The following is a 72,089-nucleotide window of genomic DNA, read 5'->3' as shown; positions in this document are numbered from 1 at the left end:
TTTTTCTCCTGTGAAGAAACAGATAGATAATTTTTATAAAAATAGACAATCAATGTATATCAATATATATATATGTATAAATTTCCTATAAAATATATCAACCTTTTTGTATTAATGTGTATAGTGCAACCCTGTATGTAAAAATTTAACTTTAAATATGTCTTTAAAAAAAAAATTTTTTTTAATTGTTAATTAATTTTTTTTTACTTTTTCTATCTTCTCTTTGCTTTAAAGAATAAAGAGAAAGAATCCCACCGCTGCCACCAGTTTGTTAAAGTAGGATTTTAGAAATTTATTTAATTTGTAAATATTAATTTTTAAAAACTTCAACTAACGTGTCCTTCGGACAAAGAAATTGTAAAGGTAGTGGATTCCCCCTCTACTTAGTTATTCATTCAACTAAGAGGTTGAGAACCCTACTCCTTGAATTTAGAGAAGATAGGATAGTTTTAGGAATAATTAAATTATAAGCAAAAATAAGATTAAACAAATAAGATATATTTTACCCAAAGAAATCCCTAATACAAGTAACTCTAAATTGGTGTGAGTAAAGAGTAATTTTATACTTGTGTATGAAAGAATAGTATGTGTGTGTGTAGTGATGAGTAAGATTTCTATACTCACTGTCTGGTAATTCAATCCTTTGAAATGTTATTCCAATGACTTATTCTGTTCTTTTAGTATTACAGAATTTAGGTTGTTTATTTGAAAAAAACGAGGAAATACCTGATCTAGGTTCACTAGATTGATATTTCGTCTTCCAATTTAATATTCCTTGGCTCGCGCAAATTTGATGACCCAAACCCCGTAAATAAAGGCTGTCTTTAAAAGTATTTCAAAAATCAATATTCTTTTTAAGATATGCTTAGTTTATTTCTGCTGATGCTAGATTTTTAAATACACTCTTTTAATTCTTTACGTTTATGCTTTTTTTAAATTCACTTTATTTCATTAATACTATTTCAATTCTTTCTTTTAATCTTTAGCTCTTTTACAAATTCTTTATTTTATTTCTTTTTTATTTTATTTTTAATATCTTTTAATTCTTTACTTTTTTAATTATTTTTCACTTGTCAATTTATTGTATTCTTTATTTCGATATATTCTTTTAAAAATCAACCTTTATTTACTCTTTATTTATTTTCTTTTATTCTCAATTAAATTCACTTTCTTTAAACAAACTTTTTATTCAACCGTTAGACTTTCAATACGATTAACACGGCTAAATTGCCGGACTTAGAATTGCCAGGCCTAAACTGCCGGCTACAACTACAGGTAACTACGACCTGGACTAAACTGCCGGCCCAAACTGCCCGGGCTAACTGCCGGCTACAACGGCCTGGCTTAAACTGCCCAGATTTCCCAGTGTCAATCAATTTTATTGAAAGACGATTTAGTGGGGAAATTGTATGTTAAGTTTATTGCACTTGACTGTTGCCAAGCCAATTCTGCAAGCTTGCAGATTTAGGCAGTGGCGTGATCCGAGTTCAGTGACTTGGATGAACCACTCCTTATATTGAGCAATTTAACTTTGATATTTTCTAACTAATTTTCAAAAGGGTCAATAAACTGTTTTTCAAGAAAAAGGAATTCATTAAGAAACACTCTACTATATTATCAGGTTTTTCACCTCAAAATTGCGAAACCTAAAGGAATGTTAAATTCAATTAAATCTTATATTTATATAGAATTAGAATTTCTATGTCATTAAAAATGCCCTGGATTAAAATATTCAAAAGAGGGAATGTCCTTTTGTGAGATTACATAGGGTTATTTTGTGTAAGCGTTTTATGACGTGTTAACAAAATATTGTGTTGTGTGTAATTTGGTTTTTAATGTATTATAAATAATCATTTATAATATAAAAGTTACGGAGTTCGGCCGTAACACAATTGCATCGTTACTTGAAATGAAATCATTTTCATTTATTCCAATTGCATCGTTAAGTGAAATATAATCATTTTTATTTATTTTAATTGCATCGCTACTTGAAATTCCGATAAAAATTGGTTTATGGTCGGAATAAATGCTCTCATATACACCTGCATTAAAATTGATCACATTACTAGATATAAAAATAACGTCAATTTGTGTATTAAAATATGTTATTGAAACATGTTCAGAAATTCCTTTTTTAAAGCCAATACCATTTAAGAATTGTTCTAAATATTGGTTTTTATTAAAACAATCGAAATTAAAGTCTCCAATAAAATTTTTTTTATAATTTTGCTTCATTTTATTTAAAGCATTATTTAAAATACTTTTGAACATTAAGTTTGAAGTACTTGGCGATTTATAACCGCTAATAATATAAAATTCATCAACTTTTAAACAAAATATATCAACGTGTTCTTGATGTCCAGAATTTGATATTTTATTTTTTTTAAAACTATTTATAATTTCGAATTTTAGGTTTTGTTTAACAAAACATAATAAACCTCTTGGTAAATTACTGCTTTCATGATCAGATCTAAAAGCTACTACAAATCCTGGAATACTGATACAATCATTTTTATTTAACCTTGTTTCCGAAAAAATTAAAACATCAGCCTGGATAAACCATTTATCACATAAAATGTATTTTAAATTTTTCTTTAGTGATAGAACATTATTATAAATAATTTTTATTTTTCCTCCAAGAATTTTATCAAAAAATGACAGTTCTAATTTTTTGTCTTTTTTCAATCTTTCCAATTCATTCTTTAAAGATTCGTTTATTTTGAATCTGTCTATACAATTTAAATCGCCAAGAATGTACAGACCTGATAAGGATCGAACTCTACTAAAAGCTACATAAAGCAATTGTCTTGACAATTTGTAACTTTTTCTAAAGTCTACATAAACCTTATCATATGTCTGACCCTGACTTTTATGAATGGTGATTGCTTCTGAAGGCACAATAGGAAACTGTTCACGAAGAATTTAATACCCCTCAGTAAATTTTATAACAGTTTTGTTTTTTATAAGAGGTACCCAATTCATATTAAGATTATATTTGTTGCTGTAATTTTTAAAAGAACAGCGAATTTTTTTACCAACTCTATCATCATTAAAATTCAACCAAACAATTCTCGAATTTTTTGCATCTAAATATTCAGTAACAGACATTAAGATTCCACAAGCACCGTTTACTAATCCATCTTCAACGTCTATATTAGAAGTGATCATATACTTTATACCAATTTTAAGTAATAAAGAATATTGTAATCCGCCACACTCAGATTTACTCTTATTTTTTAATGAATTAAAAAATTTTTTTTATCAAAATTTACTTTACCGATAATATAATCATTAGCTTTGGACGTGAAAGATGTACCATTTGATTCCTTAATTTTTTTTGTATTGTATAAATCTACTAATTTATTTTCGAAATACAATCTTATTACGTCATTAGGTACCTCATTTTCTTTATTTACAACTCTTGATAGAAAGAGTTGTTTGTCTTTTTGAGTTAATTTTCCAGTTGCTAAATTATTTAATGCTTGAGTAAATAATTTATCATCTTTTTGTCTCATTATTTCCGTCAATTCAAAAAAATTAAATTCATCCTACAAAATATTATTCGAAAATATACTCAGTATTGAACTGTTTGGTGTCATATAAATTGGTTTATCCAGAACTGGAGGTAATTGATGCAAGTCTCCAACTACAAGGACTGACATACCCCCAAAATTTTGATCAACAAGAAGAGTACTTCCAACCATTGAAATTTCATCAATTATCAATAGTTTTACGTCAATCATTTTTTCGCGTATACTATTTGCTATACCAGAAGATAAATTAGTTATATTTTGTTTGTTACCCTTAGAAATGGGTAAAGCAAATGCAGTATGTAATGTTATTCCATTAATAAGAAAAGGAGCTTTTCCTGATAATGCACATAACATTACTTTTGCAGTTTCTTTATTCATTCCTGGCATTTGATTTAAATAATTTGTTACCATTTGATAAATACAATTTATAACTTTACTTTTTCCAACTCCAGCAGACCCACTCAAGAAGATTTTAAATGGAGCTTTGTTTGTTTTTATGCAATTTATAACGTGCATTGTTATTAAACGTTGTTTATCATTTAATTCATAAAATAAATCTAATAATTTCTCCTTATCTACTAGAGCTGGACAAGTAATTCTAATTTTATTTATTTTTGAATAATCACTTTCTTTAGTTTGACCCAAAATATCCACATTATTATTCATTTCATTTCCCCCATTAATATTTTTAAATTCATTTTCATCATCATCATCGTTATCAATTTCAACCTGTTGAATTGCTTTTTCGATAACTTCATCTTTTAAGACATTAAATTTTAATTTGTTTTTTTCAATTGTAGAAAAATTATCATTAAATTTTTCTTCAACATTAATATTTTCAACCTCATCATGTTCATTTCTCCAAGGTAAAAATAATAATATTTGTTCACGATAATGATTATAATTATCTTGAATTAATTTGTAGTTACGGTACCTGATTAATTTTAATTTATTTCTTTGTTTGATAGTAAACTTATTTCCTTTTTTGTCACCATTATCATCATAATCATTATCAATATTAATAACATTATCACCATTATCACTGACATTAGATTCATAATTTTTTTTCTGACCATCACCATTCATTTTTTTTTATTTGTTTTTGCAATATTTTTTTGTTTAACACTATAATTCGATTCTTCACCACCAACATCATCATGAACATCATCACTAACACCAACATCAACATAATCATGATTCTCACTTGCATTACAATCATAACTTTTTACGTTATTATTCTTACCATTTTTTTCACTTTTTTTTATATCACCACAATTTATTTTTTTATCGTCACTACCATCATTATTGAACTCATAGCCATTATCACAATCAATAACAACATCATTATCATTACTAACATAATTTTCACCACCAAATTTATCATCACCATCATTATCACTGTCATTAAAATCACAATTTTTTTTCTCTTTATCATAATTTGGACAATGTTTTGTATTTATCGAATAATTTTTTTGTTTAACACTACAATTCGATACTTCACCACCAACATCATCATGAACATCATCACTAACACCGACATCAACATAATCATGATTCTCACTTGCATTACAATCATAATTTTTTACATTATTATTGTTATTATTCTTTTCACTTTTTTGTTTATCACCACAATTTCTTTTTTATCTTCACTAGTATCATTATCATACTCATAGCCATTATCACAATCAATAACAACATAATTATCATTAATAACGTCATTTTCACCAACAAATTTCTCATCATCATTATCACTGTCATTAAAATCACAATATTGTTTTTCTTCATCATTATGATAATGTTTTGTATCTGTCGAATAACCAGCAGCAAATTCAGCTAAACAAATTGATTGTAAATTTACAGGTCTTTTCGAGTATTTGTCAAATATATTTGAGTAAAACACATTAGTAGAATTTTCATTTAATTTTTTCAAATCAGATTTTGATTTTAACATTCGAACTCGTTGATCTGAAGGTACAGTATTAATATATATTTCCGCTGTATTGCATCTGGTTAATGACATTGATAAGCAATGATACACTGCTTCTTGAGATGACAAAACATTACCATTTATGAATGTATTTGCAATTTTTCTGAACTTATCTCTTAAGGGGATGTCAAAGTCGATTGGATTTTTGCATTGAGCTTCAATGGGAAAATCGCATCGACTTTGACATCATTTTCAATATCGTTTGCAGCTTCTCTTAATAGTTTACTGAGACCTGCATCAATTTTAGTTACATAATTCGTCATGTAGGAAGCACAGCTATATGGATCCAATACAAATTGAATATCCATATTGGATTCAATTAAATTTAATAAAGTTATATTATAAGCATTGATGGCAACATCCTGGCTTCTCCTTTTCAAAAAAATTTTAGAAGTTTTTAAAGAGAGTCTAATCGCCAAAAAATAATCTTCTTCACTAATATTTAAAAGCTGTAAAATATCATTAAATGATTGGTAATGCACATCATCGAAATAATTTTTCATCAAATCTTTAATTTTTTTCAAATTATCTGAAATTTTTTTGATATTTACTTTTTCATCATCTGATAAAGGATCCAGAATCATAGTATTTTTCATTACAAACATTGGGAAATGAAACCTACATATTTTTTTATTTTTTCTACCTTTATAACAAGTTGGTTTATGATTATGTCTTTGAAAGGTCATTAAAGGGTTTTTTGGATCATATTTACACGTTATAAATTCATTAATAAATTTTACACAAGATGTTCTAGATTCGTCATTATTTATATCAAAAGTTGGTGCATTGTTACATAAGTAGAGATCATGTGTATGAACTGACCCACGAGCTTGAAATTCTCTACGTTCAAAATAGTCAGTAACATAAAATTCCCCAAAAATACCATTTTTATTTTGCATTAGTTTATTAATTTCTAAAAATCGATTTTCTATATATCTAACACAAGTTACTGGATCTTCGCGAATTAATTTTGTTTTAGTTTGCATGTCTAAATTAAGAGCATCATCATTACTTAACATTTTACCGTGTTTGATTTTGAAAAGTATTTTTAACAATTCTGGCCATTTTATTTCACTTGCTGATAGAGTTATAAAAAACGTAGGAACCCCTTTTTGACGAATCAAAGATTTTAAATGCTTTTGCTTCATTTCCCAAAATGCCGGTGATGATCTTACTAATTTCAAGAATCTGAATCCTTCATCAGGTTTGATTAAATTATCAATTATTACAGGATTTGCAGCTTTATTTGCATTAAAATTAGAATCTTTTATTTTTCTTAAACACACATATAAATTAGAAAAAACAGATTTTTCTAACTTTTTTTTAGCCATAAAAAGAATTCTTGTTGGTATACATGATCTTCGATCACTACGCCGACATTCTGATTTTACACGTTCAGTATAATTTAATTTGTTTTCACTATTAACAGGATAACCGCTAAAAATAGTAGGAAAAGAAAGTTCATCAAAATTTTCAATTAAATGCCATGGTTCAGGATGTTTTCCTTGACCAGGAGCAATAATTGACATTTCATTACAAACTTCATTATTTCTATTGATTATTAAAATTTCATCATTCATTTCAAATTTATCAATATTTTGATCATTTTCATCTGATAAAGGAAAAGAAATAGAGGGATCATTTGAACATACTTCCATTTCATTAGAAACTGATTGACAATCATCTTGAATATTATCTCTTGGACTGACAATAAAATCGACTTTTGTTTTATCAATTATATTTTTGTCATATCTTTTGAAAAATTCTGCATTAATAGAAACATTATTTTCCATATATAATGGAGTGTCTATTAAATAAGTAATACATTCAAAAATGATATGAGGTCGAACAGTTTCATACATATAATGTGAAGAATGTTCCATATGTCTCTTTAATTTTATTTGAATCGTGGACATTGAATCAAAATTACGAGGAAGCACATTTATCATTTCATTTATGTCAACCGAAATGTTAACAACACTTCCTTTCAATGATAATTGAGGATTGATTGCATACGGCTGAAGAGCTAATATTTGCATGAATGGAATATAAGGTGACACCATTCTCTCTTCAAGAGCACTCAAATTTTTTACGAAGTCAGGAACATGAGGAAATTTTAAGCTTTTATTTGCAGCCATTTTTGGTATTTTTCCTTTTTTAATATACCCAAGACAAGTTTTACAAATAAATTTTGAAGAAGCATTAACAATTTCATTAATAAATATATCTTTTTTAATATCACAAAATGAATCAAGTTGTAATTCAATTTTTTTCAAATTAAACTTTTCAACAGATTTCAAAAAAAATAAATTATCACAACATATACAAATAAAATCTGGCCCATTACTTCTATTTTTTATAAAATTTAATAATAATTGTGCTTTCATTGAATCACTTTTAACTTGCGAATTTAATTCAGTTGCATAATTTTCTCTATAATAAAGAAGTTCATTTAATCTTGTCTTTTGTTTCTTCAACTTATCCTGACAACGAATTTTTTCAACATTTTGAGTTTTATACAATTTTTGTCTCAATTGATTTTCATGTTTCTCTTTAAGACAATAGTTTTCTGACATACGCAAAATTTTATTTCTTTTAATATTTTGTTTATTTTCTCTCAACAAATAATTTTCATTTAGCCTTAACCGTTTATTTCGTTCAACATTTTTGATATTTTCAGATTGTTTAAAATTTACATTTTCCCTTAAACTTGAATTTCGTGAAATGTTCTTTTGCGATTCATTCAATTTATAAATTTCGTTTTTCCGTTTCAAAGAAATTCTAGAAATTTTCTTTAAATTTTCATTCCCTTTAAATACTATATTTTTTAATAATATTTTATTTCGAGAAATATTCTTTAGATTTTCAGTTAAAGAATATGTTCCCTTTCTTTTGATTCTCATTTGGTTACGATTAATAATATTATGTTTTAACTTGAAGGCTTCATTTTCTCTTTTATCCCGGAAGAAATTTTTGAAATATGATTTTCTACTTTTAATTTTTTTTTCTTACTATTTTGATTTTGCAAATTAACACGGTTAATTTTCATTTCAAAAAAATAAAAAAACAATTAAATAAGAATTACCGTCAACTGGGGCTATTTTGTGCATCCGGGGGCTATTTTGTGCACGCGAGTTTTTTGATGAAAAAAATTATTAAAATGAATTATTTTAATCTGCTATTTTATAAAATGAAAGTTTGATTACATGACAATAGAGAGCACTAAATGTTATTATTTAATTCTTTGTCAATTAAGAGAAAAAAATTCCTAAAAACGGAAAATTTGTTTAAAAAATTTTGAAAGTTCGGAAAAATTATACCAGATCTTCTAGAGTTTTAATGTGTTTCATAAACTGAGTTAGATATTTGTTGTCAATTGTGTTGTGATGATACATACGTAATGCGCTAATTTTTTATTCATTATTTTAAGAGAAAAGTGGAAAAAACTGAAAAACCAGGATTCCATGGGGCTATTTTGTGCACTTAAAAAAATCAAATATTTTTCATAAATGTTTTATTTAGTAAGTAAAGAAGATTGTGTTTATCATTTTAATACATTTTTGTCTTACTTTTCTGTCAAAAAACTGTAAATACGTTAATTAAAATCATTAAAACGATTAAAAGCTCAACCGGTGCACAACATAACCTCAAAAAATGAACATTAATTAATATTTATAAGTTTTTCAAATTAGTTTTAAAACTATTTTCTCGTTTCTCTTAAAATAACTTGAAAAGCATATTAGATATTAAATTGTTATCTATTTAACCTTAAAAATATTTATTTTAAGTTTTTTAAAAATATCATTCAAAACTATATTAAAAAAGCTCCTATTGAAATGATGTTTTAAAGTTATTTATAAGTGTTTAAACGATCATTTTATAATTATATTAGTATATTATTATAAAATATATATTAAAAAAGAAAAAAATGTTATTTACTATCTGCGTAATATACAATTTAAAGAAAGATTGTTAATTTTTAGTAAATTCAGATTTTAGCAAAATTTTAGTGCTTTATTTTACATTTTTTGTATAATATATCTACAAAAAAATTTTACTAGGTCATTCTTTTTTTAACTTACTCTCAAATATATACACAAAAGATTTCATAAATCAGAAGGATGTCCACAACATATATCAAAAGTTGATTTTCTTTATTCTCTTAATTCTGAATTTAAATAAATCTTTGAATAAAAAAAAAGCTATTTGGTGCACAAAATAGCCCCGGTTGACGGTACTTATCTTCAAAGCACAAAGCACGTAATGGAGAAATATTTTTTGCACCTACAATATGATTATTTAATCAAGATTTGAAATCTGTAATTTATAAATTATATTTGAATAAAATTTAAATAAATTTAAATACACATAAATAAAGAGACAAAATTTTGATAGGAAATATATTTAAATTATTTTTTAAAATTTGAAAAAATATACAAAATTGGCAATATTTTATTTCATCAAAAATAGTTTTGAAAAAATCTGATATGATTAATTTATTTAAACATAAAATTTATATATAGTTATAAGTATTAAAAGAAGATTAAAAAAATTGTAAATTTTAGTTTTCTAAATTCAAAAAATTTTTTAAATATAAGAAAAAAAAATGTTGGTATGGTCAGTTGAGGTAAATAGAAACAGTAGAATAAAAGATAATAAAAGAAAACGAGAGAAAATACAAGAGAATGAGAGAGAATAAGAGTAAACGGGAGATAATAATAGAGAATGAGAGATAATAATAATAATAAAAAGATTGTTCAAATTTAATGAAAACAAAAATTCTGATTTATAAATATTTATAAAATTATTGAAAAAAAAATTTAAAGTAATTGAGGCCTTGGATCCAATAACTCGCCCGACGCTCGAAGGCACGCGCTAATACCAGTCGGGTAGCAGTGAGTGGCCCAGAGGCGCTCACTGCCAACTGACTGGCAGTTGCGCGTTCCTCCGAGCGTCGGGCGAGTTATTGGATCCAAGGCCTCAATTGTGTATTTTACTATTTTAAATTATAAAATTTACTACAATTTAAAAAAAAATTTTTTAGTATAATAAAATTTTAATTTTTTATGTTTACAATAAAAATAATAATTAAGACAAATATTTACAATTTGAAAGAAAATATAAAAATTAATTCATAACTTTTTGCATAAAAAAATAATGTTTTTATATTTAAAAAAAATATATTCAAGTGGGAAAAAGAAAAACTATTTTTATTTTAAATAAGAATAATTCTTAAATATAAACAAATTTACCTTGATTTAGAATGAAGTTCAGTAATTATTTTTAGTTCGCGTAGAATATTGTTGTTTCTTTTGAAAATGGTTGATTCTTCAGTAAATAATAGTAATAAATTTCAATAATTATTTTTAGTTCTCGTAGAATATTGTTGTTTCTTTTGAAAATGATTGATTCTTCAGTAAATAATAATAATAATAATAAAATTCCTCTATGAGAAAGCAATATTTGTCAAAACATATGTCAATACAAAACCTGACATTCATGTAAATGTTTTTGTTTGTTACTTAGTTACAAGTGACAAATATAAAGCTAAATTCACATTCTTCTTTTTGAATTTTTTTCAAAAAATACAAAGATGAAATAATATATAACAACTTTTTATGAAATTGGTTGAACATAAATTAATAACATTTCCATTATAAGAAAGTAATATAATTTTATTTTATTATTATTATTAAATTTTGATATTAATTACACTCATTTTTTTAAAGAAGGAAACCTTCTATTAATGTAATAAAACATAATTAAATCTTGTTTCAATCAATGTATTTTTAATTAATTTATAAGATGGTTATAATATTTTAATAGTTAAAGAAAAACTCTTAAATAAAAAATTCAGAAAATAATATTTTCGACCATTTTTTGATATTTAAAATACCAATAATATCATAATTTCTTACCAAATCAGGTTCAAAAATATATCAATCGAAGCGTTTTTTAATGCTCTTTAAGTTGCTAATAATATTTTTAAAGTTACTTCTACATTTTTCAACATAATTTTCAAAAAAGTTTTATTTTCCAAAATTTTTGATTTTTAAAAGTTTAATATCTCCGGTTAATATAGACGAAAAATGTTCAATTAGGGCTCAAAAGATGCGTCTGAAAAAACTCTACAAAACTAAATACAAAACAAAACTAAACTTCTACATTTTTTACCAAAATTTTTAAAAAAGTCTTATTTTCCAAAATTTTTGATTTTTAAAAGTTTAATATCTCCGGTTAATATGGACGAAAAATGTTCAATTAGGACTCAAAATATGCGTCTGAAAAAACTCTACAAAACTAAAGAAAAAGATTTATAAGTGTCCTAACATTTTTTTAAGTTATGTCCAAAAAACGTTTTTTTACAAAATGAGAAATGCAAACAAAAAATAGTTGAACTTCATGAATCGGGCTGAAAATACTCTCATTTTATGTCCCCCGGGGAGACCTACAATTTAAAAAAAAATTGAGGCCTTTAGCTCTTTCTCGTTCTGAGATATTGAGGCAAATGTAATGTTAGTACACACACACACACACACACACACACACACACACACATCGGGACAAATTTTTAAAATCCGTTTTTTAAAAATCGGAGATTTATTTATTATTATTAACATTTATACCGGGGAGTTCCTGTGCATATATAAAGTACTAAAGTATTAGGCATAATAAAAAAAAATTTATAAATATGTCAAAAAATGACCATCCAAAATTTTGCTAATACAAAGCTTCCTTTATGAGGAAGCAATAATAAAAGTTTAATAGAATTACCACTTAAAAATGATAATTATATGATTTCTTCCTTCCTATTCATATAAATAAACAATGCCATATTTTCCAAAATATCGTACTTCGTGCGCAAAAATGTTCAAAGTGGATTTATTTCAAAATCTTTCCACAGATTATTTTAGTTTTATAATTTTTCTTATCTATGAACATTGTAAATTCAGAATATCTACTAATTTTCTAGGTGTAAGACCTTTTTATTTAATTTTAGTTAAGGCGCACCGTGAATTTTTATAAACAAATTATTTTTTAAACCATTTTTGACGTCAAAAGTCATTATTTTATCCGTAGTCCTGTTTCCAATAATAATTTTGATGATATTTTCATTTGTCTAATCATGGGCGTTAATGGGTTAGGGAGGCTCTACCATCTGACAATGATGTGGACTACTGTCTTATCTATCTAAACTTTCTGCCAAGGAAAGTGACAGCCGCAAACTCCATTAAATTCGATGAATATAGTCGTTCAGTGCAATAGAAGTGCGTTATGGTATGCGTACTAGCTACTTTACATGCAAGCATTATGCTTTTGTTAGCGATGAGCATAGTGTGAAAACGTGTCATCATTTTTGTTCTTTATCCCGGCAAAGTCTCTTAAAATAAAGAAACTTTCATTTCTTCTTTATTTGTGTTGGTTTCCTTTAATATTTTTTCATTTTTAGCGGATTTTTCAAGGGTGCCCACAACCGGGTACAAAAATTTTTTTGTCAAAAAATTTCCATTTCACTAAATTTCTAATAAAACTTTTTTATTTAAAGGAATCAATTTAATTCCTTCACTGACAGTCACCTTAGACCTTTAGGTTTAAATTCGTACACATACATTTGTATAATATGCACATGGACAAATGTTATGAGGCAAAAACAAAAGGGTGCCCACAACCGGAACACTTCCCTTATATATTCATATATGAGGCATTTTACGTGAAATGTCCTAAGTTGAAATTTCAACTTCTTGAAAAAAATTGAAACCCGAGGAATTTGTTGTTCTATCAAGTAGAAATGTGACCCAAAAAATATTTTTGATTTTTTTGAAAAATTGGAGGGGGTAGAGGGGGGTCAATTTGACCAATTTTGACAACATCGGCTACTTTGTGAATTTTTTCTGAACATACTTGTAATGGGAAAAATTTTTTACAATATGTTTCTGAAAGGTTTTTTCGTCCTCTTTCCAATGGTGTATCTTATTTTTTAATATTTTAAAAATTTACCCTAATTTTTGATAATTTATATTTAATTTTCAATTTCCCAAAAATCGGTCCGTTTTTTTTTAAATAAATTATTGCAAACGAAAGCTGAGGTTTTTCCCTATCGGCATGTAAATTTTCAGAATGCCCTTTTTTTTGTTTTTGAGTTATTAAATTTCAAAGAATAAATTGCGTCCCGGGCGCCTCGTCTCACGCCGGCTGCCACGCGGCTCAGTGCAACCGCGACGCAGCGGGCTGCAATTTATTCTTTGAAATTGAATAACTCAAAAACAAAAAAGGGCATTCTGAAAATTTACATGCCGATAGGAAAAAACCTCAGCTTTCGTTTGCAATAATTTATTTTCAAAAAAAACGGACCGATTTTTGGGAAATTGAAAATTAAATATAAATTATCAAAAATTAGAATAAATTTTTAAAATATTAATAAATAAAATACACCATTGGAAAAAGGACGAAAAAACCTTTTAGAAACATAATCTAAAAAATTTTTCCCATTACAAGTATGTTCAGAAAAAATTCACAAAGCAGCCGATGTTGACAAAATTGGTCAAATTGACCCCCCTTCTACCCCCTCCAATTTTTCGAAAAAATCAAAAATATTTTTTGGGTCACATTTCTACTTGATAGAACAACAAATTCCTCGGGTTTCAATTTTTTTCAAGAAGTTGAAATTTCAACTTAGGACATTTCACGTAAAATGCCTCATATGTAGCACTTTAACATGTGACAGACGTGTCCAAATTCAAAAAGTCAAAAAGTTTCTTAAAGAAGAGACAATTCGGAACCATAATTATCTATAAAAACTTTTTCTAAAAAATTTTTAGTAACGAAAAATCAGCAGTCTTCTGAATCAAAGCTTCCACATTAAGATAATAAATTTTTTTAAGTTTCCGACTATCTGTATAAGAGATAATTCGAAAAGAGGATCAGGTACGATTTATCGGTTTGAAAATTTGGAATCTGGAAGTCATTTGGAACAACTCCTCACCAAGTTTGTAGCGTTACATTTTAGAATAACCTGCCCACCTCTAAGGAGACCTGTGTCTGGAAGGGATGAAAATGAGAATGACTTCGGCAGGTCAGATGGCTTAACTAAATACAAGAAATTTAGAAATTCTATTGACGATGTTTGCTCGTCAAACAGTTAATCTTCTTTTGAATCTACACAATCTAGGATATTCAATACAGATTGTACATCGTCTGAACTTGCTTCTTTAATAACTAAAAAATCTATGAATTTAAAATTATCAACTACTGAAGTTGAAAGTATTTATGATGTACGTCAGTTTTTATTGCCAAAAGAATTGTAAAGTAAAACAAACTTATTTATAGAAAAATTATAATTTCTTGATATTTAATTATAGATTATTTTCCTATATGTTACATAGAGTAAACTGCAAGAGAATTTGGAAGAAATCTGTTCATCAAATTCGGAATTGGTTTTTTAACAAAACTAAAATTTTAGCTTCTTCCACATGCTGCAAGGAATCAAATTCTGAAACGTCTTTTACGGAAAATGGCAGCGAAGATGTAAGATATAATCTTTGTCATCAAAGCCATTTATGACAATATTGTTTATTTAAAAAGAAAAGAACTCGCACAAATTTTATACAAAATTAATTCGAAGAAGTGGTCGGAAATTAACCGACCGCCTGGCGTTGGCGGTCGTTTAAGGACCAAGGGTATAAGTATCCTTGGTTCGCGCCCACTTGGCTTGGGATTTTTCTGGCACGTGAGACAATCTGAGCGGGAGGTTTGACGTCGATGTATAATGATGTGCACCGTCGATTATTGTCCGGTACACACCATTAGAACTCGACTGTCGATAAACCGGTTGTACTCAGGAGAGGTTTTCTACAGTTTCCCTCTTCTCTGGCGAGAAAACCCATTGACGGGTGGTCCAGGCGCAATGCGAGTACTCCTAATAAAAGTCGGCTGTAGACGCAAATTAGGTTAATATATAGAAAATTTATGTAGAATGGTTATGCCTAATCCAAAAAAAAGTATTTCTCGGGGACTCTTGTCGAAGTGCGTAAGGCCAATAGGGCAGGAGTATAAACAATAAAAAAAAGTGGTCGGAAATTATTTTCCGAGCGGAATTTCGACAGAAAATTTCTATAAATATTACGGGGATAATTCTATTCAAATTTTGAGTGTTATGTTAGCTTATTAATTCTATATCCGTTTTTCTGACTAATTCGGACGGGGAAACTATTTTAAAACCCCACATGCATTTTGGACAAAATTTGGACTAATTATTTTCACTAGGATTACCGATTTAATTTAATTTTTAAACAAATTTCTTTTGTTGCTTATAAATTTTCATATTATTTATACAGAATAATCTGGAAACGAATTGGAATTTATCGCACAGCAGTGATCACAGAAGTTTAGTTTTAAGTTCAAGTTCTTTTGAATCTAATAATAACTTGTCACATTCTGAATATTCAGATAATGAAAATGATGGCAGTGAAGATGATGGGAATGATAATGATACACGTTGGCTTACAGAATCACTCTATAATTAATCAGAAGTTACTTGTAGAGAAGCAATTTTAAAAAATTTAGACTTTCAATTATCAAATGCACTCACCAAAGTCTCTTTAAAAGAATTATTAAACCTGTTGACATTTCATTTCACAATTGAATACAATGCTTCCGAAAAGTTCTGAGTCAGTACAACACACAGATTTTGCTCCAATTGTTGTAAATATTTGAGAAAATGGGACTATGAACCAAAGATTTTTTGTTTGTAGTAATTGTCAATCCGAAAATATTAATGGAATGTTCCTAGAATATAGCATCCGTGAAAGAGCCTCGGCAAAAAATGCCCCTTTTTCGTACCTCGAATTTTGAAACTTTTTTTATGCCAAATAGTTACATATGATGACCCAATAATCCCTGCAAAATTTCAAGATGAGCATGTGCCCCCTTTCCGAAATACAGGGGGTCAAAGGGGGCCATGTCCAAAAATAGAATATGCAATATAATCGAATAATAATGTTTAAAAAAATCAGACCAAATGGTTCCCTTAAGATTTTCGTCTGCTGATTACGAATCTAAAGTCCGTTTTTAAAAATTCAAAATGGCGGACCCAATATGGCGGACGACATTTTTAAAAATCGATCCAATTTACTTAAAAATCGTTACTCGGGGGTTTTCGGGGTCTCTGATTACGAATATGATGTCCGTTTTTAAAAATTCAAAATAGCGGATCCAATATGGCGGACGACATTTTTGAAAATCGATCCAATTGACATGAAACTTGTTACTCGGGGGTTTTTGGGGTCTCTGATTACGAATATGATGTCCGTTTTTAAAAATTCAAAATAGCGGATCCAATATGGCGGACGACATTTTTGAAAATCGATCCAATTGATTTGAAACTTGTTACTCGGGGGTTTTTGGGGTCGCTGATTACGAATATGATGTCCGTTTTCAAAAATTCAAAATGTCGGATCTAATATAACGAATAAAGGCAAGGTTTAAGGCTAAATTCAGCTTGCAAAGGCTAGATGTAATAATTTTGAAACCATCTAAAGTAAGATGTAATATTCCAATCAACAAAGATAAGGGTTGTTGATTACATCTTGCCTCATTGGTTGGATTCTAATCCCTTATCTTTGTTGATTGGAATATTACATCTTACTTTAGATGGTTTCAAAATTATTACATCTGGCCTTTGCAAGCTGAATTTAGCCTTAAACCTTGCCTTTATTCGTTATATTAGATCCGACATTTTAAATTTTTGAAAACGGACATCATATTCGTAATCAGCGACCCCAAAAACCCCCGAGTAACAAGTTTCAAATCAATTGGATCGATTTTCAAAAATGTCGTCCGCCATATTGGATCCGCTATTTTGAATTTTTAAAAACGGACATCATATTCGTAATCAGAGACCCCAAAAACCCCCGAGTAACAAGTTTCATGTCAATTGGATCGATTTTCAAAAATGTCGTCCGCCATATTGGATCCGCTATTTTGAATTTTTATTCAATTTTTATTCATTTGGCATAAAAAAAGTTTCAAAATTCGAAGTACGAAAGAGGGGCATTTTTTGCATGGGGCTTGCCGAGGCTCTTTTAATAGAGGCTTTTAAACAAAAAATCTTAAAACTCTTATTAATGATTACCAAGAGGAATGTGAAAATCCAGATGACAACTATATTTATGATATAAACTCTGGCTCTTAATTTAAAAAATTAACGCTAAATACTATTTCGGGTAAATATGACATAGCTTTAGCTTGGTTTACGGATGGAATTCCAATGTCAAAAAGTGATAAATTCAGCTTATGGCCAATTCAAGCTCAAATTTTAAATATTCACCCAAAATATAGAAGAAAATATAAGTTTACATGCGGTTTATATTATACACAATCTAATAATGGTAGGAAGACTAATATGAATACTTTTTTAATATCATTTGCGAAACAAATGCATGATCTTTTAATTAATAAAGTTGAATGGACGAATAATTCGGGTGATACAGTAAAGAGTAAAGTAGTTGCTCCAGTTGCCATCATGGATGCACCAGCTAAAGCTGAAGTTGTCAATTTAATGTACTATAATGGCGAAAACGAGTGTCCTGCTTGCGAACATCCCGGTGAAACTGCTAAAAAAGGAAAGGGCACAAATCACGTATTTCCACCTTTGGCTGTAGATGCACTACTTCGTACTCATGACGACATTATTAAAAATGGAGAAAAAGCGAAAAGAGAATGTTTACAACACTCAAAAGGCATAAGGGGACCAACAATTGCTGCAAAAATACTATTTTTTGATTTATCAAGTGGATTTGTTCAAGATTACATGCACATAGTTGTTATAGGAGTTTTTCAATTACTTTTAACACTTTGGTTTTGCACAAACAATAAAGATCAGGACTTTTATATTAAAAAAATGAGGATTGTAATTGAAAAAGAAATAAATGAAATTTTCCCTTCAGATGGCGTTACAAGAACTTTTCGTCCACTGTCAAAATCGAGTTTTTGGAAAGCTTCAGAAAAGAGAGCAATATTACTATTATATTTTCCAGTCACATTGCAAGGATATCTGAAGAAAAAATATTATCAACATTTTTACTGCTTGTGCACGCAATGCACATTTTACTGCAAGAAAAAATCCATCCATGGGAAATAAACTTAACGGAAACTCTCTTCTATTTATTTGTTACAGATTTTCGAAAACTTTATGGTCTAAATAATTGTTCTCTTAATCTTCATATAATAACGCATTTGGCTGAATCAGTTAGAAATTGGGGTCCACTATGGACATACTCAGCTTTCCCCTTTGAGAACTTGAATGGGTATTTGAAGAAAATAGTACACGGTACGAAGACAATTGAGATGGAAATATTTAATACTTTAAAATTGATCAACTCTTTAAAAGTTTTGAAAACTCACTTTCAAAAAATCCATGAGTGTCAAGTTAAAGACATATTTGTTCTTGGGCGTCCTATAAATGTAACATTAGAAGAAGAACACCTAACAGCAATAAAAACATAATTGATGTAGATGACAAAAATTTTAACCCTTTAATTTATTCAAAGGTTAAAATTGGCAAAAATATTTTTACTTCGACAGAATATTATCGACAAAAAAAGAGAAACAATTCAAACATTTATTGGAATAATAAGAAATTCTATGCAAAAAAAAATTTTTTTTTTTACAATTGGCTGCACAATTTTTATAATGATTCAACAGTTTGTCTCTGCTGATTCTAATTTAATAATTCAAAAAGAAACCGGAATTATATGTAAAACTTGGGTTATTTCTTTGCGTGAAACTTACACTTGAACAGTAATTCCAATAGAATTAATTGAAGGAAAATTCACGAAAGTTCAAAGTTATGCATGGATTTATCCAAACATGTTTGAATAAAATAGTTGTAAGCCTTTTTGTAGTTTAATTGTTTACGAGTATTCACATTAATAAGCAGAATTTTACAATATTTTGATAAAAACTATGTAATTTGTCTATATTAAAATTTATCTTTATTTAATTTGGCATCTTATTGTTTTTTTCATAATTTCTATAATAATTCACCTATAAATTACAAAATACTTTTAATTAAAAACAAAATTCAAGTCTTTACCGATAACATTATGATTGGTTATACAATATTTTCAATTCGGTTAAAGTTCTTACAGAATTGATAATAATAACAAATAACAATAAACTATTCATTAAATGTCAAAGGTAAGTAAAGTTAAAAATTCCAAATATTAACTTCTTAGATTTAAGAAAAAGTATTAAAAAACAATAAAAATTATGTTATCAAAAGAGTTCGTTTGAGAAATTATTTAAAATGTCTAGAAGTGGTTTTTATCGCCTATATTAATCTTTATGTAAAAGACAATTTCAACTAATCCCCTGCATTCAACTAAAGACGTCACATCCTTTTTATTCATGAAATAAGGTTTACTAGAATTCTTGTAGAAATTCTGTAGAATCGTTTTAGTGAAATTCTATAGAACTTTTTCAGCTTCGTACATTTCACTTTCTCTTAATAAAATATAACATTATTTAAATCCATAGTTGTAATTCATGAAACCTATATTCATTATTTATTAAACCAATTTGTTGTTTATAGAATTGTTTATAGAACTCATAGTTTGTCAATAATAAATCATACTTAAGACGGGAATAAGACGAATTTTAAGATTTAAAAAATAAAACTACCGTCTTGAAAAGATAAAGTGAGCGGATTTACCTTGGAAAATTGTGATTTCGAAATTTGGTATATGTGTATTAAAAATTTTCTCTAAGTGAAACTAAAAAAGATAAATCAAAAACTCTTTTTTATTTTTTTAGTAGAAATAATAAGCTTTCAAATTCAAACATTCTTTATCCCTCACTTTTTTACAATCCCAATATGTTTTTCCGTCTCCCTTTTGGATTTTATATACATATATAGAAATCCATCTATAGCTAGTCTTCTTTCACTAATCAATTCAACTTCGTAATTCATATTCATAACTTTAAAATTTTGAACGTATAGGAAGTTTAAGGAAGACACCATAATTTGTTCTGAAAATGTGGGTTACTGTCAATACAGTAATTTGTCTTTTATTTTTTACATTCGTCTTTTTTTTAATACATTTATTTTTTATATTTTTTCGGGGAAATAGTTTTTCGGGGAATATTTTTAATATATTTTTTTGGGAAATGGGCTTCGGGAAAAATGTATTCGGGCAAATATCTATTTGGGGAAAGGTATTCGGGGAAATGACCAGGAATCGCGTAAGGTGCTTGTAATGAGTGTGTGTAGTATTGTGTGGGTCTTCTATATGATGTTATTCTTGGGTATGGTCTAAATTCTGTGATAGATCTTGGTGCTGTGTATATTCTGGTCTAGATGCCTACTTTATAGAATTTATTTTTCTTCAATCTGAAATTATAAATTAATTGTTAATTAAAAATGTAATAAATATATATTGTATTTATTATTATATAGAGGTATTAAATTTCATAAATATTTAAATAAAATTAAATTAAAATTCAAAATAATTATAAGTTTCGTCAAATTTAATTTAAATTATTGTTTTATATTTTGATGGATTTTATTTTTCAAATTCTATGAAATATTTTTAAATATAATCATATTTTCTAAAAATTAAAACTAAAAACTTAGAAAATAATTTAATTTTAAAGAAATTTAAAATTTATATTATAAAAATTTTAATGAAATAACCTTTTTTTGATCCTTTTCTTTTAATCTTCTTTTTAAATTTCTCGCTGTATTTTTTGGAGGATTTTTTTCTTTTTGTGTATCTTCTATTTCTTCTTCATTTTTATTTTTTTTTGTGTGTCTTCTATTTTTTCTTCATTTTTTGATTTAATCGTTCTTTTATTTTCGACAAGTTTATTTTTTTCTTTTAAAAATGGAAACAACAATTTTTTGAGTAAAAAAAGCGGGAAAATTTTTGTACAAAAAGGTAAAATGATTTATTTCTAAAGTTAAATTTTAATTAACAATTGAAGTTTTAAAAAAATATTAAAATAAATAGAATGGAGAAGAAATTATGAAATATTTTATTTATTTAATTATTGAAATATTTAACATAAATAAAAATTTTTTTTTAAATACAATTTACTTTATATTTAAGAACTATCTTCTTTTTCCTTCATTATAATTTTTCTCCTATTTTAAAAAAATTCCCAGAACTTCTTCATCAGAATCCCTCATAACATACAGTTATTCAGGATATACTTAGAACATCCTGGGAATATCGACTTGTTTGCAGCGGTTTGGATATCCCTGGAATATTCTAGGGATGTCTATCGATATCCGGAGGATATTATTATCGTTAAGCTCCATTTTATTATATAATAATAATAATTAATAATAATAATTTTAAAAAATAATTACTATTATAAATAGAAAGAGTTAATTTAGATTTAGTTTTAAATTAAAAATGCAAATTTTTTGTACAATATATTTGCTTATTTAAAAAAAAGAAATTTTAATGGCATTGTCAAAAAGCCAATCATCTGAATCATAATAAATATAATTAATTTTTAAAATTCCTTTATTAATTAGATTTGAAGACAACATGGAATATGTCAATGCCTGAAAGAAAAAATAATTTTAAAAAATTTTTTCGGAGTGCCAAAAGAAAGCTTAAGATTTGTAGTTTCAATATGTGAAACAAAAAAATCACGTTTTTTTGTTTTCGAATTATTATTAATTAATTAATTTATTAATTAAAATTGAAATATTTTACAACCAAATGAAGTGAGCGCAATTCTGAATTTACTACTGTAAAGCATTACAAAATCCCCATCCAATGAGCCCTAGATGAAGTATTTTGGATAAATTGACGAGTTGCAAATAAATATTTATAAAAAATTAATTGACAAATGAATATCATTCATAAAATAAAAATAAGGACAAAATGTTAATTTTTTTAAACGAATTATCAAGTTATCAATTAAGACAATTGAATGTTATATAACCATTCAATTGTTTTCATTGTCTTTTTTAGCGAGATACTCGTTCTCGCCGCTACGAGTCTCGCTCGTAATGCATCTCTAATTTTTACAGAGTTTCGAAGTATGTTTTGAATCGTTGTCCTGCTGGAAAACAAAACATTTACCAATATTTTTTAATCCTAAGGGTAACAAATGTCTTTGTAAAATGCTGTGATATCCCTCTTTATTTAAAATCCCTTTAACACCAATTAAATCTCCAACTTTTGAACCTCCAAAAGAACCCTAAACCATAATGTTACCACCTCCATGATTGACAGTTGGTGTTACACATTCGGATAAATACTTTTCATTTTAACGTCTTCGAACATATACCCTTGTTTTCGACCTAAACAGATCAAATTTTGATTCGTCTGTCCAGAAAACCTAAGTAATTTTTTGAAAAGTTAGAATTGGAATGTGTAAAAAATTGGATTAAATATTTTTAAGTTTGAATTTGAATGTACCGTTTAATAATTGATTATAGAAGGTGTTTAATGTACCCACTGTCGACCGCAACGAGAAGTCTACACCTTCTCTTCATTTCATTAATACTCCTTTTGATCATATAAGGCGTTATTTGTGACGCGTCGCGAAGAAAAACACCTAAGAAGCATATCGAAAATTTTACAGGTGGAGGAAAAAAGGAATGAAAAAATCAACTCTTAGCACAAATTTCTGTTTTGTAAATAATTATTACGAAAGTATTACAGATAAGTATTTGATAAAAATTAATTTTTAGTTCAGATAGTTAAAAAGTAATCTTTAATTTATCTGAAACAATCATAATCCAAAAATCGGTTTATTGCTTCTTAGGTGCTTTTCTTCGCGACGCGTCACATTTCCCTATCGGCTCTTTGTATCATTCTTTTCATTATTTCCACATTGGGAACAGTATGCCTCTAAATTTTTGATTTGATGAAGCCCCATAAAAAGAAATCTAGTCGATTTATATCCAGTGACCTTGCAGGCCAACGAATTGCTCCTCCCTGTCCAATGATCCTATTCCGAAAGTGCACTGTTATAGCCAATCTCTGTTTCTTCTTACAGTGTGGTATGTCACATTATCGTCATATCGTGCTGCAACCATATTTGTTGTTTGTTGGCGATTTGTTGGTCTGTAAACCCCGCATCTCTTAATCTTTGCCGAATAGTTTTCATAAGGCGCTTGTATTTAGGCCCATCCATGTTGGCTTGGATTATAATAGGACCAATCTATAAGTAGAATAAAATAATGAAAATATTAAGATTAAGAAATTTAATTATGCTTACAAATTTTAATTATTTTTATAAATAATAAAATTCTTCTTCAAAATTCAATTATATTCAACAAAATTTTTAAATTCAATTATTTTAAATATCTAATATTTTAATAAAAGTTTTCAAAAAGAATTCAATTTTTTTAAAATAATTTGATAAAATTCTTCGCAAAAAATTCAATTACTTTCAAAACTAATGAATACTTCTCATGAATTCAATTAAGGGGGAGTGACTCCTTTGCAGGACAATTTTTACCTGTTTTAAAGAATTTTTTTTACATAGATTCGAGATTAAGAAAATATTTCGATTTATAATTTAAAAAAATTTGCATAATTACCAATTTATTTTCTATCATTCCAGCGAATAAATTTAATTTAAATCGATTTAGAAAGCCTCTTTCGGACACCAGATGGGGATTCTGTAGTGCCCAGTGGTGAAAATTACAAGTGTTCCAAATCCCATCGATTTCAAATGTGCTTTCATCTGTGAATAACATTTATTAAAGGAAATTTTGATTTTCTTCAATTCTCGTTCTAATTGCATTGTCAAATTCCAAGTTGCTTGGCGGGTCGTGAATTTTTAATTCCTGCACCCGCGTTAGATGAAAAGCGTGCCACTTTCAGCTGTTTGCGCTGTTCGTGGACGTCCTGATTCTTCTTTGTTTGGCATAACATTTCCCGTCTACTGGAATCTCAAAACCGCTGCGGCTATTACTCTCGATCAAATACATTCAAATAAATAATAGTTTTTTATTAGAATTTTGTTAATGTTTAATAGAAAAGTTGACTACATTTTTTAATTAATTTATACAATTTTATTTTTATTTAAAAATTGATAATAATTAATGTCTACTTAATTTAATAAAATTAAAACTCACACTTAGTTAACCTCCCTACGATTTAACAAAAGTATACTCGGGGTGTATCATTTATTTATTTAAAAAAATTTAATTCGAGAATCATATAAATTAAAGACTAAGTGTAACTTGAAGCTAATGAGTTGTATTTAACACCAAAGTAAAAATGAAATAGTAAATTAATGTTAACAAAATTATAAATTTATTTCCTGCAAAATTGAAAAATGATAAAACCGTAGGGGGGTTAATTGTATTTTAAACTAAATAGAATAAGAGACTTATTAAAAGATGATTAAATTTTTTTACATTATAAGATAATTATCAATTTGTCAGTAAAATTATAGATTTTTTAAAATAATTGATTAATTAACATTATAACAAATAATATTTTATTAATTTTTGAATTAAAGATACAAGGATAATAAGTATTGCAACTTAAATAAAGAATTGAAAAAATTTTATAATAAGCTTTAATTTCTCATTAGAACAGACTTAAAATGAGATACAGAAAAAAGAATAATTTAATATTGCATGGTTCCCACGCAGCTTGGAAAACCTGAAAAACGTATGGAATTTAGGATCAGTAGGTAAACAATTTTTGTACCAACTTTTAGTAAACAGAAGATAAAGTTCGCTCAAAAAAAATTTTTCATCTTCTGCTGATTATCGGCTGTGGTTACTTTTTATGAATTGTGAATTTAATTAATTTTGATGACCCAGATAGTAATTGCAATTGTTCTAGCAATAGTTTAGGATCAGTTCAAAATTTTTTAATTAACAATTGTTAGTAAACAGAAGTTAAAGTTCGCTCAAAAAATAATTTTTCATCTTCTGCTGATTATAATTATAACGCGCGCGTGAAGTTTCTTGTTTCACTTTTAACATATATAACAATAATATAATTTTTACATTACATGTCACATGAAAATAAGACTTCTATTTTTATTCTGTTAAGCATGTTATCTTTTAAGGTTGACTATTGTTCATAGGAAAGCCTGAATGCCAATGAGACGATAATGGAAGATATATAATGTTCATTACATTATTTTTGACTTATTAATTATCCAAAATAAATTACATTTAATTACAATTAATAACTTATTTGTAATTTTGTTTCTATTTTTGTTTTTCCCTACTTAATCAGATGATGTTTTATACATCTCAAGTACACAATTTTATACACTTGTCAAAAACTATTTATTTTTAATTATTTATGCCATTTAAATGAAAATAAATTTAAATACACAAATTATTGCAAGGGTACATTTTCAAACACACTGCGCGATTAAAATAGTAAAAATGTTGTCACCACGTGCGTAAAAATTCCGACGATTTATATTGAAACCTAACCAAAAAAGTCTGAAAGAATTGACTAATATAATTAAATAGTTTACTTTCCAAAACATGGACTATCTATATTTCCAGAGGTTCCGAGAAACCAGCAATTTTGGTAAATGTAAGAACTCCATTTTATGTACAAAAAATAGACGCGAGTAATGATAAAAAATCGTTTTACGAAATTACGATAAATGACGTGAAAAATATAGAAGTAAACACTGTCAAAACAGAAGCAGACGCGTGCGCATTATGGAAATAGGCAAAATTACTAAAATCCTAGTCAATTTGACTAGGATTTGCAGGGTTGTTTTTGCCAGGCTTTAATTTGTTGAATCAACCTAGCGATCCTAACCATAATGATTAGGAATCCTTATTACTTTTACTAGGTTAAGATTAACTATAGGGTCATAGTTAATAATACCGTCGAGATTTTTTTCGGTGTTCTTTATAATATTTATTATTACTTTAGCTGCAGGTAAGAAATTTTTAAAAACAAAATATTTATGTAATTCTCTAATTTTTTGTGCGAAATAAATTTAAATCAAATAGAATTAATCATATATTTCACATCATATGCTATTTTTATAAATTAACATTTGCATCTACATAAAATATACAACTTTATAAATATTTTTTTTACAATTTTTTGAATTTTCTCTAGACAAATTGAGAACAATGAATAATTTTTGTTAAAAATAGACTCCAATTTTCGATTCCGGAAAATTAAAATTACTATAGTGAAAAAAATACACTACATGTTAATAAATTTTTCCTTAATTTTATATTTTTTCACAACTAATTACTATAAAAAAATGGAAAGATAAAATTCTTTTGTAATAGAATTTTTCTATTTTTGGATAATTATAATCAAAGTTAACACACATTTTTTAGGTAGAAATACAGCATTTTTGATATAACTAATAATTTTTACTCTCTTTTGTTTATAACATTTAATATTAACAAATAAATAGGTCATAAAAAAATTAATTTTTAAATGATTTGTTAATCATTTTTAAATTTTTTCATTCATTTCGATTAAAGAAAATAATAATTTCGATTAAAAAAATAGAAAAAAATAAAAGGAACTATTTAAATTTTCATCCATGTGCAAAAGAAATTTTCTTTTAATTCAAAAAATAAGTTTTGTTTTACTTTACAAATATAATTTTGTAAATTAAAAGAATTTTTAAATATTCGAACTGACACAAATGTTAATTTACTATTTTACAGTTTATAAAAATGTAAAAATATACTTTTAATCTAAAAATTATATAGGGTAAACGCACCAATTCTCCAGGGTGAACCTATTTCTCCAGTCAACAAATCGTCGGTTGGGGGCAGAAAGGTGCCAATTCAGACTAGTCGTGAAAAACGCGCCGTTTTAAAAAACATGTGAGAAACCTGCCATTTGAGCTGAGATTTGGAAAACATGTTAACTCCAAATTGACGTTCATTTTTTTTATTTGAAGTGCACGAAAGAAGTTGTCCATCAAATAATAAATAATCAACAAATTAATTCAATAAATTAGTCAAACATATTCCTTTTTAAAATAAAATAACAAATATGTAAAATGCAAATAGAAAATTCATTTTTGTATAAATTTATAATTTTTTCTTCGAATTTTTTCTGTACTGCTAAATGTCAACCTAAAAAAAAAGAAATGAACGTCAATTCGGAGTTGGCATGTTTTTCAAAGCTTATTTCAAATGGCAGGTTTCTCACGTGTTCTTTAGTTTCAGCGCCTCACAAAATATAGGATCAGATACGGCACTCGACTTTAAGTCAAAATTTAAATTGCAACCTCCACCCTGGGTGTGTTAAGGAGGTTGTAGTGGGTTAAGGGAGGGAAGAATTTGTTTTTGGTAGTCTTTTTTGGTTTTAGCGACCCAAAAAACATAGAAATAGACACCCTACACGACTTTTTTTTAAAACTGAAATTCTTACCCTCGCACAGTGGGACTAAACTGCAATTTACTGTTCATAATAGTCTAGAGCCTTCATTTTTTACCGATTTTACTGAACTTTGTTTTAAATGAAAGATTATTAAATTTGGAAGAGATTTGTCGATGCCGAATTTTAAATTTCAATTTGTTTATATATTTATTTTTTTATTGCAAAGTTTAACAAAAGCATCTATTTTTAAGAAAAAGTTATCTCCAGCCTCTATAATCAAATGGCACGTGCTAAAAACTTTTTAGAAACACACCTAGAGTACTCTGTAAATTGAAAATATTTGTGCAGGTAAATATTCGAATGTTATAAACAATTCATATTAAGGGGTTAAACCACTCTAGAGCGTCAAAAAGAGGTTCTAATTTCAACATTTTTTTAAAAGAAAAGTTTAAAAGTAATGAGAAATATGTTTACATATCTCTATCAGGTACACTTTAAAGAGAACATAATATACTTTATAAATTTTTTTTTGTTTAAAAACTGCAGATGTACATGTACGTGATGGAAACCCTTTGTAAAAAGAAATCCTTCGCGGCCGGAAAGGTTTTTGGTACAATTTTCAACCTAGAACAGAAAACAAATTTTTTTCTATTCTTACATCTCAATAGCTAGAGAAAGACGTAGGGGATTTTTTTTATGTTGCATATTTCTTTAGTTATAAACAATTTAGTGCCTATTTTTTTCAGTCAAAAATTCAGTTTTTCCATAAAATGTTCACCATTTTTGCAAAAATCGATTTAAAAAAAATCTCCTACGTCTTTCTCTAGCTTTTGAGATGTAAAAATAGAAAAAAATTTGTTTTCTGTTCTAGGATGAAAATTGTACCAAAAACCTTTCCGGTCGCGAATGAATTCTTTTTAAAAAGGGTTTCCATCACGTGCATGTACATCTGCTATTTTTAAACAAAAAAAATTTATAAAGTATATTTTTTTCTCTTTAAAGTGTACCTGATAGAGATATGTAAACATATTTTTCATTACTTTTAAACTTTTCTTTAAAAAAATGTTGAAATTAGAACCTCTTTTTGACGCTCTAGAGTGGTTTAACCCCTTAACAAATAAATAAGTTTACAACAAATTGTTAATGTGGACAAACTCTTTGATAGATTTTGATGAAATTGTATACTTAAGGGTTTTTGGGGTCGCTGATTACGAATCCAAAGTTGGTTTTTCAAAATTCAAAATGGCGGATCCAATATGGCGGATGCTTTTTTTGAAAATCGATTCAATTTTGCTAAAAATCGTTACTCGGGGGGTTTTCTGGGTCGCTGATTACAAAGATGACGTCAGATTTTTAAGAATACAAAATGGCGTTGAGAATATGATAAAAATCAAATTCAAATTATGTTTTATACGTTAATTTTTAAATTAATTTTATATACGTTTTTAAATAAAGGTTATAAAATTTACTGAAGATTTTTATTGTCTTGTTTTGACAATTTTATTCATTTATACTTATTTTGATACTGAATAATTCAAAAAAGTAATAATTTTTTACAAATTGTGATTTATTTGTATACTTTAAAGTATGTTTAAATCCATCAAAATATAGTAAATTTTTTAGCAAATTAAAAAAATATTATTGATTTAAACAATTTTTTAACATTATCGTATTTTTCAATTTTTTACAATAATTCTGCATAGTGTAAGGATTTTTAGCACAGATTGTTAGTCTTATTAGTGATTTAAATTTCGCGGTAAAAGTATAAGCTTTTCATCTTTGCCGCAAGATGGCTTAAAGCTTTTTCACCTATAAGTGAGAACAATTCGTTTTCCATTATAAGAGCTTATAACATTTGTGAATTAATAATGTAAAAGATTTCGATATACTGAAAATATTAATTATACTTGAAAAACCCAAAAAACCTCTCCGAGTAACAAGTTTCAAGTACATCTAATCAATTTTTAAGAAAAGCGCCTTACACATTATATCATTCATTAAAAATTTTAAAAAACTAATTACAGATTCGTAATCAGCGACCCCAAAAACCACCGAATAACGATTTTTAGCCAAATTGAATCGATTTAAAAAAAAGCATCCGCCATTTTGAATATTGAAAAGCCAACATCGGATTCGTAATCAGCGACCCCAAAGACCCCCGAGTAACGATTTTTAGCAAAATTGAATCGATTTTCAAAAATAGCATCCGCCATATTGGATCCGCCATTTTGAATTTTGAAAAACCAACTTTGGATTCGTAATCAGCGACCCCAAAAACCCTTAAGTATACAATTTCATCAAAATCTATCAAAGCGTTTGTCCACATTAACAATTTGTTGTAAACTTAATTATTTGTTAATATTAATTGTTTATAACATTCAAATATTTACCTGCACAAATTTTTTACAATTTACAGAGTACTCTAGGTGTGTTTCTAAAAAGTTTTTAGCACGTGCCATTTGATTATAGAGGCTGGAGATAACTTTTTCTTAAAAATAGATGCTTTTGTTAAACTTTGCAATAAAAAAATAAATATAAACAAATTGAAATTTAAAATTCGGCCTCGACAAATCTCTTCAAAATTTAATAATCTTTTATTTAAAACAAAGTTTAGTAAAATCGGTTAAAAATGAAGTCTCTAGACTATTATGAACAGTAAATTGCAGTTTGGTCCCACTGTGCCCCGGGAGCAGGTGCAAGGGGGTGGTAGCGGGAAAATGGGTGATGAAAAAATTTTTTATGGTCATATTCGGTTTCGCGACCCCAAAAACATGGGGATAGGGGGGTGTGACCTCTGGGTTTTGACTTTTTTTTGTGTGCCTGTATAATTTATCACTCCTCATTTTTAACAGTTTGTAACAAATTGTAAAATAATTATTACTTGATTAAAAGTATATAATACTTTAATAGATTTAAAACTAAAATTGCTGTTGCAAAAAAGTACTACTTTTCTAGTATATTTTCATTTTACTAAATTTTTTATTACAAAATGTTATAAACAAATGGAAAACAATGATTAAATAAAAATAAATAGAAATGTTTAATTTTAAAAATCTAAATAACTACTAAAGAAAATGATATATTTAATACCCACTATTTTCTACAACATTTAAAAATTTATATATATTAAATAATTTTTAAACAAATTTAAGAAGAAAATAAAACAAATCTCGTATTCTGACATGTTGCAATAACAATTTAATTTTTGAAGAATTTTTCTTGGAAATTTACATACAAAAATTGGTTATTCCATAAATTATTATCGGCTGTGGTTACTTTTTATGAATTGTGAAGTAAATTAATTTTAATGACCCAGATATTAATTGGAATTGTTCTAGCAATTGTTTTGGACCAGTAAATAATTTCTTTACTAACAACTGTTTGTAAACGGAAGATAAAGTTCGCTTAAAAAAATAATTATTAAACTTTAAAATGATCCTAGTTTGATAGTTTTTACATAATTTCTTACAAAAATATTTAGATTTGAAGTGAAGACAGCATTCAAAAGCAATCAGTACAAATGTACTGAAATTTTGCGCCTGAGTGTAAAAGCTATGATTTTTTTAGAAAACTCACTGTACATACTTATCCAAAATCTTCAACCCTCTCTACAATTTTTTATAAAATTTCATAATACATTTTAGTTGAAGTACTCATTCATAGTACTGAATACTGTGAAAATATTAGCCCGATCTAACAACTTATAATTTTGACATTGGTACACTTGAGAAAATTTTCCCTATAAAAAAGTTATATCTTAAATAGTGTCGTCAAAAAAATTCCTAAAGTCTTGTTAGATTTTTATACACACAAGAAGTAACAAGCTGTTAAGTGTCATTAGTCGAAAGTAGAAATATAGCGCGCGACAAGCTCTGCTAGTACCACTTAAATGTGGGTAAAAGTCGCTACAAATTCCATGTATTATAAACATTTTTAACTCCCTCTACAACATACAATTATTTAAATAAATCAATAATATTTCATTTTATAATTTGTACTGATTAGGACTAAGAATTGTGCAAACTTTAAACCTCATCTCAAGAAATCAAATTTGTTACTTGGGTGAATTCACATGAAATGCCTCATGTATTAAATAAAGGTATTTCAAAAATTTATTTATCTTTGTTTTTTCATTTCTTCATAATCTCAAAGAATACGACACTGGAAGTGCTCAAATCATGCAACGCCATCCGTCAGTGTAGAGGATTGACTCTATTAAGATTATTATTGGAATATTGTTTAGCCTGGAAAAAATGAAGTTGCTATAAAATATTTATTATTCTTTTCAGATCTAAAATTTTATTTCTGTTAGTGATACTGATATCACCAATTTTTTTTCTAAGTTTTATTCAATATACAGAAATATTTATTTACAAAATAATTAAATATACGATTAAATAATGCTTCATAATAATTCAGTCTCAGACTAATCATGAGTTTGATTCGAGATCATATTTGTTGCCAGGATGAAATATCAGGTGCACGGTTTCTATGACCACTGGTCTCACATTTAGTGCCTTGAATTATTTCATCGACATTACCACGAATGATTCGGAAATTTATCTCGTCTGGCCTGAGTGTTTTGTTTATTGTTTTTTGTAATCTATTTGTGTTAAACCACAATTCTTCGACTCCGTATTTGTTTACAATAACTTTGATGCCGCTCACGTACTGGAGTTTTTCTTCGTCCTGAGCGATCGTTACAATATTCTCTGGTGTAAACGGTTTTTCAATATTCCAACAAGCTATGGCGGTTTTCTGCACCAGCTGGAAAAATAATACGCCACGTCGTGAAGTCGCCTGAACGCCAGCTTGACTCGATCTCTTCTGAATCGATTGGTAAACCAACGGCTCTTTATACAGACTTTCTTTTAACGAACTCACGTCTGTAAATTTCTGGTAAAAACTTGCCAAGGAATTGAAATAGAGGTATCTGTAAATAATTTATTTATTTTTATTAATTCAAATTTTTTTCTTGAACATGTTTGATTTAATGAAAATATTCCCCTTAACATTTTTTAACATTAAAATGTAAGTTTTCTCTACATATCACAGTGGGACAAAAAGCACGCCCGTGGAAAAATTGCATGATTTGTTCATTACAGTTTTGAACAGTTTCAGCTCAATTTTTTTGTAAATTAAAGGCAGATAAATTTTGCATCGAACGTTCATCTCAAATTTTTGAAAAAAATTTGTGTATTGAAATATTTATTTAATAAATAAATAGAAAAAATAATTTTTTTTCTTTTAAAGAGTACCATTTTTTTAAAATCATGAGAATGTGTGTTAAAGTGGCTTAAATTACTGAGGAAGCTATCATTAAATAGTTTTTATAAACATTGTTTGAAATTTTTCGAACATAATTTGACCAAATTGACTATAGATTAGAGACGAGGTTAGTTTGACAGATATAAAAATTTAATAAAAAAGCATGAAAATAATTTAGATAATACAAATTTTTTGATTGATATTTGTTCAAATTGAGCTAATTTAATTGTATAAATAGATTATTATGTAAACATACCCAAAATAATTGTTAAAAATTTATTTTGAAACTAAATAAATTAGTAAAACTGTTTTATCGATTATTAATAAAACAGTTCTACTAAGTAAAATTCCACTGATTGTTAATAAAATTATTACTAAATCATTTAGTGGACGACTGTTTGTCGTTCAATTAGTAACTTTTTACCTATTTAGATTTATAGAGTATCGTTAGAAAAATTATGTTTGTGATTAAATTCATACTTTTTTTAGTAAAATGTTTTGATAACAAAATGAATTTCTATTCCCGGAAACTAACTGTTTTGTTGGGTAAAACTTAATAATAAAGAAATTTACCATGTTTTCTTTAAAACAAATAATATAAAACATATAAGTTATTGCTTAAAAGGTTGCATGAATCAGTTATGATCATTAAATCTGTAGTTACGTAGTTTTCATCTAACGTATACAAAAAAGGTTAATAAGGTAATAATAAGGTTAATAAGGTTAATAATTGTATCCGCATGCATTTTTCAAATCCAGTTGTTATTAAATTATAAGCCTTACTTTTAAAATAGGATTTTAAATACAAAGAAACATTTAATTTGTGCTAAAATGTAGGATATCCCAAAAACGTCCACATGATATCCTATGATATTCAGATGATATCCAAACCGCCGTTTTGTAGGATATTTTGGGATATCATCAAAATGTCTCCGGGATATCTTCAGCATATCCTAAGAATATTCCTAGAATGTCCTGAGATTATCTCTAAAATAAATTAAAATTTGAATCTGTATCGACTTTATTTTCTAGATATTATCAGATATCCATACGATACTCAAACAGCCGCTCACTAGAATATCCTCATAATAGCAGTTAGATATCCCAAAGATATCCACTAGTGTTTCTATAATAATATCCTGGGATATCTAGTGCTCTTAGGGTAATTTTCCTCTCTTTAAAATTCGACATTCTTTAAACTAAAAATCTAAATCTGTTAATGAACTGAAGCAATGCAGAGTAAAAATTAAAAAAGCGATTAATTAATACAAATTGTTGAAAATTTCTTGTTATCATGACATTTAAAAAAATTTTAATGTATAAATCTTTGAATTTCAATATTACCTTTTATCAAAAAACCCTGAAGGAGATAGAGACATTCCTAATACACCATCAGTTAGATCAAATTGTTCCCCTGCAATGGTGATGAACATTGCTTTAGTTTCAGGATCAGGACCAAAGGCATTTCCTCTTGTATTATTTAATCTCCATGAACGATCGTATTTTAGATCGTAAATTTCAATTCCATTTTGTTCTACATCTGCTATATAAAGATATGCATCCATACAAGATTTGCCAATTTCTACTATTGGCGTTACCAAAGATGCTTTTCCCGAAAATGTTTGATAATCTGGTATCACATATTTGTGAATCAGTTGGTCAGTTTTTAAATCAAAAATCAATATCTTTGTGGGACATACAGCTTTTGACTCAGCCCTTCCGCTGTCGACCACCCAGAGTCGATCGCATTCATCAATCTAAATTTCAAGTATTTGTACTTAGAAAATTTTAATTTATAACTTTTATGTACTTATAATATAATTGGTTATACACTATTTGGTGCACAACTCATAATTATTATTAAATACAAGGACAACTATAAATATTTTTCTTTGACTTTCTTGAGTATTTTCAGACACATTTATTAATTTATTAGAAATCAAATGTACATCATAACTTAGCAGTGGTTTCTTACAAGTTTCTTTTTTTATTTTTTAAAATTTTTACCAATCCTTTTATACCACAGAATCATATTATTCACACTGAAAAATATAATTATTAGAATGTGCTTTTTTCCTAATCAATGTTTGCCAAAGTACAAAAGTAATACTAACAAAGGAATTGTTTCTTAAGAAAAAAACAATTTATTGCCTTAGTTACTAAGATAACAAATGTTTATCATTTATCAATTAAATTGTTTACATAAGTCAAATCGAATTTGTAGTTAATTAAAACAAAGTGGCTCTTATTTTCCTTATTCAATTAAAATAAAATAATATTACTAATAAAATAGTGAAAATAAAAGTTCCTTTTCATTCGAATTGTAAATAGAATTAATAAAAATGTAAAACATAATTTTTTAATTTTTAAATAATAAACAATAAAAAAATATTATCCTTATATTGACGATAGCAAAGAAAACTATTTTTTTAAACAAATTATTATTGATTTTATTTTTTTTCTTTTTTCATGTCATTAGTTTTTACACAGAAGAAACTTGGACTCATTTTTGTTGCATCTCAAAATGAGTGTGATAAACTTTCCTGCTTATAACACGTAAAAAACAAAAAAAATCATTAAAAAATAATTTTCTCTTAGTATAATTCATTCAGGAGAGTTTATTGATACTTTTTACTGATGTTAAGTAGAATTTAGATTTGATTTTTTATGTAAATTATAAAATTTTACAAAGTGATTATACCATGACGTGAAAACGAGGAACAAGAACTACAAAAATATTTAAAAATAATTTTTTTTTCACAAGTGTTGTTTTTCTCAATTCTACTAACTTAGACGATAATAAAATATTTATTATATTTCATAATATTTAATAATAAATATATTATTATATTTATTACTATATTTTACTAAAAAAAATAAAATTTTTTTATATGAAATGGTAGTGGGGATTGATTGTACCATGACGGTTTGGCACCTTAAAACAGATTTTTAAGCAAAATTATAAACTTTTAAATGAAAACTACTATAGACTTTTATTTGTCAGCATGGAAATTAGTTTTCCACGTTGGATTCATTCCAATATATAAAACTGATTTTTTAAAAAAAGACGAGGGACATTAAATTGTGCGCTAAGCGGAGAATCACCCATAAACTGTTTAACCTTTTCAATGAATAAATTAAATATTTCAATAAATAAATTTATTATTATATTATATACATTATTCTCTAAATAATCAAATAAAAATTTTACTCTCAAATAATATGTGATTGTATCATTAGTAACCAAGAAAAAATTGCTTTTTTTAAAGAAATAATTGCTTTTTGTGTATTGCTTTTGTACTTAGGCAAAAATTGCTTAAGTAAATAAAACATTCTGCTACTTTTTTTAGTGTACATATATGTAGAAAAGAAAGTGCAAAAAAGTTGTAAGTATATGATAAATATCGTGATTATGAAAATGAGAAAAATATAATTACAGCAACTCGGTAGACAGAAATGATGCTGTCGCACGTGTTGGGCACAAACCATGTCCAATCAGGATATGGAAGTAACAAAGGACCTCCAGGTCCATCTAGATTAGATAAAGTGGAAAGTGAAATTGGAACACCTTTGAGCCAGCGTGGACTTGTTACAAAAACCCGTCCAATTTTGTCAACATCTACATCCTGCGTAAAGGCATTTCCAAATATAAATTCACTGCCAGTTAATGGGACGTTTGGCCAAACCCAATCCAGATATTTCCACTGATAGATTACTTCTAGCCCTACACCATTAGTGTATTGCACAAGTGCACAGATTACAGCAAAAACGAGATTCATGCCTTACATAAAAGAAAAATCAGATCATGTAGCACCACCATTCCCAATAATAAATTATACTTGTTTGCGCGAAAACGTATTTCTCTCGTCACGCTTATATCGAACTTGTTCTGAGAAAGAAACTAAACTACAAGTGACAGTAGTACAACCAGTGGTATAGAGACAAGACCCCCCAACCCTACAGTTTCCTCAATTCCTTCTACACTCCCCACCAATTGCACCAAGACGCCCCCAACTTTCCCATTCGAGTCGAGTGATGGAGGCTTTTCACGTTTGTGATTCGTAAACGGTCTAGATAATGAACAGTCTACGAAGATTGTGGATTGCTATAATACTAGAAAATAATTATTAAGATAAAAATAAGTCAATTATGCAAGCTATTATCAGTGGGTAAAAGTACGATTGTTGCAAGACACGAAACAATGGAACAGTTCAAAAGAAATAACGTAAATTTAATTAGTTAATATTTTACCTCCCACTATGCTCCTAGACAAAAAGGGACATCAAGTTAAAATTGCCTTTCTCAAAAAAGTTGGATACCATACTAAATTAAAGTTAAGACTTCTTAAAAGATGAAGGGTCAGACTTTCGTGTCTGTTGACAATTTCGAAACCCTCCCCCTAGTATCTACACTATTTAATCTAAAGAGCTGAACTTTGTTATATGATATGTATTTTAATTCGTTGATTACATAAGGGTCAGTCCATGTTTAAAAAATCAAAGTGGTCCCTAATTCTTCAATTTTGTTGAAACTTCCAAATTTTGCAGTGGAATACATGCCAGTAAAAAGCCCAAAATCTATTTCGAAAAATTTTGGACATAATTATTATTATTTAATCAAGTTTTAAAGAGGGATCCTGCTTTACATGGTCGAAAAAATCGATGTTTTTTTGCTTATATCTGCAGGAAATGCATCCAAGACCAATCTTAAGTGTTTTTTTAGTTTTGCATTGATTTTTGGCGTGTGCAAAACGTTAACCGTGGGTGTTTGACAACCATATTCATCCTTTGCTGTAAAATACTGGTGGGCAGAATTGACAAAAAACGCCTTGACCGAATTTAATAAATGATGTCTTGTTTTACTTAGTATTAATCCCTCTTCTATTTAAACTAAAAAAATTTTTTTAAATAATTTTGAAAACCAATTAAAGTCATTATTTAGAAAAATAATAATTTTTTCGTTTTATCTCTCAAAATATTAGAATTTTACCATTTCTTTGGAATTTTCTTAGATCAAATAGAAACTACATACCTATATGTGAAATTAAAAATTTTTCTTTAATTTTATACAGTAATACCCCGGACTTACGCGATAGTTGAGACCGAGGGATGACCGTGTAAGTTGAATTCGTGTAAGTCGGGGTGCATGTTTGTATATTATGTAGTTTTGCAGTTCTAGTAAGAAAGTTAATGCGCGCGGTTATAAAAAATCGCGTATCTCCGAATTCGCGTAAAGCGTGGAAGCGTATAAGTCGGGGTATTACTGTATTTTAGACAAAAGAATTGCGCTCTCTATCGTGCCCACCGTTTTTGAGTCAAGAAGTGTACCACCGTCAACAACTAATTTTAACTTGTCTTTTTTAATATTTTATGTCAAAAATTTTTTTTTTTTTAAAGAAATTATTATTTTTATTAACTAACTGTTTACAGAATAGTACTAAAAAGTGTTACGTACAAGGTACTTAACAGATATTTTTCTATTATTTTCCTTTTAAGGAAGCTACAAAAAATAAGACAGTGGTTATAAAACATATATAAATCTTTATATATTCTATAATATTGTTATATCAATACTTAAAACTTTATATAATAGAAGAAACCTTCTTTTAGAAATAATTAAAAGTAATGCATTTCTCATACATGCATTAAGACGGCAGTTTACACGTACACATCCACTGACTCCACTGGCTACGAGAACCAACACAGCCGTGAGTTCTTCGCGTTACGGCTCACATACAAGCACGCAACAAATTCCTCTGCTTTTTGCCTTGTCTCTCCTACTGAAACCTTCCCTTTTCCTCTTTGGGCCTACAAGCTTAGGGACTAAAATATAGTAACAAATGCACATGCATTCTGTCTTCTAACTCAATGCTTTATGATGCGTACATCTTTTATTGTGTTTCATGCACTATTCCAATAAAAAAATAATTTTATAATTCCAAAAATTTTTTGTTAAAATATGATCGTAAAAAGAGGATAAACCTCAATTTTCAAAAAAAAAAAAATTTTTTCAAAATTGTCGAGAAAAATAAAAAAGTAATTAAAAAATTTGTTATTTATTTTGCTCTAACTTTTTCATATAATAAAAATTTATAACTATTCCAGATTCATCCTCATTTTACGATCATATAGGCAAATCTACAGAACTAGCCGATTTTCACTTGTGAAAATGTAAATTTTCAAATTGTAAGCACAGATTTTATTTATAGTTTATTTTCTTCAAAATTGTTTCCAAAACAATTATCTCTTTACGTGAATCATTTTATTTTAATGCCATGCAAGTTAGAAGCCAAAAACGAAAAATATGAGCTTTTCTTCATAAAATATAAACAAGAAAGTGTATTTCTTTCTTCTTTTGTTTTTTTCTTTATATATTTTTGTAATATGTGCAAAGCATTTTGCATTATTAACTGTTATTAATTATGATTATTAACATAAGACAATCAATATTAATTTATTTATAATTAACCCTCGGAGTACACACCTCTTTTCGAACAAGTAGCACACTCCACGGTTACTGTGACCCTGTTCACTTTTCAAAACTCTACCATTTAAAAACTTATATAATTAAATTTACATAAAAAAAATTGTTTAATATTCTTTAAACATTGAAGAATAAGTTTCTACAATTGAAAAGTTTCATTAAAAATATTTTATTACAGAAAAAAATACTAAAAGTAGACAATTTTTCAGAAAAACGACAAAAATGAGATTTTTTAAAAAATTCTAGTTCTTGTAATTTTTAATATTTTTAACTACTATTTTACATTTGTACTCTTGAATAATGGTACAATAAAATAAAAATATATTTTATACTGTAGTTTGTAAAAAAAGCATTTTTTGCAAGTTGATTTTCATTTTTTGACGAAATTTGGAGCATTATGATTCTAATTATGTAATTTATATTACTTCAATCATGAAACGGATATTAGGTACATTAATTTTGACGCAAGTTTAAAAAATATAACAAGTAAAAAGTTATTCATTTTTTCACGTTGTTTGATACGATCATAATGAACCAAATTAATTAATGATTAAAAATATTTTGTAATATTTAATTTTGAAACATTAAAAAATAGAAATGGAATTTGGCAATTGAATACAAGAATTATAATAACGCTTTTTATTAATCACGCACGTTTTCAATTTATTTTATTTCAATCTGTAGATGCGCTCCTAGAAAAAGGCTAAGTTATTCAATCACGTTCAAGGTGATAGTTATCGTAATATTTTAATTACAATTTTTCAAAAACTTGACTTTTTCAGAATTTGCAAATTAAATCTGTCAAACATCAATCATTTTTTAATAATAAATATTTATATAGGGGAAGTGTGCCGGTTGTGGGCACCCTTAGGTTTCTGCCTCATAACATTTGTCCACGTGCAGATTATACAAATATATGTGTACGAATTTAAAGCTAGAGGTCTTAGGTGACTGTCAGTGAAGGAATTAAATTGATTCCTTCAAATAAAAAAGTTTTATTAGAAATTTAGTGAAATGAAAATTTTTTGAAAAACAAATTTTTGTACCTGGTTGTGGGCACTCTTGAAAAATCCGCTAAAAATGGAAAAATATTAAAGGAACGAATAAAGAAGAAATGAAAGTTTCTTTATTTTAAGAGACTTCGCCGGCATAAAAAACAAAAATGATGTCACGTTTTCACACTATACTCATCGCTAACAGAAGCATAATGCTTGCATGTGAAGTAGCTGGCACGCATATCAACGCACATCTAATGCACTGAACGACTATATTCATTGCATTTAATGAAGTTTGCGGCTTTCAATTTCCTTAGGAGAAAGTTTAGATAGATGAGATAGTAGTCCACATCATCGTCAGATGGTAGAGCCTCCTTAACATAAAGGTGCCCACAACCGGAAATGGTAGTCATTTTTTAAAAAGACCAACACATTATGTGATGCAGGATTTTGGTTAAACACGAAGGTAAATCACAAAATGTAATGACTACACTGCAAAAAAAATGAAACACTTTTTTTCTGAACGAATCAACACTCATATATGTCGCTCTTCGAAAACAATACAAAATAACTTTTTTAATTATTTAATGCAAATTTTTTTTATTATGCTCACAGCTATTACACAAAAGCATATATTTGTTTCGTTATCAATACGAAAACTACGTATTGTCAACAAACACGACTAGCAATACTCAGATCAGTAACGTTTGCTTGCCGTCGAAGTTTACTTTTTCTTACTTTACTTATTTTATAAATTAAAAATTGACTATCAAACTTTTGACATAAAAATTTGAATTATAGAACAATTTGAATAAAAAATACAATATCTTCACGTGAGGACATATTATCACGATTAATATATATAAATAATAATCTTGTTTATTTATTTATTTAGATTCATAACGGGGCATGCCCTTTCGTACAATGTGTACTTCTAAAATCTATAAGCTATGTACCTATGTAATACAGAAAAAAGATATACTATATTGAGGTTGGCGCCTTAAAAGTTTAAGTTCGGTACACGGAAAAAAATTTTTACTGTGGGAAACAGCTAATTTTAAAAATAAATAACATAAAGAATCTATTCAACTAATTCAGTGAATGATTTCCAATGCAGTAGTCAAACTGTTTCTCTGATATAAAGAAAATGAATTTCACTGGTCAGCCATGTTGGAAATATTTGACAGTTTACCATTCTCATAGAAATTTCTCTAAAATCACAAATGTCAAATTTACATTTCTTACCTCTAAATACGTATTAATTTACTAATTTTACATTTTATTAGTTATAATATAAAAAATATAATTAATAGAATTTGAATATACGCTTTGAACATTAATTTAAAAATGTTTTCAATCAAGTGTTATTTTGAGGTTATGTTGTTTTCAAAAGGTAACTCAAGAAATATCCCTAGCTGGAAGGGTTTCCGGAAAGTTTCCGGAAAACTTCCAGAAACTTTCCGGAAGATTTCCGTACAAAAAAAATAAATTTCCGGAAGATTTCCGAATGATTTCCGTAAAAAAAATAAATTTCCGGAAATTTTCCGGAGTATTTCCGTACAAAAAAATAAATTTCCGGAAATTTTCCGGAAAATTTCAGTAAAAAAAATAAATTTCCGGAAATTTTCCGGATGATTTCCGTAAAAAAAACAAATTTCCGGAAATTTTCCGGAAGATTTCCGTAAAAAAAATAAATTTCCGGAAATTTTCCGGAAGATTTCTGTAAAAAAAAAATTTCCGGAAGATTTCTGGATGATTTCCGTAAAAAAAACAAATTTCCGGAAATTTCCCGGAAGAATTGCGTAAAAAAAATAAATTTCCGGAAAATTTCCGTAAAAAAGAAATAAATTTCCGGAAGATTTCCGTACAAAAAAATTAATTTCCGGAAGATTTCCGTAAAAAAAAATAAATTTCCGTAAATTTTCCGGATGATTTCCGGAAGATTTCCGTAAAAAAATAAATTTCCGGAAATTTTTCCGGATGATTTCCGTAAAAAAAAATAAATTTCTGGAAGATTTCCGGATGATTTCTGTAAAAAAAAAATAAATTTCCGAAAATTTCCCGGAAGATTCCGGATTATTTCCGTAAAAAAAATAAATTTCCGGAAATTTTCGGGAAGATTTCTGTAAAAAAAAAAATTTCGGGAAATTTTCCGGAAGATTTCCGAATGATTTCCGTAAAAAAAATAAATTTCCGGAAATTTTCCGGAAGATTTCCGTACAAAAAAATAAATTTCCGGAAATTTTCCGGAAAATTTCAGTAAAAAAAAATAAATTTCCGGAAATTTTCCGGATGATTTCCGTAAAAAAAATAAATTTCCGGAAGATTTCCGTACAAAAAAATAAATTTCCGGAAATTTTCCGGATGATTTCCGGAAGATTTCCGTACAAAAAAATAAATTTCCGGAAGATTTCCGAATGATTTCCGTAAAAAAAAAATTTCCAGAAATTTTCCGGAAGATTTCCGTAAAAAAAAAAATAAATTTCCGGAAATTTTCCGGAAGATTTCCGTAAAAAAAAAATAAATTTGCGGATGATTTCCGTAAAAAAAAAATTTCCGGAAATTTTCCGGAAGATTTCCGTAAAAAAAAAAAAAAAATTTCCGGAAATTTTCCGGATGATTTCCGTACAAAAAAAATAAATTTCCGAAAGATTTCCGAATGATTTCCGTAAAAAAAATAAATTTCCGGAAGTTTCCCGGAAGAATTGCGTAAAAAAAATAAATTTCCGGAAAATTTCCGTAAAAAAGAAATAAATTTCCGGAAGATTTCCGTAAAAAAAAATTTCCGGAAGATTTCCGTACAAAAAAATTAATTTCCGGAAGATTTCCGTAAAAAAAATAAATTTCCGTAAATTTTCCGGATGATTTCCGGAAGATTTCCGTAAAAAAATAAATTTCCGGAAATTTTTCCGGATGATTTCCGTAAAAAAAAATAAATTTCTGGAAGATTTCCGGATGATTTCTGTAAAAAAAAAATAAATTTCCGAAAATTTCCCGGAAGATTTCCGGATTATTTTCGTAAAAAAAATAAATTTCCGGAAATTTTCGGGAAGATTTCCGTAAAAAAAACAAATTTCCGGAAATTTTCCGGAAGATTTCCGGATGATTTCCGTAAAAAAAAAAATAAATTTTCGGAAATTTTCCGGATGATTTCCGTACAAAAAAAATAAATTTCCGGAAGATTTCCGTACAAAAAAAATAAATTTCCGGAAGATTTCCGAATGATTTCCGTAAAAAAAAATAAATTTCCGGAAGTTTTCCGGAAGATTTCCGTACAAAAAAATAAATTTCCGGAAATTTTGCGGAAGATTTCCGTACAAAAAAAATAAATTTCCGGAAATTTTCCGGATGATTTCCGGAAGATTTCCGTACGAAAAAAATTAATTTCCGGAAATTTTCCGGATGATTTCCGTAAAAAAAAATAAATTTCCGGATAATTTCCGTAAAAAAAAAATTTCCGGAAATTTTCCGGAAGATTTCCGTAAAAAAAAAATAAATTTCCGAAAGATTTCCGAATGATTTCCGTAAAAAAAATAAATTTCCGGAAGTTTCCCGGAAGAATTGCGTAAAAAAAATAAATTTCCGGAAAATTTCCGTAAAAAAGAAATAAATTTCCGGAAGATTTCCGTAAAAAAAAATTTCCGGAAGATTTCCGAAAAAAAAATAAATTTCCGTAAATTTTCCGGATGATTTCCGGAAGATTTCCGTAAAAAAATAAATTTCCGGAAATTTTTCCGGATGATTTCCGTAAAAAAAAATAAATTTCTGGAAGATTTCCGGATGATTTCTGTAAAAAAAAAATAAATTTCCGAAAATTTCCCGGAAGATTTCCGGATTATTTCCGTAAAAAAAATAAATTTCCGGAAATTTTCGGGAAGATTTCCGTAAAAAAAACAAATTTCCGGAAATTTTCCGGAAGATTTCCGGATGATTTCCGTAAAAAAAAATAAATTTCCGTAACTTTTCCGGAAGATTTCCGGATGATTTCCGTAAAAAAAAATAAATTTCCGGAAGATTTCCGGATGATTTCCGTAAAAAAAAATAAATTTCCGGAAATTTTCCGGAAATTTTATATTATTAAATATTATTATTATTATTCAAATAATATTAACTACAAGTGTGACTGAAATCCGACTGATTTCCTTAAAAAATAGATTTCCGGAAAAATTCCCGATGTTTTCCGTAAAATAAAATTAATTTCCAGAAAGATTCTGGATGATTTCCGTAAAAAAATAAATTTCCGTAAGATTTCCGTACAAAAAAAATAAATTTCCGGAAAGTTTCCAGATGATTTCCATAAAAAAAAAAAAAATTTCCGAAGATTTCCGTACAAAAAAATAAATTTCCGGAAGTTTCCCGGAAGAATTGCGTAAAAAAAATAAATTTCCGGAAAATTTCCGTAAAAAAGAAATAAATTTCCGGAAGATTTCCGTAAAAAAAAATTTCCGGAAGATTTCCGTAAAAAAAATAAATTTCCGTAAATTTTCCGGATGATTTCCGGAAGATTTCCGTAAAAAAATAAATTTCCGGAAATTTTTCCGGATGATTTCCGTAAAAAAAAATAAATTTCTGGAAGATTTCCGGATGATTTCTGTAAAAAAAAAATAAATTTCCGAAAATTTCCCGGAAGATTTCCGGATTATTTCCGTAAAAAAAATAAATTTCCGGAAATTTTCGGGAAGATTTCCGTAAAAAAAACAAATTTCCGGAAATTTTCCGGAAGATTTCCGGATGATTTCCGTAAAAAAAAATAAATTTCCGTAACTTTTCCGGAAGATTTCCGGATGATTTCCGTAAAAAAAAATAAATTTCCGGAAGATTTCCGGATGATTTCCGTAAAAAAAAATAAATTTCCGGAAATTTTCCGGAAATTTTATATTATTAAATATTATTATTATTATTCAAATAATATTAACTACAAGTGTGACTGAAATCCGACTGATTTCCTTAAAAAATAGATTTCCGGAAAAATTCCCGATGTTTTCCGTAAAATAAAATTAATTTCCAGAAAGATTCTGGATGATTTCCGTAAAAAAATAAATTTCCGTAAGATTTCCGTACAAAAAAAATAAATTTCCGGAAAGTTTCCAGATGATTTCCATAAAAAAAAAAAAAATTTCCGAAGATTTCCGTACAAAAAAATAAATTTCCGGAAGAATTGCGTAATAAAAAAAAAAATTTCCGGAAATTTTCCGGAAGATTTCCGTACAAAAAAAATAAATTTCCGGAAGATTTCCGAATAATTTCTGAACAAAAAAAAATTTCCGGAAAATTTCCGGAAATTTTCCGGAAAACTTCCGGAAGCCGCTTCCGGAAACTTTCCGGAAACCCTTCCAGCTGGGTCATTTTGGCTAGATCAGCGAAAATGGATTATCGCTGAAGCCAAATCAGTGAAACTTATAGCTATTATAGTGATTGTTATCCCTACTTTAGTAGAACTTTTTTTAGCGTGTATAAATCTATACAATGTTATAATGGATCCCACAAAATGAAATAATTTTCTCTCTGCTGAGTCTATTAAGAAATAAGTTGTAGTAGTAAATCTTTCAGTGTGTACATAAAAATAAAATAATTAAACAATAAATTTGTATCACTACTTAGTCTATATGAAATAAATTGTTTTTATTTTATTTTTTTTATTTAACAAATTTACGGGTCAAGCCCTTTCGTACAAAGTACTCTTACAATCTAAAGGCTGCAAACCACAACCTATTTTAATCAATAATAATTAGTTAGCCTGCACTAGGCAGTAATAGAATCAAAAACTTAATGTGAACTTACGCAATGTGGAGGTAAATCTTAAATAATTATTGTCAAAAAAATCAATAACATTAGAGACAGAATTAGCCTCTCTGCCTAGTCTTGTTACAAGAGAGTGGTATCCGTAGTTTGTTCTATGGAACGATTCCACAAATAATGTGTAATTTCTAGTAACTCTAGTAGGAACAGATAAATTAAATAATGACAATAAATGTGGACAATCATTAACACCATTTATAATCTTATAGAAAAAAGTCAAATCATTAAACAGAAACCTAGATGCAATTAGTGGAGTGTTAAGTAATAGTCGTAATGAACTGTAGTCATGGGCGCATCTGTCAAATGGTATGTTAAACTGTCGCGCCACAAAACGGAGAAATCTATTTTGAATTCTTTCAAGTCTTATCACATTAAAATCATAAAAAGGCACATATATTACAGAGGCATATTCCAGCAGCGATCTCACCAAAGAGAAGAAAAGAATTCTAAGTGTATTTATATTGTGAAACATAGATGCGTTTCTAGTTATAAAACCTAGGACTCTTAATGCTTTTGAAGTTACTTCAGATATATGTCTATTAAATGAGAGATCACTGCATAGAAGAAGACCCAAGTCCCAAATACAAGTAACCCTTGTAAGCTCCTCATGACCAACAGTATAACAATATATCAAAGTACTTTTCTTAGAAAACGAGATAACATAACTCTTTTTAACATTTATTGACATTTGATTACTGTCACACCATTGGATCACGCGATCAAAATCGGTCTGAATATGTAAAGGACTTGAACTAACAACATTATAAATTTTTAGGTCATCGGCGTAAAGCAAAAAAAAACAAGTCTTGAAAATAAATTTAATGTCATTCATGTAAAGAACAAACAAGAGTGGTCCAAGATTCGAGCCTTGTGGAACACCAGAAGTTGCCAAAAATTTATCTGAATATTCACTTTTAAATTTTATTCTTTGAAATCTCCCCGATAGATAACTTTCCAAAAACAAAATTATATTTGGAGATACACCCATTCTACGTAGCTTTTCAAGAAGAATGCTATGATTAACCTTATCAAATGCCTTAGTAAAATCGGCATATATCGCGTCAATCTGGTGTCCCTTTTCCAAATTTGTTGACAAATAATCAACAAAGATGCCGAGATTAGTAATTGTAGAGCGACCACGAACAAACCCGTGTTGCTCATCAATTATAATGTTTGATGACGCGACATACAACGACTCATAAATAAGACCTTCGAAAATTTTAGAAATTGAACTGAGTAATGTTATTGGCCTGTAATTTTCAATATTATTTTTAATACCATCTTTAAAAACAGGAGATATAATACCCTTTTTCCACTCATTAGGAAATTTATTCATATTCAAGGATTTATTAAACAAAATAGACAGTGGTTCAACAAATGAAAAGCCACATGAACGAATCAAAGAAGGAGGGATTCCATCTGGGCCTGCTCCCTTATTTGCATCCAAGTTTCTTATTTTTACAAATATATCGTTTCTTGTTATCGTTATTGAATTAAGATTCACCTCACTAAATTCTGTAGATGTTACATCGTTAGGTCGCAGTGTAGTAGTGTTATAGACAGATTTGAAAAATTTCGCAAAAAGATTAGCAATTTCAACAGGAGATTCACTACTTTCCTCTTTTAAATACATGGCACCAGGTAAAGAATGACATTGTCTATTTAAATTTACAAATTTCCAAAAATACTTCGGGTTGTCAACTATTGAATTTTCTGTGTTTGATATAAAATTATTATAACAAGATGTAGATAACGCTTTACAATCAGATCTTACCTTGGAAAACGCTAAATAATTTGAATTATTTCTCTCCCTTTTATAAATATTATGCAATCTCTTTTTTTGTAAAACCAAATCTCTTAATTCTCGAGTAAACCACGGTGACATAATCTTAGTATTTACAAACTTCAAAGGAATAAAATTATTAAACGCCTCATATACTATGTTATAAAATATATCTACAGCATCATCCACGTTATCAACACTAAGAACAGTATTCCAAACAATATCGTTAAGAAAGGAAGTTATTTTTGCAATATCAGCATTTTTAAAGTCATATTGAATATTATTGTTATTATGTAAATTAAAATTGTTGGAAGTAGAATGAATATCAATAACAAGGGGTGGATGATAGCTGTCAACTTAATAAGCTGTCAAATTAAAAGATTAAATTCACTTACTATTGTAATGTGTTTTAAATTACGTATTCCTATCTTCAAAATAAAAAAAATTATTAAATTTACTACAAGTGTTCAATAATTAGAGTACTTTTAAGCATTTAAATTGAGGAGCCAATTTTGTTTCGAGGAAAGTAAGCAGATGTAGGTACTTTTTGCTTGCAGAGTCTAAATATTTTGTTATTTTGTCAGAGTCCGTCACTCACCGGTGAGTTTCGTCATCTTGATGTGTGCGAAATAATGTTTTTATTGCTTTTATAATTTATAACTAGTATTTATTGGAAGATAATTTTTTTCTAATTTTTACAGAACAAGTATATTCCAACAGAATTATAATATTCATAATGAAAATTTAAATTAAATACATTAAAACGAATGCAAACCATTGTATTCACAAAGAGCTCGTAGAAGCTTTTGTAAGTAATCGGGATGATCTTTTTGGACATTATATTTTTCCCATATACGTTGACGACGTCTGTTCGCTGTAAAATTCAAGCCCTTTTTGTGTTTCATGGCAAAAATCCTTTACATGAAAATAGACGGCATGTATTTTTAGCGTAACTGATATTTTTAAAATCAAATAGCTTTCCTTCAAGTCTTAAATTTTTTGCTCATAGGTTGGATCAAGTATATCACTAAAACATGCTTGCACGACTTTTCCAAAGTGTCTAAATACCTGAACGAACCCAAGGCGAAGTTCGTTGCAACCCTCAAATTCAAGAATATTAACTTTATCGAGCAAAGCTTTATTAGCATTTCCATTAAAACTTGAACCATTGTGTCGAACATCTCTTGAAACGTTACATTTTTTAGCCCACATAAGAGCATCCTCTTTGCGCGATCCAGATTTGCACCATTTATTATAATTATCCGTAGTATTTTCAATTGTTCTATATTCGCCACAAGTTTTTAATTTACTTTTCTCTGCATAGCACCACGTGCAGGGATACAAGCTGCTATGTGACATTATTCCAACAAGAATATTAGCCATTTTTAAATCAGTGGCAATTGTTCCAGAAAAATGGTTTATATTTAGTACGTTCCAGATCTGAAAAACATTCTCGTAATTTTCCTGTGCATGTGAAGTATTGGCAAGAGCTAAAATGAGGAGTCCATTAACGCCAGTATCTTTGAATTGCTTAATAACCTTTATACATACCATCTTGGTATTTTTGTTGACGTTTGTTTTCCACTTCCACTTGTACATTTTCAGTGGATTGAATAGATAGAGTAACTTTTAAAAATTGGCCTCCACCATCTATACCAAATTTTAAATGATAATTGGATACATCGCGCTTTTCCAGAACATGCTGAATAAATAATTCAAAATTTGAGCAGTACGCAACAGTTTCATCAAACCATCAAGCCTTTGCTATTTCTAAAGTTTTTCTTCCACTTAAATGATTGCTCATTTATATCTTTAACATATCATCTGCTGTAAAAAGCTGCACTTTTAGTTGACTTTCTAATTTATTTCTGGTATGAACTTTAAGAGCATTACCACCTCGTGGCTGAGTTAACGATATTGGAGAATCATTCATTTTCGTCTAACTTTTAAGTAGGCTACAAATAACTTGATCAACAACCTTAGGACCTGCATGTTGTACAGTTGATACTAAATTTTCCACACAATTTGTTAAAATACATTTATGACAAATTCCTTTTGAAATTATATTAAAGCAATGTCTACAACGAATTTCACTTTTCGAACAACTACTTTCACTAACAGTTTCTTTTCTTTTCTCTGAAAAATAAATAATGTAAAACTTTTATCCATGATTATTTTATTTAAAATTATAAATTAAAAAACAAAAAATTTCAATTGACGAAAGCCATTAGTAAAAATCAACTTACCGGAAGATTCAGATTCATTTTTTTCATTCTTAACTGAAAAACTCGTACACGGATCAGGCTTACAATAGTAAGCCAGTTTCTATATTTATTTTAAGAAATAACACATAAATCGCAAAGAAACAAGATTTTTTGGGAATTTTTAAAAATTTAACCACAATTAATAACAAAAATAAATCTTCATCTATGGGAAATTGTTCACGAAACCTTAAAGGAGTGAAATAAAAAAAATAATTAATATCTCAATTTTTAATGAAATAACAGCAATTAATCTACAAAAAACGAGAAAAATCGAGTTTATTTTAAAAACCCTCGACAGATGATTTTCATTTTAGGCGAAAAATATTCTAATTTCACGTGTGAACAAATATCTGAAAAAAATTTTTAGTGCCAAGACTTTTGGGTTGAACTTTATCGAGACTCACTTATTATTAAAGAGATAAAAAATTCATTTTTATAATGAAGTAAATTGTCCATTTAATGAACACATTTAACAATTAATTTTTAGTTAATTAAATACATTCAATTTTTCTAAATTGATTTAATTTAAAGAGTCATTTGATTGATTTAAACTAAAATATTAATTTTGTTTTCCATGTGCTTTCATGTAAATTTGTGAATTTAATCTTTTAATTACAGCAACAATTTATTTCATATAGACTAAGTAGTGATACAAATTTATTGTTTAATTATTTTATTTTTATGTACACACTGAAAGATTTACTACTACAACTTATTTCTTAATATTTTTATATTTGAAAAATAATAAATATTTTATTTTATCAATTTTTTATATAATAACATTACAGGTCATTAAAAACTTTGTTTATTTTTTTAATTAATTAATTATTTTTTTAGATTTTACACATTGACGGGACAATGGTATAGTACAAAAATCCAAAATACAATTTAGGATACGTTAACTATGAACTTCAAATTAAATCAAATACTATCGTAATAATTCTTGGTTTATTTAATATCGAGAATGAGGAAAATTCTCTAGTAATCCCAACAATTACAATGTTTGATAATCAAAGTCAAGAAGGAAAAATCGTTCATAAATTACTCATTTTTATTATTAACAATTGTTCACAAATATTATTAATAATTGCCAGATGTTGCCTTGGAAGAAAACAGTTTTTGAGATCTTATGATCTCAATTTCCAATGCATCACACAGAAATAACTTAGTCTCAAAATGAGTAGCGTACGATACTCAAAATGAGTTGCAACAAAAATGAAACTCCTTGTCTCATTTTGAGCTTACATAAAAATTACTCAAAATGAGATAAATCATATTCATTATGAGTATAAAAGATACGTGGAAATTTTCATCAAATAATGAATAACCTAATAAAAATATAAAATATATTAATTAACTGTGCGTAAATGACGTAAAAAATATTATGTAATATTCATTTCACATATATTTTGCCTACAATTTTTCAATAAAGGCAAGCAAATTTTTAGGTTATAAATGTTTGTTGACATACCAGCAGGCCTGCATACCAGTAGTGCCAATCTGATTTCACACAACTTACTTCAATTAAATGGCGCTAAGTTTAAAAATTTATCCATCCTGTTATGTGTAGGGGAGACTGGGGTAAACCCGCTCACTTTTTTTCAGATCGGTAAAAATCTAGGAAATTATTCTCTAAATCCAAGTTAATTTATATCATTTGAAAGCTTATGATTTCTACTAAAAAAATAAAAAAGAGTTTTTGATTTATCCTTTTTAGTTTTACTTAGAAAAACTTTTTAATACACATGTACCAAATTTCGAAATTACAATTTTCCAGGGTAAACCCGCTCACTTTATCTTTTCAAGACGGAACAGTTTTATTTTTTAAATATTAAAATTCGTCTTATTCCCGTCTTAAGTGTGATTTATTATTGATAAACTATGAGTTCTATAAACAATTCTATAAACAACAAATTGGTTTAATAAATAATGAATATAGGTTTCATGAATTACTAATATGGATTTAAATAATGTTATATTTTATTAAGAGAAAATGAAATGTAGTTACAATTTTGGTTTTAACAAGTCATAAATAGTGTTATTGTTAAAATATAATACGTGAAATTATTTTACTCTAAATTTTAAATTAAAAACTAAGTGAGCGGGTTTACCCCGACTTCACGTAAGCGACTTTACCCCGAGTGTATTCCTCACATTTCAGAATAAATTTAATTAAATCTTTTTGAAATAAGATAAAACTATACATGTACTTTGAAGAAGGACATCCAATAGCAACAAAAAAAATTTGTCAAATGAATTAAGACTCAAAAATAATGATCGAAAAACTTAAAAATCCAAAAAACGTTTTTTTCTGATACCTCTAAAAACATTTGATTGCCTCTGATTCTATGTTGAATTCATGAAACTAAACGAAAGTTCGTTAATATAAGTTGAATGTTAAGTACTATTCACAGTATCAATATCTCCATCTTAAGTTGAGTTCATCGCGTTAAATCGCTAGTGAGCGGGTTTACCCTGTGCGCGGGTTTACCCCAGTCTCCCCTAATTTACTTTAATTAAGTTAATTTTTAATTAATAAATTGATTTTTAAATAAAAAGACATTAAAATATTTTCAAATTAATGAAAATCAATATTTTTCACAGTAAATATATATGAAATATCACAAAATGACAAAATTGCAAATTTTACCAACCCAACATTTTAAAAATGTTTATCGACAGGTAATACTCATTTTGAGCAACTTGAAGTTAGTAATTTGTTCAAATTGAGTAGTACTCAAAATGAGATGCAACAAAAATAAGACCAAGTTTTTTTTGTGCAATTATTACTTTAAATATTTAAAGTAATAATTTATGCATTGGCAACAATATGATTATAATATATATTATAATCATATTGTTGCCAAATTTGGAGCCTAAATTTTTTGAACGATATTGAAAAAATTCAACTAGGGAAGAGTGGGGAAAGACGGGGTACTTAAGGTTTAAAGCGCAAAAAAACGAAAATTATTCAATATATACTTTATTATTATTTTTAATTATCATCTTTGGGAATCAGTCTTTCGTAAAAAAGGCGTACAAAGGCCATCTGTTTCTTAAAAAAGCTTATAATTAATAATATTGAAAAAATTTCAAATCTTCCCATCTTGCCCCACCGGCGGGTAAGATGGGGTACCCGTAGGGGCAAGATGGGGTACTAACAAAAAACAACCTATTTCTGTCGACAAATTTCACAAGTAAAGGTTGCATCTTCGTCTTCATGCATAACTGCAGTGAGCCCATTGTCCGCAGACAAAAAAGCAGCCCAGCCTTCATTTCAGTCTAAATAATAACCATTACAATAGAGAAAAGGTGTATTTTCCACTTTACTATCGCTAATTGATGATTTAACCTGACAAGCTTTTTTCTTTTTGGTCACTCTTATTTTATTCAGTCTTGATTTTAGTAGTTTTCTTAACTTCTCTTATTTCTCTTTTTTTTGCTTAATTTGTGAACCCCGTCTTGCCCCACTCTCCCCTACCCCATCTTGCCCGCACCTACGAAATTGAATAAAACGATTAATTACTACAATTTACGATTCAACAAAGAAAAAAAACATATGCTTCCCTTCTTCTGTAACCCTTGACAGTTAGAAAAAAATTTATACAGTTCATTAACTGTTATTATTAAATAATAAACGCCTCCTAAAAAAATGAAAAAATGACAAGAAAATCGTCGAAAACAGTTTTTTTAGTAAAACAGATAAAAGATTTGTTCTCATGGCTTTTAGGTTTTGTAAACAAGAAACTATCGTCTCGATGCAGTATTATGTAAAATATAATCGCGATTGGTTAATTCGTTTGTTAAATAAGGCCGGTACCCCGTCTTACCCGCTACCCCGTCTTGCCCCACTCTCCCCTACCTCAAAAAAATTACTTCAAAAATTATTACTTCATCCTCCTACCTGTACACCGAATTATGCAGTCAGAACTGAGATGGGAATTGTTCATCTCGCACATAAAGTCTTAAAGTAAGCTTACCTTATCTTGGTTAAACAAAATTAGTAAAATGGATTCTACTAGGTTCACTCGGATATGTGCCAAGAAAAATTAGTTAAGCTTGCAAAGTCAAATCCAAATAATAATTTCAATTGGTTTACACAATTAAAAAACTGTTTTTTACCTACACTGGGGTCAAAAAGTTTCAGTACATTTGTACTGATTACTGTTAAGTGCTCGCTTCACTTAAAATTCAAATATTTCTGTAAAAATGTATGTAAGAGCTATCAAAGTAGGATCATTTTAAAGTTCAATATTATTAGAGTCAAATAGGCTAAGATATAACCAATTTAATAGTGTAAATATTAAAAATAAAATTCTTTAAAGTTAGAGATTTTTTGTGAAAATTGCGATTTTGAAATCTGGAATTCAAGCGTACGCCAACTAAAGAAAATTTTTTTTTTAAGTTTTGATAGTTGCACAATAGAAAGTACAAATTTCATTCTTTAATTCTAGACCAAAATCATTCACATATATTAAGTATTTTCTTCAAATTCTACAAAAATAATATCTCTTGCTCTAAATTTTTCGAAGAATATAAATTGCAAATTCGTCGTTTTCGATCACTTGTTCTATCAAATAACCACACTTTTGAAAAATATAGAACCTGTTCATCTTAAGAAATTTAAGTTATTTACATGAAATTTATCCCTCTTCTTATAATTTTACAAATTTTAAATCTATTATTATTCCTTATTTTCATTCTAGGTGTCTATTTTTTTATTTTTCAATAAAAAAAGGTGCATATTTTTCAGAAGAGTGGTTAATTGAAAAAACAAGTGAACGAAAACGACGAATTTGCAATCAATATTCTTTGAAAAATTTCGAGAGTAAGGGAAGTTATTTTTATAGAATTTCAAGAAAATACTTAATATATGTGAATTATTTTGGTCTAGAATTAAAGAATGGAATTTGTACTTGATATTGTGCAACTATCAAATCTTAAAAAAAATTTTCTTCAATTGGCGTGCGCTTGAATTCTAGATTTCAAAATCGCATTTTTCACGAAAAATCTCTAACTTTAAAGAATTATATTTTCAATATTTAGAGTATTAAATTGGTTATATCTTAGCCTGTTTGACTCTAAATTTATAGAACTTTAAAATGATCCTAGTTTGATAGCTCTAACATCTATTTTTACAAAAATATTTGAATTTGAAGTGAAGCGAGCATTTAAAAGTAATAATCAGCACAAATGTACTGAAACTTTTTGACCCCAGTGTATGTGGTTTATCAGATTTATGGTTCAATTTCAACCCAGAGTCTTCTTTTTCCAACAGAGATCTCATTTTATAACAGTTTCAAATATTTTTTTGAATTTGGGTACGCTATAGGATATTTGAATACCTGTTTGCCAATTTTTATAACAGAATAATTTACGTATATCTTGTTGTTAAAAAGATAAATATATACTACCGTCCACGAGTATCAGGACGATTACACGCGACGCTATGAAAAAACATGCCATCACTTTTTCAATCATATCTCGTAAATAAAAGGAGATACAAGAAAAACTTAAATACGGTTAGAAAGCTGATTAAATTTTGCGTAAAATAAGCCGTCTTTGAAGTCATTTTGTTAACTTTTTTTGAGTTGTAGAGTGAGAAAAAAATTTAAAAAATTATAAAATTTTCTCATTTTTGGCTCTTGAGTTCAACTTTTTCAAAAATCTAGAAAAATTTAGATAAAATTTTTCTAAAAACACAGAAATCTTCGTTCGAATTTCAGCTTTAAAAAAGCCCTCAAAAATTAAAAAAGATTAATCCGTCTTTGATATATTATTAAAAATGTGAAGCCGTGTTTCGACGATTCTAGCATTCTAGCATCCTGTGGCTGCAAATGGGAGAGAAAACAGGTACGGATTTATGCTGGGAAATAATAAATAATGATGTTTCATGAGCAATATAAAGAAACTCGAAAGTTTATCGTTCCCCGCATGAATTCGTCCCTGCTTTCTTTCTCATTCGCTGCCGCGCGAAGTCAGAATCGATTCGTCACAGTTGAATTTCAATTCACCAATCGGTCAAAACATGGCTTCACATTTTTAATGATATATTTATTTATTTATTTAACTTTTAAAAGTTCCTAGGGGTAATTAGCTCTCCAAGAAACAGTACATAATATACATATTTAAATGATATATTGTATCATAAATGGAGAAAAGAAAAAAATATATAATAGTAATATTAGAATTCTGAGTATTAAAAATAAAAACAAATTAATCTTATTATATAATATGCTTTTAGCTTACATATATTGTTACTTTAGTTCAAGTTATTAACTGTGACTGGATATAATGTAAATATAATCCTATATAAACTATATTTAAAGAATAACAAAATAACAAAAAGAGAAAAAGAAAAAAAAATATAGATATATTAATTAATTTACCAATAAGTTATTTCAAATAAATTATTGTTACATTTAAATAGCAATTCAAAAAATAGTTTCTTAAAAGAAAATTGTTGTGATACATCTCTAATCGAAGGTGGCAGTTTATTCCATAACCTCGCACCTCTAATCATAAAAGAACGAAGACGGATTAATCTTTTTTAATTTTGAAAGGCTTATTTTAAAGCTGAAATTGTAACGTAGATTTCTGTGTTTTTAGAAGAATTTTATCTAAATTTTTCTAGATTTTTGAAAAAGTTGAAGTCAAGAGCCAAAAATGAGAAAATTTGACAATTTTTTTTATTTATTTCTCACTCTACAACTTAAAAAATAGTTAACGAAATGACTTCAAAGACGGCTTATTTTACGCAAAATTTAAGGATGAACGTGCACGACTTTCTCTGACAAAAATATAAACCTCAAAATGAGATTTTTCATGTGAGATGTATTCATACATCAGAAATTTTTTTTTTTGTTACTGTCACACACACTAGACAAATTATATATTCATATATAAACTAATACTATGTTACACCCAGTGGGCACAGTTGTTCAAAAGACGTCCTAAGGATGTCTTTTTGTGGACGTCTTTTAGACTTGTACAAAAAAGACGTCTTAAAGACGTCCTATACATGTTTTATGTCTTGGCCATTAGATGTCTTTAAGATGTCTTTTTCATTCAACATTTGAAAATAGAAAAATTTTCATAAATAGAAAATATTATTTTCTAAGTCCAACTTGGACTTAGAAATTTATGAATGTAAAATTCATTGGAATTTTTCTAGGTTAAATTCATTTCATTAACAAGTGAGATCGTTAACTTTATAGAGGTTCATATCTGTCTTGAACGGCTGAGGTGCTTAAGGCGCAGTGCTTCAAGCCCAAGGTATCCGAGTTCGATCCTAGCTTCGTAGGAATTTTTTTATTATTTCTCCACATTTTAGAAAAAAAAAATTAAACTTAAAATAAGTTTAATACAAAAAAACTAAGTTTTAACTTAGAAAATGTTATAAAAGAAATGTCTATTTAAGATCTAAAGGAATGTAAAAAGGACGTCTTAAGGAAGAACCCTCTCTGCATTGTGAGTCAATGCAATTACCATTTAAGTTTTCAATTTACTCACGTAGTACTAATGCAACGCTTGGCAACATTGTAATGCTTCCTCCGGTCTCATTTCGCGTCGTCTATCATTGTTATTAACCATGTTAGATAATATTTCAGAAAATTCTGAGTCTTTAAAAAAATACTTTTGGAATTTTAATTCAAATATTCTGAGCGTTCGATGGTCTCTGTAATCTGTAGGTTATGTGCGACTTACAGTTATCGCCCAAGAGAAACGGCATTTCATCATTTAAATGACGTGAAATTAGTAAACAATTGCTTTCGAACGAGTTTTTTTTCTGCACACAGGCACTTTTTACAAAATCTGACAACATACAATTAACACAAATGTTTTTAATTGTCTGAATTCAAAATATTTTGTCAATCCATGCAGAAAGGCGGTTGCAGGATTGGAAATTCAAAAGTAATGTAATGACAGGCGGCAAGAAGTGTGTTACAGCCATTTTGCCAGTGGAGGGCAGAAACATGCAGGGAGCGAAAAGGCTCAGCTGTCAAAATGATTCGCATTACATTGCTACGGTAATTCCAATGCTGCAACCGTGTTTCTGCATGGATTAACAAAATCTTTTGAATTCAGATAATTAAAAACATTTGTGACAAATGAACGTTGTCACATTTTATAAAAAGTGCCTGTGAACAGAGGGAAATTTGTTAGAAAATGAATATTTACCAATTTCACGTCATTTAAACCGGTCAGTGCCGTATTTGTTGGGTGATGACTGTTAGTCGCACTTTATCGAGAAATCTTGATTTGAAAATTGAAAATGATTTTTCTTCCAATGCAGACAGTTTTTGCAAAATCGGAAAAATACTAGATATCCTGAATATTTTATGTTTCATTTGCGCACAAAAAGTAAAAGATTTATTTCCATTTACAACGACAGAAAGTAAAATAGAAAAAAGTTAAACAAATGTGCGGTACATAAAATTACCGCCAGAGGGCAGCACCTGATGGGCACCTCAAATTTTCTCATTTTACTTCCTGACGTCGTGTATTATTTTGGATTTTTAATTTCTTGTGCATAAAATGACAGAACAAAAATTCATTTAATATCTGGTATTTTTTCTCATTTTTCAATAACTGTCCAAATAGGGAGAAAAATCCTTTTAAATTACGTTTCGCGTTTAAGCAGATATTTTTAAAAGTCGATCACTGTATGAAATTGCGCAACATCATTAAATTGAATTCTTACAAAAAATTTCATTAACAAATTTATTATTCAAATAGTATATAATAATTCAAATGAAATTTTTTTAAAACTATTTGTAATTTTTAAAATTTATATCTTTTTATTTAGATTAAAATATTAAATCGGTGTTACTTTTAATTTTTCTAAACTTTATATAATCAAAAAATTAAATTAATATTAATAATATTTAATAATAATATTGTTAATATTGTAAAAAATCTATCTATTTTAAATTTTAAATGTTTCGCCTCTCCCGCTTTTTTCACCATAACCTATAAGCGTGCCTCTAAGAAGCAACGTTGCCAAGTGTCGTGCTTAGTAACTTCTGATTGATAAAAAAAGGTGTTTTTTATAAAAAATAATTAATTTTGAGTCTCACAGGTTGTGTCTGATCATTTTTTGGACAATAATATTTAAACATCAGTTCTTTAGCTTTAACTGTAAAAAGTTACATCAATATTTCGCTGTCATTTTTCTCACAATTGAATTTTAAAGATCATGAAAGTGCATTTTCCCATAAGACACAATGTAAAATGTGAAAACATAAAATTGTTTATAACGTTTCTTATACATTGTGCAGACCTCTAAAAATTTAACTACATATTTTTTAAACCAACATCTACCATTATTCCAAGTTTCATCAAAAACTCGCTGTTAATTCTATTTCCGAGGGTACTTCCTTAAAGACATTTTTTAGACGTCCCTTTTATGTCTTTTAGACGTCCAAAAGACGTCTTTAAGACGTACTTTAGACGTCCTTTCTTATGTCTTTTAGACGTCTTTTGAACGTCTTTTGGACCAGACATTTTAGACGTCTTTTAGTTGTCTTTTTGATGACTCAGAGACATTACCATCATTGTCCCCGAATTGTCCGCGGACGAAAAGGGACGTCTTTAAGACGCCTTTTAGACGTCCCTGTGTCCACTGGGTAACTGTCGTGTTAAAATCTGACAACTTCGCAACCGTCAATAGTACGAATGTTATTGTTTTATGATCAATTGGTTAGAATTAGAATATTCTTTATTAATGGAGAAAAATGTCAGTGCATGTACCTAATTTATCGTTAAGAAAAAAATTTTTTTAAAAATCTTTTTCTATTTTACTTTCAATTTCATTGCATTTATAACCATAAAATAATAAAAATATCAATTTCTTTGTTTACCAGTTTAATATCGCAAGTAAAAGTGATGTTACCGCTCTTCTTCCTTTGTTATTTAAAAAATGTAACAGATCATATTTTTTTTACTATTTTCTAAAATTTGGTAATATGTATATTTCCGGTAACATGGTATAATTTTTTATTTGAAACGATTTGTGATATTCCCATGTACTTATTCTTTAAAAAACATATTTGGATTTCTTTTAACATTTTTTTTCAATTAAAAGGATAAATTTCACATATCTCCATAAGAATCAATGTTAAAAGTTTATAATTTAAAATTCGTATTATTCAAAAAATCTGTAGTGAACGGACTCCAAACTTTACAAGAAATTTTTTTTACGTAAAACTTTTGATATATGTAAAAAAAAGTGTGTTTTCTAATTTCCAAAAAACGTGCACGTACATCCTTAATCAGCGTTCTAACCGTATTAAAGTTTTTTGTGTATGTCCTTTTATTTACGAGATATGATTGAAAAAGTGATGGCATGTTTTTTCATAGAGTCGCGTGTAATCGTCCTGATACTCGTGGACGGTAATGTATAGTTCACCTCGATGCAACTTGCGCCTCTTGTAATCTCGAAGTCGATTTATTATATCATTCTTGCTTTTTGGCTTGTAATCACTTACTTTACCAATCCATAACTTGTGCACGAAGGGCGGTTTGTTTGTTTTAATATCTACGACTGATTATACAACTATTTAATGCTTCGTTCACACTTTAGTTAATATTTTTTATGAGCTCTGCAATGATTGATAATAAGTCTTTTAATTTTTAGAATAGTATAATTTTTATTTTATTGTTCTATTAATGGGATTTTTGCGTAACACCCTTGTTTCTACAAATCTTTATAATTTTCTTGCCCTTGGGAGAACACGGCCTCCATTTTCATACGGTCGAAGAAAAGAATGACTTTCCTTTCTGTCGTCTGCTATCAGAAAGCGCCATTTTTGTGCATGTGGGATAAAAAATTAATTTTTCTAACAATTTTTGGATTTTAAAATACCAATAAGTTCGTAACTTCTGACTAAATTATATAAAAAAATAGGACAATTGAAATGTGTATATACATACATATATAGTGTATTTATTTTACTGGACAACTTTTTAAATATACAATACAAGGGTATAAAGGCAGCCATTTGTTAATTTATTCATAACAATTTTAAATATATTCTTCTCAAAAAACTAATTCTGATTTTTTGTTTACATGAGCATTAAGGTCATGTTAGTGTGATATATTTTTCCATTATAAAGTATACGGGGTACGTAAATAGTGAATAACATGTCTTTAATGAGTTAATAAATATATTATAATATTTTGTTCATTGTGAAATATTATATGCGCGCAAAGTTAGCTAGTTAATTATAATTACTAATGTCTTAAACTTTTAAAGAAGTAAAAGTAAAGTGGGGTGAAGAAGCCATCTTAAAACTTTTTACGATATTTAATATATCACTAATTTTTAAATCTATTTTAAATTTTCTAAGGTACTCTGAAAATTTAGTTCAATAATTTCAAAACATTCTAATTTTTTTTCGTAAAAAGTTTGCAGAAATTAATAAAGAAAAATTTTAATTTGAACAAATTTATTTAAACTCACCTGCTTATAACAATGTTACAAAATTCTTATTTATATATATGTGTAACATTGTTACGTAAATGTTACAGAACACTGTGACTAATGTGTAGTAGACAAATCGAAATGACTGGGGATGAAGCACTTGTAGACAATGTTGGAAAAAATTTAATGCCTACCTGTCGTACAGAAAAGTTGTGGAAGCAAAGTCTCGTTGTTATCCATAGATATTATTACTATGTCCGAGATTTCAGCAGAAGTAAAATTACAAAGTGACAAAGTGACAAATTACAGAGTGACACCTTTGACCTGAAAAAAAATCCAATTTTTTTTTGCTTAAACGATACTTTATAATGTGTAGAAAAGAAATTATATCATTCCCTAGTAGAAATTTGTCCTAGTTATTATAAAGGAACTGTCCAGTCGCGCTTGAAATTGTCTAGTTACTTTACAAGCCAACTGGCTAATAACTGGAATGGAGTGTCACGCTTTTTTCATCAAGTTATTATCTAGCCCAACTTTATAAATTCTGGTCAACGGTTCTGTAGAAAAACTAGACAAATTAATTCTTTTAAAATACTGAAAATTTGTTTAATATTAAGATTTACTGTAGTTAACACATTTATTTCATGCAATTAATATAAAATTTCTATTCAGCACCAAAGAAATTCAATAAAAAATATTTTTGGAAAATTTCTGTATCCATTATAATATATACTAGAAGAACTTCTGCGTGCTACGCGCGCCAATTCATTTTAACAAAACCACTTTAAATGAGCATTTTAAGTTTTTTAATATGTAAATCATTTAAAAATATCACACGAATCCCACAATACATTCAAATAATTTTCATATCCTTCAATATCTTGAAAATGTTTAAATAAAATATTTTGAATATCCAGTAGAACAAAAAATTCTAATATCCTACTGATATCGTAGGATATCTTAGATATCTCCTATATACATCTTGAGATTATTCATTAGTCTTTGGAAATTAAGATATCATTTAGCTGTAATAATGTTATTTATGGACGTCCTACAAATATCCTAGGAATACCCTAATTGTATAGAAATGGGGAACATCCTTAGAAAATGTGCAGGGTATTTTTAAATATCACCTAAGTAACACATGAGATTACAGTAATGTGACCGCAATGTTCCATGTAATGTTATTAATATACCAATGTAACATCAAATTGAAAAAAGGTGTATTATACCGTAAATAACCTAAACTAAACTATGTTCACACCAATGTGATATTTTATGTTATTGCATAGTTACATTACATGGCAATATTACTGTAATATTGCAGTAATGCGAAAGTATGATCTTAAAGAAAGATAAAAAAAATTCTTCTTGAATGGAATTTGGTAATCTTTTTCGTATCATTACGGTGACATTACTGTAACACTACTGTAATTAGACCTAATATATATTATATACAAAAATTATTTTTCAATTGTAAAAGTAACTTTAAAATTTGTATAGGGGAGAGTGGGGCAAAGGCGCTAGGTTTACATTTATCAATGTATATTTTTTAAATTAAGCAATTAATTTATGCGGTTAATAAAAATTAACAAATCTATTACTTATTATTAATCATAAATACTCACATTGAATAATATAACAATTAATTAGTTATAAGAAACTTTATAATAACAAAAAATTGATTAAATTAAATATATTTTGGTAATAATTTGAAAAATAGTTATATCCTGTTAAACTCAAATAATTAAAATTAAGTATTAAATTTAATTAAAGTAATCCGTTTTTGAAATAAATAAATTTAAATATTTAGTTAACAGAGAATTTGAAAATTTTTGTCTCTCATAATAAAGTTTTTAAATTTCATCCCTACTTTTTTTAATGAAGTTTTTTTTTCTTTTGACTACTATCATGTAATTGTGAATTTTTTATTGCTAGAACAGGTGAAATTGGACAACTTAAATGATTGGTTTTAAAAATTAACTTCAAATGATTTTTGATATGAAAACAGAATTAATTCTTAAATGTAATTCATAGGGTGGTAAAGAAGGTGAAGAGAGAGTATTTAAATATTCTGGTAATAAAACTTCAGAAAATTTTCCATTATCACAATTTTCAGTAGAATCAATACTTTTATATATTTTTTCACCTTTACTGTCTAAGAGATTTACCACCCTCTTATGAATATCATCAACGTTAACATTTCTTAGTGCTAAAATTGCACACATTGGCAAATCCTTAAATTTTTTTTATTGTATCAAATGACTATATACTTCTTCAGCAATATCTATATTTCCTTGTTGAATAATATGTTCTGGTAATTTGATGTTATCATCTATATCATTTAATTCGCCATTGCCAATTTAAGTAGGAAATCTACAAATTCTGTTTCCTCTGGTAAAGCTGTCATATTTTCTGTTAATGTGTATTTTGTAAAATGTTGCCATAAATTACTATTTTTTATTGATAAATTTATTATTTCTGATCTAGCACCTCGTTCTTTTATCGGTAAAATTTGTCGAAAATCTCCTCCTAGGATTACAATTTTTCCACCAAAAACTTCATTTGATTTCATTATATCTCTTAATAACTTATCCATAGCTTCTAAGGCATATTTTTGGAGCTATTTGTGCTTCATCCCAAATAAAAACATCAATATTTTTTAAAAATTGTCCTTTTGACTGAACTTCAATATTTGAAGATGAATCACTGTACAATGGAACATGTAAGCCTAAGACTTTATGTACAGTTTTCCCATTAGGAAGCAGTGTGGCAGCTATGCCTGTAAATGCCATGTTGCAAATATTTATTCCTTTACTTTTTAATAAATGCCATAAGGTAGTTTATAAAAAAGTTTTTCCAGATCCTTCGCAACCAATATAATATATAAGCATTTAGAACTATTAGAAGAAGAATCTTATATTACTTCAAGTATATAATCAACTATATTTTTTTGTTTAACATTTAATTTAGTACAATTCTGCTCTCCTATCTTTATATGTTCAAAAATATTTATATCATCAACCTGCGCAGGGAAATTTTCATCTATATCTAATAAACCCTGAAAATCAGTTAAACAATATCCTTTATTCAATAACATTGATTTTATATTTCTATAAGCTGTTTTTTCAGCTTCAATATTGTCAATTTTTGAATAGTCTTCTGACATTTGACCTTTAAATTTCTCCCAAAGTTTTTCCGGATGTACAGGATGAGAATGAATTAGAATTCTTACAAATAATTGTCGAAGTGAATGAGGCATCATTCATAAAGTAGCTTCTTCCATTGTCCTAATTCACTCACTATCATCTTCTATAAGTCTTAATGCCAAACAGGCAGATGTAAAAGATTCATGAATAACTCCATTAACTGTTCTTAACCTTTGGAACGAAGTTACTCCTCTAACTGTAAGTAACAATAATATAAGGTAAAATAATTCCAATTGACGTGGATTAACTGAATACATTCTTCCCAATACTTTTTCTTTACGAATCCTTTTTTTCCATTCAAGAGATTTCTTTATCCACGTATAATGTTATGGTATTTGTGTATAATAATACTGACGCTCATTAAGTTTAAAAAAATCAAGCAATTTTGTATTCTTCTGTGAATCAAAAGAAACATTGTTATTATCTTTCCTTTCGCGAACAATAACATTCTGTTTATTTGGTAAATGTATGGGTAAACGATTTATACTATTACTCTTTTTCTTTAAAGGTTTACTTAAAATTTTACAAACAGCCTCAACAGGACCTACATACCTATTTTCTTCATAATGATTAATATCATTGTGATTAACAGTTACCTCACCAATTCGCATTTGTAATAATAATGGATGCAACATCATGACCCTTGAAAATATATTTATATAAATATTTAACAGATTTAATACTTGAAACTATTTCCACATTTATATGACAATTAAATATTTCCAAAAGTGTAGGGCAATATGAAACCACATTAGAATTGTCAACAACAAATCCATTTAGTCGCTCATACGTTTTATTATTATTTCTTCAACGACAACGAACATAACTGTTTTCTTCAACTGTAGTTTCTTCTTGGTAAATATTTGAAAATTTTTTTGAACATTTACCATTAATTAAACACCAATCTCCACAAGGTCCGTGAATATTATTTTGCATTATTATTTTATGTAAAATAGGATTTATATTTTCATCAGGAATTTCTGCAGAAATATAACTATCAACACTTTCAACTGTTAATATTTTAGAATTTACTTTTCATATAACTAACAAATAAATATGTGGTAATCCTCGATTTTGAAATTCAATAACATAAACATAAGACGTAACCTCTCGAAATAATTTGTTGTCAACATAACATTTAAAAGTTGTTTTACCTTCAATGCAAAAACTCCAGTTACTATATCAGGTCTGTCAGCAGCAGTTTGATAGGGGAATAAATTTTTCTGTATCTTTTTTCCAATTTGGATTACACGTCATTGGAATAAATAAATCTGGTCTACCATGACGACCAACAATAGCCATGGCATCCTGATATTGTTGCATCATATTACGAGGTGATCCTATAAAAGTGGAAGCCAATATAAGCATTTTTCCAACATGTACATCATTTTCTAACTCATTATTTTATAAATAATCGATTAATCCTTGATATGTTTCACTTCTCAATTGAGCTTGATTGTTTGCACAAAATCGCAATCTATCTTTCTCTATGTTTGCATAATTGTCAACTACCCATTTTTAAAACAATCTTCCTCCATATAAGAATTGATTAAATTTCTTATCTCTTATAGCAATTTTGTACTTACAATAGGCAGACCTAGAAAAAGTATGTTTTTTACTTCTAAAATCATTATCACTACGAAGCATATTAATATTATAACCTTTATTTCCAAGTGGATAAAATATGGGATAGATCTATAGTTCAATATTTGGATCTAAATTACTAACTGATATCAGTTCCTTTGTAGACTTATTATAAACTGTTACATAAGATTCTGGTATTTGTCCTTCTGAGTTCGTATTGAAAATAGCAGCAACTTCATTGTAACTTTGATAATTATATATTTTTTATCAAAACCTTTTTTCAACGTGAACAATAGTTGTAACTCTGGAACATCTTCATTATTTTGTTTTGCTAAATCTGTTTCTATTTTAATTACTTCTGACATCATCATAAAAGATTTTGTGTATGCATTTTAAGTTCTTATAATATTTTCTATATTTTGTAAAAGTTCTTCGTCAAAATTTTCGTTACTTTTTAATCTATAACGAATTGCTTCTTTAGGATCATGAATAAATAATTGACCAAAACATGGGTCTTCAGCTTTATCAGGATATAAAGCACTTTATTAATTTGGTAATAAATTTGACCTTTAATTTTGTAACAAATTGGTCCTCTTCTTGTGTTATTAAAATTAATTACGTTAGCATTCAAAGATGCAAAAGAAAAAGAATTATTATACTGTCTTATATTTTTTTAAATGACCTGACTTTGTATGAAGTCCTTCTAGCAATAATCTTAAATCTTCTGGATATAGCACTGAATGTAGTATAACACCACCATGACCACAACAATCATTAAAACTGTCCTGTTTAACACTAACTCTTTCATCTTTAAAATGCTTAGCTTGACAATGACTGGAATAATAATTCAATTTTCCTAAATAATTTTCATTAGAATTTGATTCATGAATAATCTTGTCCTTTGATATTCTTGGCACAATAACAGTTGATTGTTGTGTATTAAGTTTCAATTTTTATCTGTTATTACTGAAACAGGAGAAATGTCATTTATTAAATCAGATTGATTAGAATTTACATTTTTTAAATCAAAATGTAATGATTGGGTTTTTATTTGCTAGGAATTCGCTCGCCGAATGGAGTCCGGGTTCCCTTAAATATTAATTAAATAAATAATTTTCCTTAGTTATTGGCGTAAAGCGCCATCTATTGAGCTTAATTTGATTTCTGTGATTCTGAGTAAAGGTGTAGTCAATAACGAGGCGAGAATTAAACCTTCGAAAGAAAAGTATATTAATAAAATAATATTATACAAAAAATAATAAATAATTAGAAATTAGAATTAACAATAATAAAATAGAAAATAATAATAATAATTCAAGTACGACGAAAATATAATAATGATCGAGAATCTAATCGAGAAATATTAATAACAATATAATTTCAAGACGCGAGTAAATTAACATTTACTAACTCAACGGTCGATTCCTTATCCAGGGTGCTCCCTGAGGGAAGGAATCATCTCCGTAGCTTAGCCTCAGGTGTAATAAGAGCTCCTATATACACCTGGGGGGCAGAGTATAGGAAAAGGAAATCTTTACCACGAGGTCCTCTCGTGAGAGCTCCCGCAGGGAGGTCCAAGTGGTAAAAGGGCTAGGGTGTGAGTTCGTAACCATCCTTCCCAAGGAGCTCCTTGAAGCATGTCAGGCTACGAACTGAGGAGTTTGAATCGTGTCGCGAGATATAAGAGTTTCGCTCTGTCGCGGTACGAAGAGAGCGGGTGGTGGGGAGAGCGACTGCAGGCGGTGCGAATTACGTGCGCGTTCGCTACACTCTCCTTGCAATCACGCAGAATACAACGACGATGGCTGTACTGTACAATGCATGCTATTTGCTATATTATAGCCCATCGTTACAAAAAAAAGAGTTTATTTCATTTTCTTTTTTTTAATTTAATTTTTTTCCTATATATTTTTTAATATTCTGCTCGAATCTTTTTTCTTTTCATAGACAAGTGATCTACTTCATCTGAAAGATTTACATTTCCAATATTTCTTTTTAATTTTTGTCTAGCACGATAATTCCTTTGGGTAATTATGCAGAAGAAGGACTTTTCTCAATTTTAAAGAAAAACGGTTAATTTTTTTTGGAAAAGCTTTCATTTGGTTAGTTTTTGAAGAATTCGGTGGGGGAAGACGAAAAAGTCGATTTTAGGAATGCCAGGGATGGGAAACAAAATTAAAATTACAATTCTTTTTTGTAACTTTTTAAATATTGAAAATTTGAAAAAATGTTGAACATAAAAGTTGTAGATCTCATAATATTACGTTTTTATTGTTTTATAAATTTTTTTCTAAAAATGATTATTTTTCAAAAAAAATAAAAAAACTGAAAATAACCTAAAAAAAAGTTTTCATTTTCCCAATTTTTGAGATAAATGGTTAATTCTTTTTAGAAAAGCATTCATTTAGCTAAAAAATAAAGAATCAGATGGGGAAAGACGAAAAAATCGATTTTAGGAATGCCAGGGATGGGAAACAAAAATAAAATTATGATTTTTTTTGTAACTTTTTAAATATTAAAAATTTGAAAAAATGTTGTACATAAAAGTTGTAGATCTTATTAAATTACGCTTTTTTTGCTTTATAAATTTTTTCATAAATCGATTAATTTTCGAGAAATATGAAAAAAATTGAAAATAACCTAAAAAAAATTTTTAATGTGGGAGAAGCCCGCCTCTGCTAGTATTATTCCTCACTTTTAAAATATAAAGGGAGTCAAATTGACTTCCTAGTTGGTACTAAAAGGTACTAAAACCCAGACCCGAGCCCCCTCCAACGTTTTAAAAAAAGCCTTTTTTAAAGTGACTCGCGGAGGAAACCATACAGAGGCGGGCGAAGCCCGCCTCTGCTAGTATTATTCCTCACTTTTAAAATATAAAGGGAGTCAAATTGACTTCCTAGTTGGTACTAAAAGGTACTAAAACCCAGACCCGAGCCCCCTCCAACGTTTTAAAAAAAGCCTTTTGTAAAGTGACTCGCGGAGGAAACCATACAGAGGCGGGCGAAGCCCGCCTCTGCTAGTATTATTCCTCACTTTTAAAATATAAAGGGAGTCAAATTGACTTCCTAGTTGGTACTAAAAGGTACTAAAACCCAGACCCGGATCTGGGTTAATAACCTTTTAGTACCAACTAGAAAGTCAATTTGACTCCCTTCTGCATTAAAAATGGGAAAGTAAAGAAGATTCGGCGGGCTTCGCCCACCTCTGGCTGTGGTCTCTTTCCAAGGCACCTTAACAAAGTTTTTTTGGTAAAAAAAATGTTGGAGGGGGGTTGGATCTGGGTTAATCACCTTTTAGTACCAACTATAAAGTCAATTTGACTCTCTTCTGCATTAAAAATGGGAAAGTAAAGAAGATTTTGTTTTGGTTCCCATCCCTGCTATTCTGTATTTTGATATAAACAAAGACCGATTTATGTTATTTCTATTTGGAAAGAGGAAGAAAGCAATAGCGTTAGATTTTCTGCGTTATAAACAGGGACCGATTTATGTTATTTATTTAGAGAGAAGAAGACAGAAAGATATTTGAAGATATATATATATAAATAATATATATATATATATATATATATATATATATATATATATATATATATATATATATATATATATATATATATATATATATATATATATATATATATATATATATATATATATATATATATATATATATATATATATATATATATATATATATATATATATATATATATATATATATATATATATATATGTATATATATATATATATTTATTAATAATTTATAATATTAATTTATTTATATATTATATTTAAAATTTAAAGAGAAACGAAAGGTCTGCTCGAGTACCTGGCTTATTGTATGAAGGGTTTCTTTCAACCAGTAGGCAGTCTATTGAGTGACCAGTGAGCAGAGAGAGAGAGAGAGAGAGAGAGAGAGAGAGAGAGAGAGAGTTGCATTGGTAGTCTATTATATACTTGAGTATATATACGCTGTAAAAAATTTAGGGAGTTAACGGACTCGGACTCGGGACACGGATTTATTATTAAGTGAACTAAACTTGAAATAAATTTAAATTTAAAAATAAATTATCATAAATAATATAATTTTTTAATTTTTAAACTTTATTATAAAAATGTTTTTTGTGTAAAAAAATTAGGTAGGATAGTGTTGTATTATTATGATTACTATGAGTAAAAATGAAAAATTTAAAAAAATTTTATATTGTAAATGTTTTTGTTTTCTAAAATACATTTTCCAAAATGAAAAAATTATTTATAGCACTAAAATGTAGCATTTACATAATTTTTGCAGATAGTGTACAATTAATTAAAATTGATTTAATAAATGGTAATAAATCCTTAATTAGAGAATAATTTAATCCCAACAAAAACATCTTTGATGTTTTAACCCTTAAACCGCACACTTCCGAATCCATCCTTAAACCGCACACTGGGTGTGCGACACCCGGGGACTTTAAAGTGTGTTCTCCAAGCTGGAAAAGGATATTATGGTTCAGAAAAATTATCTTATGTAGCTCAGTACATCTATTTTGAAGGAAAATAAGTTTCATAATGATTTATTTAATCTTAATAATTAAAAAAATGTTTTTTAAAACTATTGAAATCACCTTAAACCGAAAACTGGGTATCAGCCACCCAGAAATTTTTCGCTGTTAATTTCATAAAGTTATCAAATATACAAAGACACTTGCCCAGTAGGAAAAGTCGGAGGAATGTCAGAGTTTACAACCGCCTGGGATCCACGCCCGTGCGGACCGCCAGTACCGATGTTTTGTACCGATTCGGATCCCAAAATTCAACCGGTGTTGAACAGATTAGGCTCAGAATTTTTGATCCGCCTTACTACTTTTGTCAGTACTGGCGTGGTACTGGATTTGTTCCGCCTGCGGATTTCATTCTTCTACGGGCGTCGGAAGAATGATGGATGTTAGGTCTGTACTGGCTCGGTGCTGGGGCGGATCCGACTGCGGATCTCGTCATTTATTGTTATAGTTCACATTATCAGTATAATCATAAATTTATTTTATTATATATATCATAGCTAATTAATTATTACAATAACTAATTGCATTTATTATAATATTATTATTATTATTATTATTATTATTATTATTATTATTATTATTATTATTATTATTATTATTATTATTATTATTATTATTATTATTATTATTATTATTATTATTATTATTATTATTATTATTATTATTATTATTATTATTATTATTATTATTATTATTATTATTATTATTATTATTATTATTATTATTATTATTATTATTATTATTATTATTATTATTATTATTATTATTATTATTATTATTATTATTATTATTATTATTATTATTATTTTTTTTTTTTTTTTTTTTTTTTTGCTTAGGGAATTTTGGGAAATCTGCCTACAGATACCTTGGATTCCGCACTCCAAGGTTATGT

The 72,089-nt window shown here is 27.9% G+C and overlaps 2 protein-coding genes across 2 annotated transcripts; both read right to left on the bottom strand.

The window, feature by feature from the left end:
• Window positions 1-23,547: 23,547 nt before the first annotated feature.
• Window positions 23,548-24,270, bottom strand: LOC122507246. Its single transcript, XM_043619863.1, has 2 exons — window positions 24,086-24,270; window positions 23,548-23,703 (listed from the first exon to the last, which is right to left on the bottom strand). Exons 1-2 carry the CDS (start codon window positions 24,242-24,244, stop codon window positions 23,548-23,550), a joined length of 315 nt encoding a protein of 104 aa, XP_043475798.1. The 5' UTR covers window positions 24,245-24,270.
• Window positions 24,271-31,095: 6,825 nt separating this feature from the next.
• Window positions 31,096-37,053, bottom strand: LOC122507240 (major royal jelly protein 1-like). The gene is made up of 3 exons (XM_043619858.1): window positions 36,542-37,053; window positions 34,449-34,861; window positions 31,096-32,769 (listed from the first exon to the last, which is right to left on the bottom strand). The coding sequence occupies exons 1-3, from the start codon at window positions 36,881-36,883 to the stop codon at window positions 32,286-32,288; spliced, it is 1,239 nt and encodes a 412-aa protein (XP_043475793.1). The 5' UTR covers window positions 36,884-37,053; the 3' UTR covers window positions 31,096-32,285.
• Window positions 37,054-72,089: the final 35,036 nt, after the last annotated feature.

Source organism: Leptopilina heterotoma, unplaced genomic scaffold, assembly GCF_015476425.1.
Source record: "Leptopilina heterotoma isolate Lh14 unplaced genomic scaffold, ASM1547642v1 Lhet_455, whole genome shotgun sequence".
NCBI lineage: Eukaryota > Metazoa > Arthropoda > Insecta > Hymenoptera > Figitidae > Leptopilina > Leptopilina heterotoma.
Note: the sequence above shows the minus strand (reverse complement) of the source record. Positions and strands in the feature narration are given on the sequence as shown.

Excerpts from the sequence above, each read along its gene's own strand:
- LOC122507240 (XM_043619858.1), bottom strand. The coding sequence starts at position 36,883 with ATGAATCTCGTTTTTGCTGTAATCTGTGCACTTGTGCAATACACTAAT. Across the intron at positions 34,862-36,541 it reads TTTCTGTCTACCGAGTTGCT|ATTGATGAATGCGATCGACT; the intron begins GTAATTATATTT and ends CTTGAAATTTAG. Across the intron at positions 32,770-34,448 it reads TCAGGGTTTTTTGATAAAAG|ATACCTCTATTTCAATTCCT; the intron begins GTAATATTGAAA and ends AATTATTTACAG.
- LOC122507246 (XM_043619863.1), bottom strand. The coding sequence starts at position 24,244 with ATGTTATTCACAGATGAAAGCACATTTGAAATCGATGGGATTTGGAAC. Across the intron at positions 23,704-24,085 it reads GAATGATAGAAAATAAATTG|ATTGGTCCTATTATAATCCA; the intron begins GTAATTATGCAA and ends TTCTACTTATAG.